This window comes from Camarhynchus parvulus, chromosome 5 (assembly GCF_901933205.1).
Source record: "Camarhynchus parvulus chromosome 5, STF_HiC, whole genome shotgun sequence".
NCBI lineage: Eukaryota > Metazoa > Chordata > Aves > Passeriformes > Thraupidae > Camarhynchus > Camarhynchus parvulus.
Window position 1 is genome coordinate 17,965,481 of NC_044575.1, and position 72,089 is coordinate 18,037,569.

General features: G+C 39.8%; 1 protein-coding gene across 2 annotated transcripts; it reads right to left on the reverse strand.

Moving 5' to 3' along the window:
• Positions 1 to 13,911: 13,911 nt before the first annotated feature.
• On the reverse strand, positions 13,912 to 52,962 carry LOC115904177 (carnitine O-palmitoyltransferase 1, liver isoform-like). Of its 2 annotated transcripts, none has more exons than XM_030949365.1 (20): positions 52,838 to 52,962; positions 39,691 to 39,770; positions 39,392 to 39,546; positions 38,279 to 38,418; positions 37,725 to 37,896; positions 34,532 to 34,633; positions 33,688 to 33,825; positions 32,751 to 32,828; positions 31,968 to 32,075; positions 31,055 to 31,142; positions 28,573 to 28,768; positions 27,836 to 28,024; positions 26,724 to 26,829; positions 24,814 to 24,930; positions 23,767 to 23,931; positions 22,904 to 23,038; positions 21,680 to 21,832; positions 20,509 to 20,613; positions 18,502 to 18,594; positions 13,912 to 16,999 (listed from the first exon to the last, which is right to left on the reverse strand). In XM_030949365.1, exons 3-20 carry the CDS (start codon positions 39,530 to 39,532, stop codon positions 16,913 to 16,915), a joined length of 2,313 nt encoding a protein of 770 aa, XP_030805225.1. In that variant the 5' UTR covers positions 39,533 to 39,546; positions 39,691 to 39,770; positions 52,838 to 52,962; the 3' UTR covers positions 13,912 to 16,912. The 2 variants fall into 2 exon arrangements, with proteins under 2 accessions (XP_030805225.1, XP_030805226.1); XM_030949366.1 differs by lacking the exon at positions 52,838 to 52,962 and adding an exon at positions 49,604 to 50,038.
• Positions 52,963 to 72,089: the final 19,127 nt, after the last annotated feature.

Below are 72,089 nucleotides of genomic sequence, written 5' to 3' on the forward strand. Positions count from 1 at the left end.
GTCACTTAAAGAACAGAGAATGCTACACCTACTTCAGATATTATTCAGGTGGCATTTGCTCTAGAGACTGTGGATTATATCTGACCTACGGCTGACTTTTAAGATTTATGTATAATATCTCAGGAATGATTTCAAGGAGTGAGTGGTGATCCAGGAGCCACCCCTGTAATACTCTATTATCCTCTGGTTTTTCAGAAGTTAGTCAGTCTTGCCTAAGAAGTTTTATTCTAGATTGAGACATTACTACAATGATCTTGGAGCAGTTCAACTTGAAATCTGAAGATGTATATACATCAATCCTGAGGTGAATTTAACCAGCCATGGGATTATTTGTCAAAGCAGGATCATCTTTGGCTAAATTGAGATGTCAATAATGCCAAATTCCAGTTGCTTCTTTCTCACTGGGACACTGAATGCCAGGATAAGGAGTAAATGATTCTTCTACAGTTGTCCCAGGTGTCAGAAAAACTTTATGGAATTGCAGCAAGTGATAATCTTCTCCACACTTTTGCATCATCTGTGCTGGCAGAAAACCAACAGCAGGTAGTCTAATACCTGTTACCTTCAACTGGGTGCTGTGTTGATGGAATAGTTTTCCTGAATTGTTTGTTTCTTGCTCTCATTATTACTAGATGGCAGAAGATATGCCTCTGATAATGATGGACAATATTACAAGCTTATTCTGGAGGACTTTTGCTTTTCAAAAGCAATTTTAAAAGAAAATCTCTACATAATTTACCAGTATACAAGCTACATATCCATTGCTTTTTATCACATGAAAAGTAAAATACTTTTCTGATGGTGTAAGTAGTTCTAACTACATGGGATTATTCACACTAAAGAGAATCCATTCCTTGGTTTGGTATGCTGACTGAAATCTACAGGACAACAGAGAGAGGTCAGGATTTTCCAAAGGGGTCTGAATTATTCTGTCTCTGCTGCCAGTGCCAATCTGACTTCTCTAAGAGTATAATCCACTAACCACCTTGTGCTGCTCTCTCTTCAAAACCAGCGGTATTCAAAGAATTCAATTATTTGTTGGAAACAAAAACCCCACCAAGTTAGAAGTTTTGTGATTTTTCTGTGTATCTGAAGTAGAGAAAAGGCTGACAACAGTTTAATGCATTCCCCACATGCAAAAGAACGGCAGCAGGATGGCAGCAGAAAACAGAAAGAGCCCTGACAAGATAAGGGTGCTGTGAAGCAGTGTAAATACCACAGAATCAAAGAATGATTTGGGATTCATCTCCTGGTATGGAGCCAGATAAATAGATGCTTTCAAGGCTCACAAGAACCATACCCCAGGCCTGTAAGATAAACAGCTGTGGGTCTGCAGCAGCTGCTGTGCAGATGTAGGACCCAAACCCAACACCTGCTTTTGTCAGAGGAAACTTCTTGTTCTCAGTGCACCAATAATAGGTTAGGAAAATTAATCATAGATACCAAGCATTGCTCTCTCAGATGCCCAGGAAATACATGCATTGTTGTTTTTTTTCTGTTTTGGGCTTTAGACTAAAAAACCTGAGTTCAACACCAAGGAAAGTTCTGAACATCAAAAGAAGATTTACAGTACAATATACATAGATAAGCTGCTTTTAATAAAACAAAGCTTTCCTGATGTTTGCTGCAAGCCTCTTCTCATGCTGAAAATCAATAATTAGAAAAGTCAACTGAATGTAACTATTGTGAAGTCACAGTGTAAGTTTCTTTAAAGACCAGAAAGTGTTAAATCAATTTGTTCCAGGATGAAACTTCATTTTATCTCATTAAAGTTACATCTGAGAGTGATGAAAGCTACAGGCTTACTAATATGAATCATCTTTTCTTCTCCTTACATTATGCATGAGACAGTATAGGTAAATGAAAATCTTATAGCTGTCCATATAATTTCCAAAATAGTCTGTGGGAAGCACCAGCATTCAAAATACCAGATAAATCTTTGCCATCCTCAGAGAGCCTCCTTCCAAAACCTGTCATGTGATGCAACAATATTCATTCAACTCCATGATTACATTTAGCTTCTCTCTGTTCCTGGGCCTGTCCCTCTCACACACTTGGCTGCTAAAGGGAGTGAGGTGCCTCCATGGAAACTCTGTCTCTGTGATCACCTGACACAGCAGATGAAAAATACCTTTTACAACACAAAATGTTCCCACATGTGATCACATTGTCTTTAAAAATGTAGCTCTGGAGAGGTTCCTGCTGTAGCTACTGCCTACTGGCCCCAGTGCTGTAGGTATGCAACAGAAAAATACAGTCCTAGCTTCCATAATTTGTCATCCTGCAAAAAATGTTTTTGAAGTTGTTACTCTGATCTCCTAAGATTTCTAATCTGTAAACATTTTAAAAGAATCACTTCTTTCACCATGAATATTCCTAACAGGTGTAAACTGTATACAACAGTTGCTAAGATACTTGCATAAAAGGAATTTAGCTGAACCTGACACATTCTCATATTCTGCTGTGTCAATTGAAAAATCAATATTTAGTTGCTAGGATTTACCTTAGTAGTCAAAACAATTTTGAGCACCATGTTGATCCTATGAGTTTTGCATATGACATATTGCAAGATATATTCCACAGCTGAACATTTCTTCTCCACTCGAGGGCTATCAGCATTTCAACCACGGCACGTTGATCCTACAGAAAGTAAAATCTGCAAGGAGCACTTACCTCATGCAACAGACTCTCATCAGCCCCCAGCCAAACACAAACTGCCACCCTCTCATGACCTGGTGGATCCCTCTGTCAGTGAATTTTGACACTGCACAATGTCTCTGAAGAGATTAATTTTTCAATATCCCTCCTAGAATATTTAGGTTTTTATTACTGAACTACATTTACAGGGAATGGCCTGTCTGCTCTCTCTCAGCTGTTATATTAAACTTCTAATATTGTATTAAAGAAAATGTCAAATGTCAAGTTTCCCTCAAAGACATAAAGAAAGATGAAAATTAAAATAAAAATCAAATTCTATAGCACACAGTCTAATTAGAATCTGACCCCTAGCATTCAGATGGTTTGCCATTAAATTAAAAAATTAATACCCATTTATTTTGTATAAAAATTGAACTGTATGACTTTCTCTGGAACATCTGGAACCAAGAAAATTGCACTTTTGCATAATAAAATCTACTTCAAAGACAGACATCTTTCAAACACTTTCAAAGTACAGAACACAAACTCATTCATGTATTTCAAATACATTTCCTCCATACTTGTTAAGGCATCTACATGCAAAAGATCTTTTTTTTTTCCCCTGTCCAGACTAAGATTTTATAGCTTCAAACTCTTATTTTGTTTCCATGCTCCCTTCAAATATGAAAACTTCTCCTACGCCGCATCAATAATGTAATTATACCTCAATGTTTCTCTTGTTACAAAGAATTGAAGCATTACACTGCCTTTTACCAGCTTCCTTGCTAGGACAGAATACAGAGGGATGTGTTTTTAGCTACAGTAATTACCTTAATTTTGTAGGAACATAAGATTGCTGTGTAATCGGCTATTACTAATGCAATTACTCTGAAGAAATGGCTCACAAAGAGATGTGTCAGGGGTGCTTCTACATCAGCACAGATTGAAGTAATTTAATAATGAGTCACATTTGGTCTCTGAAGTGGGTAATACTGAATGGCAAATATCCACTCTGTAATGAAGATTTAGGAAAGCATTATTTTGGCACGTAGTTACAGGACAGCTACTGGGTTTTGCAAATTAACTATACACCTCTTCTCTTTCCAAACATATAATTCATGTTCTAGTTGAGACCTCAGCTGGGCTCAGGGTGCCTTGCTGTCAGGTACCTGGTATTCCTTTTTCCTTTAAAAGCCCAAGTCAGAGCTTGCTGAAGTAAATGGGGAGACTTTGGGTGAGTTATGGACTCACAGATGACAGACTACAGGAAAACAAGGTGGAGGTAGGGGCCTGTCATCCCACTTCCAAGAGTCCTGACTGAAGAAGGCTCTTGACCACATGACTGCCTTTATTTTTCAGCATTCACTCCAATATTTTCCTGAGTCAAAGCCATGGAAATTCAGTGAGTACCTCAAGCCCAGCCCAGAAGCATGTGACACAGTGCAAAAGTGAACTCAGGTCTTTAAAGTCCCTCTTTAGCTCCTCAGCCACACACCACATCCTTTCTGCCTGTATGTGTAAATGTACTAAAACTAGTACATTTTAAAACTTATCAGTACATCTCCAAAGGCCAGACATAGCTTAATTAGTTATTGACTATGATTGCAAAAAAACCACTATAGTGAATAAGCACTATAAAAATGGCACAGCAGGTTGCCACACTGCAACAGCTGGAATGAAAACCATTTGGGTAAAGATCAATAGCTCACAAGTGATAGCCCACAGAATGAGCTGACTTACCATGGCTTTACTGCAGAAACAGAAACACAAACACACCCAGGGTAACAAACATACATAGAGCTGTCACTACAACAGGAATGGTAATTCCTTTTCCCCCACTTTTTTTTTTTTTTGCTATTCTTGCAACTGAAAAATATAAACTAAAATCACCTAAACATGGGGATTAAATCATGACAGTGAAGTTTTGTCATTCAATAAGAAATGACTGCTCTCTCTAATAGTGCAGCATAATAGAATGAGAAGAATGTAATAATTTTATATCAGTACAAAATTAATCCCTTTCAGCAATACTAATTACAAAGGTATATATGCAGAAGGCCAGACCTGGCCAGGGTTAACACAACAGGCTGTGACAAAGAATCAGATTCTGCAGAAAACAGAAGCTGGCCAATGTTGGGCTATATTAATATGATAGCAAAAGGAGAAAATGTCTAGATTAAAAATACTGAAAGGGAGTGTCCCGAACTCCCTTTGAGTGAAGAATGAAAAGATTTACTGGGTTCACTAACAAAAGGCTAAAACGACCAAGCCAGGATGCAGCCTCCAGCCCCCAACTCTTCAAACAGCAACAAGTGGAAAACAAACCCCAAACTAAATACAAAACCTGACAAAACAGGGAATATTCAAAGTGCAAAAAGGGGATGAGCTGTTTATTAGATAGGGAGAAAAAGGGGCTTTACAGGGCTCTACCTCATCAGCAGAACCTGGAGAGCACAACAGACCCCTGGTTCTGGCCACCCTCAGGACTCCAGAGCACCAACAGACCCCAAAACCTCCTTCCCCTCCTGGGGCAGGGCTGCCTGTGCCAGAGGCTTTCAACATCAAGTAAGACTTTAAACTGGCAGGACATTGTTCCCAATTCTCCCATAGAGAATCACTGAAAAAAAAAAAAGGAAAAAATCCCTATTTTTGTCATTGAAAATTCTTTCATAACCCAAAAGAGTGTTTGACCAATTCAAGCTAAAACATTTAAACAGGGCTATTCAATATCTCGAGGAAGGTGAATACACACTGCCTGCATTTTCCTCAGCAGCTGTGAGTGTTCAGTACTTAGTGGTTCTAAGAATGACATATCAATGAGGTGAAGTATTTTTTTGGACGCCATGGGTGACTAGTAAAAGTCTTGAAGTATGAGATTCATGCAAGGAAAAATGGCATCATCTACTGTCCTTCCTTTCAGAATCCCCTAAATATGCCAATACGTGTAGACACCCAAAACTTTGTACCATGGATTTATTGTCTCCAGGAAATCTGTTTCACAATTTTTGAAGTTCCATTTTTAAATAGTTTAGGTTCCTGGCTCACACTAGCCTCTCTGGAAGAACATTTCTGAACATTACTCTTTGAACAGTTAAGAAAACTTCCTTTCCTTTCCAAATTTAAGTGCTCTGTATCCTTTAACGACTTCTAGTCCTCTTCAATATCGATTTCCTGAATTCAGTTATGAGGAGGAAGCATATATCTTCTCAGACTTAATTTGCCTAGACTAAATCAAACTCCCCTGTTCTCTCCATTAAAGACACATATTCCATTCTCTCATTTGTCCCAGGAGACTTTGAGGACTGCATCTGTTCCAAATCAAGTTTATTTTTCATGAGCACAGATGACCAGAACTCTGCACAGTAAACCAAATGAAGATTTCCCAGCATTTTATAAAATACTACAAACATCTTCCTTCCTCTACTAAAAATATAATTTCCAGTATTCCCTAGAATAGTATAAAACTTTTTATAGCTGTATGATATGACCAAATAGTGGTAGCCAACGGTGACCTTTTGATTCACCATTTAATTCACATATTTCTTTTTGCCTCCCCTTGCCTCACACCAGTACAAAACTAATACAGAATTAGAAGCTATTTCTTACATCTTGCTACTTTTTTCCAGCTTACACTCTTCCTGAGGTGTGTCTCTCATATTTTCATTTCCTTTCATGTTCTTCTGCATTCTGCTTTTTATTAAAACCTGGGCCCTTTTGACAGTTACCCTTTTCTTTTTCTGTCCATATACGTCAGCTTTTCAAATGGATCATGAAGTGTCAAAAGAGAAGGGGTTTCCTGTCCTGTTACAATTTTTTATAATCTCTACATTGAAAAGGAAATATTTAATACCTAAGAATATTAAGTATAGTTGACTAAATTTGATGTCACCTGGTCCAACCACGCAGGAACTAACTTCAAACATAAATAATAGAAAGGGCAGCTAATAGCAGCTTTCGGTTTTTACATAAATATCTCATGGACTGGATTGTGTTTTAATTTTCTGTATTATTTCTTTTAAATTTTCCCCGTGATTTTTTCCTCTTTATTATTTTCCTAATTCTTGACTAGTCAAAATTCCTATTTTTTTTCCCATCATCATTTGAGTTCATCTGTCTTTTGAACTTAGTAACTTGACACTTTATATTCTGGCATTGTTCCCTGCTGTGTGTTCTCAAATAAAGATGGATCTGATGATGAGAACATGTTACACGAAATTCAGCTTTTCAAGAATTCTAAGTTCATCTTGTAATGTATTTATCTTTTTCTACTCCTCCCAGTAATTTTAAATTTTATTTTCAATTTATGCTCCTCATTTCTACATTTAATCCATGTTTATGTCACTAGTCCTAACCCTAATTTCTTGTTTAGTGGTAATGATTCTACTGAAACTCAATCATACTGGGAATTTCAGGAAGTGGATTTCTGTTCTATACTGAGTAGCTTCTACTTCTAACAGATTGCTTCTGAGTTTTTCCTGATTTATCATACGGAAGACTAAGTTCTTATTACATAATTAAGCTATATCAATTCTCCTGAATGGGTGCAGACAGGGAAAGGTTAAACAAAAAGTCTTTTACTCCATCTGCATGCAACAGTCCTGCCTCATGCCCTTTAATTATTGTCTGAATTTGGGATACAATATATTTTCATTCAAGTAAAAAACTTTCTAAAATTAATTTTGGGGTAGAATGCTTCCTTGAAAGAATAAAATTTATCATTCAGTTAACATATGAGTAGTTTAAATCCAACATTCTGTAAAGGGAATGAGTGACATCCCTACATTTCTTTATGTAAATATAATACAGAGGTAACGCTCAGCTGTGTTTAGGCTAAAAATAATGTCTTTTAAATACTGCAAGTAATGGGAAAAAACCCTGTATTTTTTATACATGACGCTGATACTAGTGTGTACTCTACATTTTTCTTTTTCCTTTTTTTTTTATCTTACTGGCTTTTAATCACTCAGTTTCATGAACTCAGTTTACATTTTGTAAAATATACCTAGTCCATCAAAGAATCAAATCTAATTATTGTGTTTACATCTCTGTGCACATTATTCATGTACGCAAGCATCAGCAAGGCAGAGAAATTTCATTTTTGTACACAGCATTTGCATTCTACATAGGATTTTCCAAACATGCTTCCAGATTCACTTCTTATTTTTCAAGCTATGGATTGTATGAGTCATCTTCAGCCCTGCACCAAACTCTGAGCTTCTGTGGCACAAATCTACATCAGTTGTGGATCTTTCTATCTCAGTATCAGGTGAATAATTTTTAACACAAACATAATGTTTGTCTTAAAGCACATGTCCTGTGGTTTTGTCCTTTCATCTACAGACTGCAATTAGTAACCCTTAAATGTTGAAACATTTTTACTTACACTTAAAGGCACTGAGATTTTGTGCAGTTACGTGGTTTTTTGGACTTTGTAGCCCCTAAAACAAAAGGTAAGCTACACAGGTTGAAAAAAAAAGAGGAAAAACATATACAACTACAAGGATATTATTCTATAGTTTTGAAATGGTAAGTACTGTTTTTATCTTTTTTAAAATTGCAGCTACCTAACAAGTCTGCCTCTTACTTAAAAATGATCTGCAATTAAATATTAAAGAAAATCATTACTGTTAAAAATGCAGGCTAGACACATGCTAATTAGATTTAGAAACATCTCAATTAAGTAAGATAATGAAATGTTTTTGAGGCAAATGAGCTGCACAATTGCATTGATATTAAGAAGCCTGAATAAAAAGAAAAATGTGTAAAAAATCCTAATAGAAGATTCTCCTTTTTTGGTAAAAGTCATTGTGCTTTTGTTCACCCAAAAGCAGTCTTCAAAGGGTTCTCAGAAACAACATAATCTATATAATACCAAATTTAAAAGTTCACAAGTGAAATAAATGTATTTTTCTCACTGAAAACTGTATTTTTAATTCTGGTGTCACTTCTAGGACATTTTGAAACCAGACACCATTATACACAGAAAATATAGAGTGCCAGCTAAACTACTGTGTGGACTAGAAACTACACACAATTGCTAAAAACCAAGCCTTAACAACCCATTTTAAGAGGAGGAAAAGGAATGTATGCTATACTCTACATTGTAAGAATAGAAGATGAATCTTGAACTTGTAGTTAATTCCTTCCTATTGAAGGAAAGAGGAAAATGAAAAAAAGGAAACCAAAGGACAACTCAAAAGCTGAAGAGAATAATCCCAAGAAGCTTTCAATTCCTTGTCTTAATTCTGGTACTTACTGTGAAGATGAGCAGAACAGAAAAAAGCTCAAGCAAATAAAAACTAAACAGCATATTCCAGCATGCTCCCCCTCAGGCTCTTCTTCCCTACCATTACAGCAAATAAATGAATTTTAAAGGGGAACATGACCTTTAACTTGAATGTGTCTTTTTTACCCTTCTGATGGCTTCTGACAAATAAAAGCCAACAGGCTCCACACCTGGAGCATCTGCTGAGAGATGTCCACACTCAGCACCTGCTGCTGTTGGGGCAGTATCTGTGCTTGCATGGTGCTTAATGGGAAAAGGCTTTGTGTTTCAACTTCTATGAAAATAAAAGACTACATAAAATTATAATAATAAATAATGAAATAAAGCATGTAAAAATATTTTGAGGAAGCTATATTTAGGTAAAGAAATACATGTACATTAAAACTGAAACTCAAAAATTTTGTTGCTGCTTAAATGAAAACGTGCTACTCCATCTAAATAGCACTAACTTTAGGACCTCAAAACTCAGGGTTTTTTAACAACTTGATGGCATTTCAAGTCCACGTAATTATCTAAATATTACTGAGACATCCCAAGACTAAAGAAAATCCCACCGTGCTCAAGGCTTCTCACTTATAGAGAAACAGTGTCCCTTGGTGGCAAACGAGGAAAATGCAGAAGTATTCAGAAGCTTGTGCTAAATGTGATTTATATGGAAAGTAACCTATATTAAGATTTCCAATAATTTTAACATATCCATCACTCTTATATCCCTGGAGTGCCTAGCAATTTTTCAGTTAAAAAAATTAAAATAATAAGTGGTGGTGTCTCCATCAGCTTTGGCTCATCTGCCCTGTTGTTGCTTAAGAGCACAAACACAAACACAAGCAGTTCCAAATTAACAATCTATGATATACTACTGACAGCATACTATCTAGACAAATACAGAAATCTGTATCTACAGAACATCAAATTATCTAGAGACAATTTTTGTTTTTATTGTACCTGATTGAAGATAATTATTTTGGTCGCAATAGTCAGAAATTAGATGAACTAATTTTAGCTTCTGTGTGCCAGAACTCTTTATATGAACTGTATTTGAGTACCTACTTCCAACTGGTGCATAACCTGGAATGAAAAACTGATGATTAGTTTAAATCTAATGAGATGTAATTCCAAGCACATAAAGATTTTTTTAAGAGTACCACCTATCCAAGAAAGCTTCATGATCACAGACTGGAATCTGTTAAACAAACAGATCGTTGTGCATGAAGATGTTTGCTTTTTCCCCCTTAATTTCTGGAAACACCTATTAAGATCTAAAACTGTAGCTCCTTAACATGTCATTGTAACACTTCATTTCATTTATTTAGTTGTGGTTGATAGATCAAGAGTTTTCCTTTGGATAAATCAATCTTCACATAGTTTTTCTGTTTGTTTGTTTAACAGCTGTTGAACAGAAAATAATATGTTTTATATATATAAATAGCACTATATATATATATATATATATATATATATATATATAGCATAGCTAGATAAAACTTAGATTGGGAGTTCAAGGAACTACCATATTATTCTTTATATAGCACTTAGTAAGTGTGACTCTCCACGCTAGCATGGTACAAATTAGTCAATTTTCTCTAGCATATAATTTTGCTATCAGTTACAGCATATAATTACTACAGGGCTGGAATGATTTCTGTTGAACATCTGGATTACTCTGCTACACTGTGCAATGCTGATATCTTGCAGCCAGACTTGTAAACATTTGTAATCAGAAGAATTGCTGCCTCAGTAACAATACTCACTGCCTCTCTTACTGGAATATAAAGTTTTAATTCTTAACAGGTGTGATTTAAAACCTACTTTAAATCCCAAACAAACACAATAAATGTTATAATTTTTCTGCATAAATCATGTTTTTTAAAGCATAACACTGTGAATGGTCAATTTAATTGTCAATGGCAGAATAGTTTTTGCTTTTATTTCAAGTAAAAATATTCCTAAAGAATGACAATGAACAGTAACATACTTCACAGTAACAATGGCATTCAGTGTTTTCAACACCAGGAAGCATTCTCTTATTTCTAAGTTGCCCTGAAGAAGTTAGGCAATAGTCACAACCAAGTATGTAAAAAAAGACTTAATCTTGAACTATATAAATGGACTGAGGATAACTAGGATTGAGTGTAAGTAAGAAACAGTCATCTGAAACTGGACAACAAATTCAGCTGTACCATAAATAACTGTTCCAAAATTAACAACTGTGTGCTGTGGCATTTCTGCTGTGGCAGACGTGGTGCCACTTGCACCTACTGGAAACCAATCTTTCAGCTACCTTGCCAATCCAGCAACTCATTAATGGAAATTAAATCTGAGTCAGCAGCCGGGGGGCCAACCCTGTCCTGGGGGCATCAGGCACAGCATCACCAGCCAGAAAGGGAGGGGATTGTCCCCCCTGCTCTGCACTGGGGTGGCCTCACCTCGAGTGCTGGGGGCAGTTTTGGGTGCCACAATATAAAAATGACATGAAGCTGTTAGAGAGTGTCCATAGGAGGGCCATGAGGATGGTGAAGGGCCTTGAGGGGAAGCTGTGTGAGGAGCAGCTGAGGTCCCTTGGTCAGTCCAGCCTGGAGAAGAGGAGACAGAGGGGAGACCTCATTGCAGCCTGCAGTTTTCTCCTGAAGGGAAGAGGCAGGTACAGGTCTCTCCTCTCTGGTGACCAGAGACAGGACCCAAGGGAATGGCTTGAACTTGTGTTAGAGCAGGTTTAGGTTGGCTATTAGAATAAGATTTTTCACCCAGAGGTGGCTGGGCACTGGAACAGGCTCCCCAGGGAAGTGGCCACAGCACCAAACCTGACAGAGCTCAAGAAGTGTTTGGACAATGCTCTCAGGCACAGGGTGGGATTCTTGGGGGGTCCTGTGCTGGGCCAGGAGCTGGAGAGACCCTGATGGGTCCTTTCCAACTCAGCATGTTCTATGGTTCTACAATTACAGCATCACCTTCCCAAAAGCCACACTTCTAGACTAAGCCTTGCTACTCTCAGTACACACTTTGACCCCTGAATAGAAACCCTTAAAAATCCTGTTTACTAAATACCAGTACCTTTCAGAAACATCTTTCATGAAAAGCCCAAATCTCTATAACTTGTCTTGCACATACCTCAGAATTTATATTTGAATAAGAATTTAATATTTGATCAAGAATTTTAAGAGAATAATTAAGTTGTAAAGAACATTTCTGCATAGGTAGGCAATGTTAAAGGCAGACTTGAATCCTCAGCCCTGTTTCTTTACATAGACTGAGAATGGGGAAAAAGCTCAAATACTAATGAATCAGCTGCCCAGGGTTATCTGCTGCAGTCCCACTTGGCAGTTTGGGTTCAGGTGGCCTTAGGAGAAGACCCTTTCCTAACTGACCTGAACTGGAATCTGAATGTGCAAGGGAAAGACAGAAGCCAATTAGACTTGAGCCCTGAGGACCAGAAACAGGCAAAAATGCCAGATGCTATTTCGCCTTGCTCCACAATGCAGGAAATCTAAGAGCAACATTTTTCTGTGCCTCTCATTTGTGAACAGATCAGATAGGACAGTGCTTGAAAGCACCTCTTACCCTCTGGCACTTAGAATAAAGCCTATTTTAGACAGTCAATGGTTGGACAGATTCTTCCAATTAGCATAAAACCTTCCCTGCTTAATCATACACAGAAGCACAATGTGAGGTAAACCACAGGTATCACTGAGGGAATTCTAGTACATAAAATAATGCATGTCTTCTTTATAAAAAGATGAGTCTTTTAACCAAGAACTCCCTTGAAGCATCAATAAAAGATTTTGATGTCACTGCAGCATTACATTCTTGTGAAAGAAATATTACTATTCTTTTGTAAAAGACTTGCAGGGAGAAACAGTTTGGGTGTTTGATGTCTTTGAAACAAAAACATTTATTCTTACCTGTAACTAGAGATAGGAATGATATGAACACCTGAAGAAAAGAAACTTTTACTTATAATTATTTTATGTATTAAATTATTCATTTTTAAAAAGCCAAATGACCAAACAAAAAAAATGACTTATTGATGTTAAAATGGGAAGCTACATATATTTTCATAACACAACAAGGCATATAAATGCTGTGGCCTGTTCAGCATTACCAGATATTGTTACATATTTTGAATATTATTTCTGGTTTTTTTTTTGTTCAGTGCACAGTTCTGTTCAGATGCATTTACAACTATAATAGCATCACACTTAATACCTACACTTGTGTTTTCAAAAATAAACCAACCAAACAGAAAATGAAACAAAGACAGAAACCAACCAGAGCTGAGTTTTCTAGGTTCAAACTGGAATTTGTTTGAACTTGACAATTTGCTCTCCACCTGGGTGTGCTGTGCCTCCTCCTTACATAGAGAGCAGTTGAGGAAGGTAAGCAAGCAGCATAGAAACAAGCAATCAGCTTTATTTCAATACAATTATTTTTAACCTGATCAGAATTTCGCTCTAATACCTTCAAGAAAAAGGGCAAAGGAAGGAAACATTCATATATAGTGCGATAAACTGTAAGAAAGCGAGCTGGTCACAAAGATTTTCCTAAATTTAATTTTTAGCTTCTGGTACAGAGACTAACAAACTTTAATTATCTTCAACTTTCAAGAAAGCAACTGTTCCACCTGATCACATCTTTATTATCTGTATGACTGATCCTTCTGGAGGGAGAATGCTTGAAGTTGGAACACTGAAATTTTAATGTGGCATCACAACAGAAAAAAGAAAGTGGACAAAATTTGATGGAAGACAAGGGTGAATCCACATGTTCAGCTTCTTTGGGGAGATTTAATTCCTTATAGTTTTAACTGCTCATTAATACATTCCCTATTAACTAGAAGACCTGTTTAAATCGCTGCTAAAATAAACTGAACAGTTCACTGCTACTGTTCCTAACTGGATTTAACAGCAATGGATTCACAAGTCCTGAATTTCAAGTGACTACAGCAAGGGAGCTGGGAAGAAGATACAAAAGATATTAAACATTGTTCCAGATAGTGGTAGTTGTGAAATTTTATTTCATGTTTTGAAGTCACAGAAGAAAGTAGAAAATAGAGACAAAGTGTTGGACGTAAATAACCAACAACAAATGTAAAGTAACTAAACAAGATAAAAAAAAACCTGCTACTTTAAATTAATACATTTCACATGAGAAAACAATTGGTACAAAGGCTGAACTAGAACCATGATTTTCAAGGTCAGGCACGCACTTCCCTAGTCTCTCAAAAGCCTCAAGCCTTAAAAGAATATTCAGCTGGGAACAGTATTAATCCCAAACAATGGTACCCTGTAAATGGACTCCATGCTTTCCAAACTTCTGCCATGAAATAGCTGATATAATAAACTTGAAAAATACTCAAGGTATATTCCACCAATTCCACACTGACATTTCATAAACAGAAAAAATTATTATCATCCAACCTGGCTTTTAGCCACCTCCTCAACCCTAAGTTTGATCTCCTAAAGAATTAATTGAGAATCAATGATTCAAGGCTTTAGTAACAAATTAGCAGTTTTACTGGAATATGAACATTTAACTTTACAATAAAATACACTGTAGTAGAAGGTTCATTCAAATCTAGGTAATTTCAGTTACATTCCTATGGCTTTGAGCAAAAAAAACCCCAAGCAGTTTTACTGTATGTACACAATATTCAACAACAAGATTTAAATTATTTATTAATAACCTACATTCACTGTGGATTTCTAAGATTTACATCCAAAAAGCAAATTTTATTTACATGCTGCTGACATTTTAAAGAAAAAGAAATAAAATATTATCTGTTCAGGAACTATATCTATTCCAAAATTTAAAAAGATACATTTAACACCACAAAACATTTGAAACATTTACAATAAAAAACAGCTTTCTGTGCCAATCATACTTACTCTCCAAGAATGCAAAACTGCACTAACTACAATTAGACTAGAAACACTTAAGACCTGAGAGTCAAATCTAAACCTTTTTTTTTAAGAAAATCCTAAAAGCTAATATGTTAATTTAAACACAGACTGGTCAGTGGTCAATTAAAAAAAAAAAACCAACACCAAAACAACCCCCAAAACCCCCAGTGCATTATTTCTGCAGCTCCAAAAATAGATCACTATAAAATTGTTGCAGTAGCTTGGTAAGTGCCAGGCCTGCCAGATGCAGTAAGGCTTATTTCCAAGTGTCCTTTCCCACATACTGTACCTAATCAAATAATGAGTGTCTTTGATCAGTTCCTGTCAGGATTCCCACATTTATGTAAGCATGCAGTTGCTAAAGTATGCATCTTGGATTTTTGAGGGTTCCCACCCCAAGCATACATACACAGGTGTTTTAACAGCTAGATCAGAGTAAAATTAAGCATGAAGAGGCATAGAAAGTTAGAGATACTGGCCAGAAAACATTCAAAGTCTAATGAGAAGTTTTATATCCACCCCAAGGGTCTTTTAAACTCAGCAGAGCTCAGGAGCATCATTCACTGTATCAGTAACCATCATGTACCTTATACAAAATAATAATAATAATAAAAAAATGATTGTGCTAACAAGTACACTTTACTGCACTGTAGGATGTAAAAAAGGTACCACACCTATAAAGCCCAGGGAAGAGAAGCATCATGCAAAAGTTACTCCATTTGGTAGCAGCTGTTTTATTTCTGCACTTGGAAACACCATGCTCCTTTTTGAGTGAAAAAGCTTCCCCTCCCTACCTGTATCCTTCAGGAACTGCTTGACCGAGAGCATCTCCCAGGAGGGGTTGAGAAGGCCATGACTTTCCCACTCTGGAGCTATTTCCCATGGCTTCAGCAGTTTGCCCTTCTCATGCAGGTGGCTGCCAAGGCAGCAGTGTCCTCCCAGGCAAACTGCAATCCATCAGCCCCACGGGCAGCCCTGCTTTGCAGGATTTCCAACAGGTTGCATTCAACTCAATTAACATTTCCCAGGGCCCAGAAACCCGAGTGACCACCAATTCCACTCACCAAAACAAACACATGAATATCTGTTAATCCCCAACAAAGTTAGTCCTGCCCTTCCTAAGCATCCACCTTTGCTATTTAAGATAGGAGCATTTCACTAGAATTTTAAACCTGACTGCACCATTTGGCAACATATTCACATCTGCTTATGCCACTTCATCCTAATTTGTAATTTGAAAACCAGATCTGCATTACTACAACCTTCCCTCTTTCACCACTGAAACAACTTCCCAGCATATGCCTTTTTCCTGGGCTAAGGATCTTTGTTTTTCTAAGGCACTTGCATGAACAAGTACACAGGTCCATTTATTATACAGAAATAAAATCAACGTCACAAACAGGCTTGCAAGCAGTAAGAAAAATGTGATACCTGCTAATGAGGGGACACATTGTACTATCCAATGGCTGGGTCTCATTTTTTTTTTTGCTTTTCAAAAACCATAACATTTCTTCAACTTAGTGTGTTTAGGTGGGTTATAGCAGTGATTTTTGGTATGGTTTACAGAAAATACCTCTAAAAAGAAACCAAGGAAGGCAAATGGCCTCAAGTTTTGTCACTCATTTACATAAAGCAGCAGATACATTGAAGAACATTCTGCTATTAATATGTAGCAAATCTAACTTTTTCTAGTATATAAGTCGGTGTGTTTTATCCCTTTGATTCTGGAAACAAGTAAACTAATTTAAAGTTAAAAAAAAAAGAGAAAGTGTACACAAATTAAGAGAAAACTGCAGAAGTTAGAATATACATGCCTTCATGCATTGATACTATGCTTCCTCCCTAGAAACACAGAAGATTTTAGAAGTAATCCTTTGTTGAAATAAGCTCTTTCATACTACTAACAAAAAAAAAAACCCAAAACAAACCACAACAAAAAAGACACATTTAATATACTGCCTAAGGTTTTAATAGGTGATCAAGAAGGTGCTGACTCAGCTTCTTCTCCAGCTACTCTTCAACAAACCTTGTTCACTGAGCAGCAGAGTCCTCATCCCACCAAGAGGAGATTGCTTGGCATCAAGCAAGCAGGTCACTTGGTACAGTTTTTACTGAGGTTAAATAAAGCCATGATGTCAACCAGTGCCTTCTCAATGTTCTTTCCAAAGCGATGAGAATCCTTTAAAAACAAACAAACAAAAACCAAAACCAAATACTTGTACTGTCCATCAACAGATATTTTTCAGGCAAAAGAAGAAACTTTCTACTATTTTGTAGTTTTGGAGCTTCTGGAATTCAGGCATCTATTTTACTGCACAATGGGGATTTTGATAATAGAACTTTTAATGCTATACAAATTAATCCAGGTTTATGCTAGTACTGACCAATGAGTTCCTCATTATGCATTTACTTTCCTACAGTCAGAAATGAGATCATATCCTCTCGAAATCAGATGAATGCATAGCTTTCTGCTACTTTAAAATTTGGGGGTTTATATTGCTTTTTTTGGGTTTTGATATTCCTTTTCCTACAAAATTTTGCAAAAGCTCATTTTCAGAAAACAAAGGAGTGTTCAGTGAGTGGATGACTAATGACTAAGAAGTACTGAAAGAGCAGAAAAATTATTTTTGAGTTCCTATCAGAAATGCTGAATCATTTGCCATTGAAAAAAGAATTGGAAATGAAAATAACAACTTTCTAAGTGTAAACAAAACAGGAACTTGTTCTGTTTATTCTAAGCATTAGATGGATGGTACAAGAAAGAAATTAAGATTACAAATGTAAATTATTAGCTACATTATAAGATCTTATAATGACCACAATGACCTTACTAATATCAAGGGCACACACACAAAATGGCTGCCTTTTCTGTATGGACCTTTGACTTGATTGATGAGTCAAAAGAACAGAGTGAAATTTAAAGTACAAGCTAACAGGCATCTGAAGAACAATTTCAACCATGAAAAAAACAAAGTTGTATTTCCTAATCTTTAATGATTAACCAGAAGCACCATGATCTCCTGGACAAGTTAAGGTCAAAAAGAGGAAAACTAGGTCAGCTATGTAACCCTGAATGAACTCAGCATATTCAGTAAGGCCATAAAAATATAAAGGGGAAGGATGAATTGAACTCAGAGCAGTCCTCCACAACAGCAGCATATTCAACATATGACATCTACTATCTCTTTAATAATGGGTGTTATTTTAATAAATTTTTGATTAGTTATGTTTCTTAAGCACAGATTATAATTTATGGGTCAGCTTTGTACAGTATTATTTAAACCAGGAAGGCTTAAACAGACAGCATACATTTTATTCTGTCTTTACAGCTGCAGCCCGAGACAAACCAAAACTGCAATAAGAAAAACCAAGATATGCCCATCTTTCTCTTTAGGGGACACGTGATCATTTCACATGAGCTGCAGGGAACTACACATGTGTAAAGATGATCCTGGGCCACTTGTTTTCTTTATGCTTGAAAGCATAAGTGAAATAGAATATGGTATCCTTGGTTCATGAAGCTATTAAATTTATACCACTGGAGACAAAAAACTCCAACAAAGCAGCATATATTAAGAAAGAAAAAACCACATTATTTATATTTTAGACAATGAGTAGGACAGTTCTATAAGCACACAGCAGAACAGATTTGCTAAACCATAGGAAAGGGCTGACTCTTACCGTCTCAGAACAAGATATTTTGCTGGAGACATGGAAATTGATTAAATTTTCACCCAAGATCATGTAAGAAACACCATAACCATCATCAGCCACCTAGGGGAAGAAAGAAGAGAAAACCACCTTCTAAACTTTTTCTTTCTCCTTCATTCTCAATCAACTTATGTACAATTAAGAAGTTGCTACAGTTTTTAAAATCAGTTGCAATTTCCTCAAGTAAAATTTCAACCACTATATTTAATGCATGATTTCTGAAGATTGGCTCCACTTAAAGAATAGTTCTAGTCTCATCTGAAGTGCATGGAATAACCACTTTCTGAATATTTGTCTGTAATATTTCCCAGCTTTAATAGTTTGAAATAAAATAATTATTCAGGTATTTTTTGGAAATAGAAAGTCAGTAGAAAGTCCTGGTCCTAAGTAGCTATACAGCTTCAATGCTTAAGCAGCAAGGAATACATTAGTTCAGTCGTATACCTAACCAATCAGTCTCCTGGGGTCATTCTGCAAATGTAAACAAACACAGTGTAAAAGCCTTGCATGATGAAAACTTGCCAAATGCAAGTTTTCTTCTGACTCTACAGCAAACGTGATTCTGAACACCTGTATCATGAGCAGAGGTCTGGTCCAATTTCAACATTAGTAGCATTAACTGTGCCAAGTTTCAGTCTGATGTTATATTCCAACTATGCCTGGTAAACACAGATTATCCTGATGTCACCCCTCTTCCTGTCTTTCCTAACTCAAAGGATCTCAACCTTCCATGTCCTTGCTGCCACTGCTGCTAAGCAGTCTGACAGTCTTCTCACTCTTCTCACTGTTAGTGCTACAGAGATAAACTCTACTGAATGCTTAAAAAAACCCTTCAAAACCAACAAAAATCACATCCATAGAAAGCGGATGTACTGAGTCTCTGGACTAATCCAGCAAACCAACGCACAGTTTTTTGTTAACAAAAACAAAGGAAAACAGCGTTAGAATTCCTGCAGCCAAAACCCTTTTCTATTGCCTTTTGGGCATTCAGAATACTGATTTCATAATGGCTTGAAGAAGTCCGAATCTCAAAAATGATCCATAGCCAGGCCTCCTTGATACTGCAAGTCAAATTCATTCCAACTTCAAAAACTACTGAAAGCTCAATCAGAAACATGAGTAAATAAACATCAAAAACTTAACACACCCCAACTCCCATTCCCCATCTTCCAGCTTGACAAACCAGCCAAAATACACTGGGGACTTGTCACCTAATTTCTGTGAGGCAAAGAGCAGTCCTGTGATACCACTCACTGTTCCTTCAATAGAAATGCTTTTTGAAAACAGATTAATCTATTATAATAGCCCCATAAAGGCTGCTTAAGAGGTCTTGTTGACATCAATATTCTCATCAATGGGCACACTCAAATACCAATAAATTATCACAGCAAATAAGCAGCTTGTCAAATCTGCAATACACTGGTTTCTTCAAAGTCTACAGAAGCCATAGAACATGGCTCTATTCTTGACCCGGCCATTATTCACACTTAGGAGGGCAAGCAGAACAATGTGAGCAGCTTAATCTGGAGCAATGTATGAACACACTTATTCATCAAGCAGGAAATACAAGAACAAGTGAAGTGTAAGTACTTTTACAAATCCCAATCTTAAAATCCAGTTTAAGTAATAAGGCATTTGTCACTGTAACAACAGTCTAATGTACAGAAGATCTGGGCACAGGCAATGTGGTAAGAACCCCAATTTCATAAGCTCTCTTAGCCTTGGAGCCCTGTACCTCATTTCATAACTGTGCATTTCCTTAAGAATAATCCCTTCTTGTAGTGGGATACCAGAAAAGGGTGATCCAGACTTTTCTGAGCACAGCCACATCATGGGAAAGTATTAAGTACATGCATTTAAAAGCATGAGCTGCACCTCTGATATGCAACAATGAGGGATTACAGAGCTGAAATTTTTTGACTGGTGTCTTGAATGTAAAACTCTTTTTTAGTGGGTACTTGTATTTAGGAAACATACCGGTCCAAACCCTCCACCAGAGGACAACATCTCCGGGTTCTTCTTCAGATCAATGTGCTGCTGGGGTGTCTGACTCGTTGAGAGTCTCCAAGGTTCTGACAAAACCTGTATTAGATATGAAAGAGATGAACACAAATAGAAAACACTGGTTAAGAACATGCAACTTTCTCAAAAACTAGTCAGGATAGTAAGTGTTATAATGAGTGCAATATTGCTTTATAAACTGTAAGAAAACATTTCATAAAGCAATATTAAGGTTAACTCCCATTTCAATGGAATGAAAACCAAGAAGCTTAAATGAAACTTTGAACTTGTCCTGATATGGAAACCATTATCAAATGAGAAAGTGATGTCAATTCCTCAAAGAGAATAAAATAGAATTTCAGTAGAAATGCTACTTCAAACAAGATTATTTGGTCTACAGCCTTGTAACTTACACACAAAAGGTCTTGTTTTAACAAGACCATTATTAGTCATATTCAAATCCCAGGAAGATCCTATATAAAGATAGAAGCTTGTAAAATCTCTAACAACACATCTTGAAAGTTTGTGGAAACTGTAGAAAGTTGTTTTGTTCTTGACTTAGCCACATTTAAGAGAGCAAGCAGACAAATGTAAGTAGCTTAATTTTGAGGCAAGGTGGAACACATTTTTTATTAACCAGAAAAAATGAACAAGTGCAGTGTAATTATTTTTATAAAATCCAGCCTTAAAATGTAGTTTAGTTAATAATTTGTCAGAGCAATATACAATGAAATTAACGCCACATACAGCTTCTTTAACTCTTAGCAACTTAAAAGGAATTGAATGTCAGTTTCACAAGAAAATTCTCAGAGAAAACACACAGCCTCTGCTGTACTCCCTTGAAAATACACAAAGCAAAAAATTTTTTTTGAATACTGACTATATATGTCCTGCAACTGTAAGTTATATGTATTATGCTAAAAAGCTCACTGAAAGCATTCTTTTAGGTCTATCAACAAATGCACACATAGAGGAAAATGAAACTAATCAACAATTTATCAGCAGATGTTAAACAGCACTAGCTGCAATTTTACCTTTTTTCTTAGGAAAACCACAGCTGCACAAGTCTCTTGAGCAGGTACCACAAAACACTAACTCACCAAAGGACTAATTACGTAATGAAGAGTTAGCAGTAAAGGTCACCTACTTCCCTGAGGAAAGGAGAATCTACAGCGAGGTACTTGGACACGACGTAGAGGCAGAAGAGGTGGCGGTCAATGCCCGCCCCCGTCATGGCGAGGCGATACAAGTGCTGGTGCTTGTCAGCTGCCTGCCGGAAAAACTTCAGCGTACTTTCCCTCTAACAAGTAATAAAAGATTAAAAAAACTCAGTTAAGTGAACTGCATTAGGGATGAAGGTGGAGAAACTAAGTTACAGCAATGACTCTCAAGCCTTGAGCACTTCAAGGTCAAGTACAAGACAACTGATCTCAAATAGTATCCCCTGGCTTTTCAACCTCAGGTATTTAATTTCAGCTATTAGCAAGTGTCTGCTGTTACCTGCTGTAAACTGCATAATGAAAACTAATCTGTATTTTAAGTGTTATCTAACCTACAATCAAACATGATTGTAGCTCAAGCTTACTATATTATTTATAGCTTCTATAGATACTGGTCTTAAAGAGTTATAGAAAGCAAATCCCAACATGATTTAAGAAAACAAACTGCCAGAGCTATTTTAGAAGGCAAACTGCCAACACTGAAGTTACAGAGGTTCATAAATGCTGGTCATCAAAATCAATATATAAGAGCAACCACTTCCTTCCTGTGAATTATTCTTGCTTCCTTGTCAGAAAGAAAAGCTTAACTGGTATGAGATTAGTTGTTCTACAAATCTATGTTTGAGTTTTATAAGTCACAAAAATTTCACATGTAATCACAGTTTCCTGGAGTTCAGAAGCAGTAAATAAGGTATATTTGGGTAAGTTCTGCCATTCTTTTTTGGTATGGTCCAGAATTTCTGCTTTATTGACAGAAAACATGGACAATTACCTTAAGCATCTCTTCCTTCTGAAAAAAAACTGTACCACTATAAATGCTTAAAATCTATTTGGGGACTTACATGGTTGTCTAGTGGTAACTCATGTGTCTTATGAATTATCATAGAATCATAGGTTGGCTGGGTTGGAAGGGACCTTTAAGATCATCTCATTCCAACCTCCCTGCCATGGGCAGGGACATCTTCCACTAGACCAGGTTGCTCAGAGCTCCATCCAGCCTGGCCTTGAACACTGCCAGGGACGGGGCATCCACAGCTTCTCTGAGCAACCTGTCCCAGTGCCTCATCACCCTCACAGTGAAGAATTTATTCCTAATACCCAATCTAAACCCACTCTCCCAACTGTATAGGGCACCAACACCATGAACTTACACTTTCAGTGGGGTCTTCCATGGCTCGGACAAAACGACAGGACTCCACCGTGCACGAGCGAACCGTTTCGGTCCTGCCCTCTCGGAACAGGCGTGTCATGGATGCTTCATATGTTAGAGAAAACTTTCCCATATCCTTGAAAAAGGGAAAAATAAGAATTTAAAAGGTTTAGATAGACTTGGGCCATCTTTCTTAAGTAACAGTCCAAGCTAAGCACACACGCTATGAATCACTCCAGAAATTAAACTCAACATTTGAGTTTTCAGTAGCTCACCATTAGCCCCCTTACCCGGAGATAATAAAGGCAAAAGTAAGATTAGTAGCAAGATTTGATAAACACAAACAGAACAACGAGACTAGCAAGGACTACTCTCTGCATTACATACTCAACCCTCTTCAGTTTAAAAGAGAAGCTGAATGTTGCTACACTGGTCTTTTCTGACAGCACATTACAGGAAAGAACCAACAGAAGAAAATACATGTAGGCATTTCTGTAAATTCTCTTAGGGAGTGTCCATGACTACTGCATCCTGTGTGACTCTAATCTAAAAGGTAAGCTTGACATTGCTTATGTGTTTATGAACACAGCTACTAGAAGTTTCATATCTTCTTCCTAGTCCAAAATGCCTAGGGATGGACCAACTAAGCAGAAGAGGAAATTTCAAAAATGTATCAGTATGTGAACCATTGTAGAATTGATTTCCAGCTAGTAACCTGCTTGGGGTTGGAATCAATTTGCATTGAATGTCTTTAAGAACCTTGTACAAGAGTGCAAGATTACCCTACACAGTCCCATGTTTAGTCACACACACGTTACACCCAGCCTAAGGAGGCTCTGTAGGGCAGAAACACTCTGTTCTTACCCGGTAGTGAGCGAGCTGCAGGGCAAGCTGCACAAAGGCATCAGGGCTGGTTTTCACTTTCTTTATTAGTCCTTTCCCAAAAGTATCAAAACAAAATGAACAGAAGTCCACATCATCTGCTAGAGCTACAGCAGTGCTCAGAGACTTCTCAATCACTTCTTGGCACTTAAATAAACAAACAAACACACACCTGTATGTATACGAACATGCATTCATGGTATTTGAGCGAACTATTGAAAAAGAACAAGTATTTTTAAATGTTAAACAGGAAATGCTTGCCTTTATGCATGCCAGGAACATCATTACCGAAATAATTTCCCTTTAGAGAAAGAAAAGAAGCTATCTTTGCTAGAGACTTAAAATTCAAAAAGGTAATAAAAATGTTTTAAGCCATTACACATCCAAAAATAACTCATAAAACCCACCAGCATGAAAACTGTTCAGATCAGGAGAATATAAAAGAATGGCCTACAGTTACAGAATGGCATTAGCAGTGTGCCTTCCAAGCTCCCATACATGCTTAATTAAATAAATCACCAGCCGTTAGCTTTTTATTCAAAATTAAAATCCAAATAGGTGGTGGCAGTTTTTCTAGAAACTCAGGCAAAAAAACCCAAAAAACCCAACCAACTTAGAAAAATCAAATCTTATTACATGAACTATGAACACAAAAAAACCCAGCTATTCTAAAGGAACTATTAGACAAGAGTATTTGTTGTGACAGCAGTAATGAAACCTCAGCAAGTAAATGTTTATTTTAATACAGTCACTATTTTAAAGAGGTGGCCATTTATTTTTGACATATTGCCAACCAAGAAAGCTTCTAGTAAAATGCTGGCATTTCCCAGTCAGAATTTTTAAAGATTGATATCAAAACCCCCTGATTTTCTAAGCAAACTGAGTAATGACTACATATGAAGTACACAACCTACAGCACTAAAAGGAACTTAGAACTGATTTATAGGGTTATCAATAATTACATAAGTTATTTGACCACTGGGGAAAAGAGACATTTCTTCCTCATACCACTAAATCTTCTGTACTTACTTCTTCTGGAATTTCCCATTGCAGTTTGGTAGGAATGGGAATATTGGGATTGGGATCTCCTCTGCAGTGTCCATCTACTGAATAGCCCAGTTCAAGATACTCAGTTGCCATCACATTCTGCAAAGAACGATACTTCTTCAGAATTGCAACACATTACTTACTGCCATGGAATTAGGATTTCATTGTGAAAGCAATATAACCTATTTTCACTACACAGCAAAATAAAATACACAATCCATTTTCAAATACTGAAAACAACTGCAAGTAAACAGCCCCCAGTTTTACAAGAAGAACACCAGATGTGCACCAAACACTTATTCAATTACACTGGTGCATTTTGTTTAATGTTACTGATTTAATAAAAACCTTTTTGATTCAAAACCCACCTCAAACAAAGTAGAAGCAAAAAACTGAACTCAGACTTCACCATCTTTGTTCAATTTAGATTCTAGAGAATTTCTTCAAGTTTGTTATTTGTCAAAACTTATTCATCAAGAAGAAATTTATTTCACAGTACGTGCAAATCCTGCAAGAACTCAATTATTTTTAAGATTTGTATCCCTTTCAAAATTGCAGTTTATTTTACATAGTGCTATTCTACTAGCACTACAGCTCCTAGGTGGGAAAGAAGAATGTTTCCAAGATGAACAGCACAACTTGAACAGACATAAAAAGCCCCGTCTTGTAAGATATCAAGCATCCTCAATGTTGAAAAAAATCAAGAAACAACAAACCCACATACAAACACAAAGAACTACCAAAAGATTTGAATCTGCTCAATATGGAAAGAAAAAGCTTGATGATTGTCAATGATTTATTTCTAATCTCTTATTTTGATTTCATTTTCTCTTCATGTTCTCATTTTACTTACTGGTCAGAACATGACAACTATGAAATAAAGCTTAATCCATTCAATTCTAAAAATAAACAATCTGTAAAGAGCTAACAACAGACAACTTTCTAGAAAATGAAATCTTGTTTCAGTAACCTTAATTCTTAGCAGAAAATGGATCAACTAATATTAAGTACAGATATATGAATTAAGCATATAAAATCATTCCTTAAAAGCAAAAAAACTATCCCTCTTTCATTGAGATAGTCTCCCCTGCATTGTCATGTCACTCTCGTATCAGTCTGGCCTTCTTTCTTCCCTGGGTGGAGAATGCAATGAGGCTTTTTTTTGTTCTTATACACATGGAAACACTTCTACAACAAAACTCAGAAATTACTTGGGGGACCAGTTAGACTCAAGACCCATTTGCACAAATACATAAAAAATCAAAATTAAATAACATTTTTAAAATAGTTTTAATTTATTTGAGTCATGTAACTGTTTGTAGGTTTAAGCATCAAAATGAAAAAAAGGAAAAAAATCAAATAGGATGTCAAGAATTAAACTAAGCATATGATGAATGCAAAGCAAACAGAATTTATTGCATTCATTGCAAATAAATACAAGAGATAATGTCAACAGCATATCAGTCTACATCTTAGCAAACAATGCTTAGACAAAACGTTGAAATTTTTTAAATTTTAAAAGTAAGCATGGGAGTTTCATAGAACGAGAAACCTTATGAGCTTTAGGAGAATATACATACAAAAAGTACAATGCCATATCAAAGAGGCAATAATCTGTGGATTTAAAACATTAAAGAAAAGGTAGCTGGGGAGCTGTATCACTTTTCTGTGAGGACATTTAAGCTCATTGAAATACTGTCCTTCATAAAATAGCAGTTTCTTAAGCAAGGGTTTGGGATCCTTTTCAAATTCTACAGTTGCTGTAGCCATAGGCCCCAGGTCACTCCTCAGCAACATGAATGCAAGGGACTGAAAGTCACTGCTGACCTTCAGGGCTCCTGCAAGCCCCTTCACATTATCTTCTGCATTAGCTCTTTGTGCCAAGCACCTACCTCCCACAGGTGTCCAACAATAGGAGCATCTGCCCAGGAGTGCTCTGCATTCAGACCCATTTTGCCATTTTTGAATATTATAAGAGTGAATGTCTTATCAAACCACCTACAAAAGAAACCAAGATTTCTTTATGGTTTTGTACATTTCAAAAGCATTTTTGTATTGTAACTTCCTGTCTCTCTAAAATTCACATTCAAATGCACTTTAGAACTTACCCTTTTTTATATAAGAACACTTAAATAAATAGACAGAAATTTGAACCTCATGAAGTTCAACAAGGTTAACACAGGGCCCTGCACCGGGATCAAGACAATGCCCAGTTCAACAGACTGATGGATGAATGGATCTGGCAGCTCTGCTGAGAAGGACTTGGGGATGAAAAGCTCATCATGAGCTGGCAAGGTGCACTGGCAGCCCAGAAAGCCAATCCTGTCCTGGGCTGCTTAAGAAGCAGCATGGCCAGAAGAGTGAGGGAGGGGATTCTGCCTCTCTACTCCTCTCTGGTGAGATCCCACCTAGAGAGCTGTGTCCAGCTCTGGGGTTCTCAAGAAGGACATGGGACTGTTAGCTGGGTCAGAGGAGAGTCATGAAAATAGCAGGAGTGCTGGAATACCTGTCCCATGAAAAAAGGCTAAGAGCTGGGCTTGTTTTTCAGTCTGCAAAAGGCTCTGGGAACACCTTCTTGCAACCCTTCCATACATAAAGAGAGCTTATAAAAAAGCTGAGAAAGACCTTTTATCATGGCTCATAGTGACAGGATATGGGGCAACAGATATAAACTGAAAGAGAGTAAATTTAGATGTGTTATAATGGAGAAATATTTTGTACGGTGGGCTGGTGAGACACTGGAACAGACTGTCCAGAGAAGCTGTGGATGCATTGTCATTGCAAATGTTCAAGGTCAGGTTGTACTGGGCTTTGAGTAATCTGATGCAGTGAAAGTTGTCCCTTTCTGTTGCAAAGAGGGGCGGAATTAGATGAAGGTCCCTACTAACCCAAACCCTTCTGTGATTCTGTGGAATGTATCAACTTAAAAGTCATCATTAATTCATATGTATTAGGCAAATCCTAAAAAAAAAGGAAGGCATTTTCCACAGCATGAATACTGCACCTGTCATAACATTTGCCATGTATCAATGATTTTGCATATGCATTCAGTGACTTCACTGGGTCCTCCTTCTTGTACCCCTGCTCCATGTCATCCAATGTCACAAAAAATGCTGCTTTCTCAATAGCATCTAAGGACTGCTTGTTCTTTCCACGGCTAAAATAAGCCTGACGAGCCTTAGCCCATGGTACTCTGTAAAAAAAAAAATTGGTTTATAGCCAGATTACATAAATTTGTCAATGTTTGATTACTGTTAAAATCACTATGAGACATTCCTCCTACTTCTGTGGAATTTGACACAGCTACTTTCTTTGCATTTAAACGATGAGAGCTGTGAAAAGCTCTGACAATACTTGTACAGTGGAATCCTAGGAACCAATTCAACTCATCATCACACACATGCAAAACTTAATCCTCAGAAATTCAACATTTCTGCACATGCAATACCTACAGCATAGATCATCTTCATTTAAAACTAAACAAAAGTGTCTATTATAAGAAAGAAGACAACCGTAAAAATAATAATCTCCATATAGGATTGCCACTGCAAATTTTTTTTAACTCCACACAATTACAAATGACTAAAGCAGTGTTACACATCATCAATATATAAAATCAGTGACCAAGGTATAAACAACTGACTGAAGACTATTTTAAAATTCTAAAGCCAATATCCAATGATTATGTTATGCAATGATTTCTAAGTACTAAACTTATTTAAAAAGTAGTAAGCACCATACCTATCTCCTGCAGTAAGAGCTGCAAGTTTCTCTTCACCAGGCTGAGGTTCTGAATCATCCTCAAGAATTCTCTGTATTTGCTGTTCAATTTCTCGGGGTCTCAACAATCTGCCATCATGGTACAGCCACACTTTGAAGTAACGGCCCTTGTGGTACACAACAATGTGTTTGCTGTCTTTCACATGCTGGAGGGTATCTAGAATTGCAATCACTTAGGTAAGCTCAAAGCTGAAGTCTCAAAACACCAATGCACTAAATAACATCAGATGCCTATTGCATGCACTACAAGTTATTTCAGCACCCCATGGTATTTCAGCACAAAGACGCCCGCATGAAACAGTCAAATACCCAGAACTGACAATCATTTCCATATACAGCACCGCCAATTTCTACATTGCAGGCCACTATCAAGCACTAAATCTATAGTCCTGTATCTGAAAAATGAGCACTAGCTAGCTGATTAGCCTGGTGAAGAACATGCTAGATGAGTATCTGGAAAGGTATTTTTAAATCATTTGCACTCAGGTCCTAGACAACTCATGCAGAGTCTTAAGAAACTCAGAATTTATACCATCAGCTTTTGTTTACATTTGTCTTGGCAGATGCAGAGTGAATATTCCATATATGGCCAAAATGTGTAATGTTATGTGAAGCAGAAAACTACGCTGCATTTTTTCCCTCATTTTGCCATCTACTTGGCTTAACTGGGATAAGCCTAAATTTAGTCATGAAGGCATTGTATCAAACCACAGGTGAAGTCGTTCACTCCATAGCATGTTTTGTCAAAAATTATGACTATTTAACTGCTGCTCAAGTGACAATACGATGTTCATCAGGATTTTATCACCAATTGATAGGAAAACAAGTTTTTCCTTTTTTTTTTTCTTTAGAAACTTTAATATACATAAAGTAATTGAAATCAGGAAACAAGGAGTCAAGCTGCGCATGAGAATGTGTGAAAAATGTTTTAGGAACTCACTTAGACATATACAGAATGACATAATTGTTTTTCCTTTAGAAAAACAGAAACAAAGCAAAATGGAAAACGTGTAATAGGAAATGTGAAAAGCCTAGGAGAAAAATACAGTAATTATTATATTGTCTGTAGTTTAATTTGAAAGACTTTAAACAGGAGAAACTGAGGAGAACCCCTAAGACATACAGGATGTATTTTAATCAGGTGCCAGTTAGAACGAGCCACTTCTACACTTCTGTACAAAACTCATTTTAGACTGAAGGAAAACCAGTGCTAAATGCAAACTGTTGATACCTTTTATTTTATTGACAACAGGGAAGGGGCAAGGGTTGCACTCTCAGTACTTGAAGTACTGCAGCATTCTAAATAAGAGTAGCTCATAGACTAAAGTTGTCCAGGAGAGATTTAAAAACCTGCTCCTCTATTTAAGCTACTGGTTATGACATGGAGTAATGACACCAGGGATGTCCTTTCCTTCAGTTTGCAGATAAAGCTGTCTGAGGCATAGCTTGAAAAAAAATTCCTCAACAATCTAGCAAAGGCCAGCAGCAGAACTGAGAGCAAAGTCCTTATCTGACACACGCACCTACTGGCTTTAGCCACTATCCAATGCCATTTCTCCCCCTTATCCAGCTTCTTACAGCAGATGTCAGCCTCCAGCGCGGAAGAGTGGGCAGATCCCTGCATCTACCTAGAAACTCTTTGTTTTGAATTCTGTAGTTGAGTGGGAGTAACAAGTTTGAAGGCAGTTTGGAACATCAGAGTGAGTTACAGGACTCACAGAAAGCAAAAAAAACCCATCCTGTCTTCAAGTGGCAGCCCCTACGTGCATTCCCAACGGAGGTGACTAAACAATAACTCCTGCTCATGTTTCACTGTGATGCTGCCACAATGATGCACTGTTGGGTAAACAGGTGAAATCAGTTCTAAGAGGCTCTTCAGCATATGATATGATCAGAGAAGCCTAGATATAGCTTTAGCTTTTGTAGAAAAACATACCAGCACAAGTCTCCACTAAAATCGGCTGTGAAGCTCTCAAAGAGCAAGGAAATGAATAGCAATGTTTTCATCCACTGCTGATTACAAATGGAAGTCCTTCTAGATGCTATCTGACCCCACTTACAGTGATGAAACTTAAGAAAAACAATAAAAGGCAACAAAAAAAGCCACTTTTAATATTAAGACCTCAAAAATCATCTTGATCTTGGAAAAATAAAAATAAAGATTATTTATAAATTCAAAAACAGGACAGACAATATTATCTTGAAGTTGGTTTTTAAATTTAAGTAAAGGAGAAAAATCACTAAAAAAGCTTCAAAATCTCCCTAAAATGAAAAACATCTAGGAACTCTACAGCAGTCCATGACATCCTGAGTCTTGGAACACAGTACTGATGTACACTTGTGCCAGTCAGATCTTTATCTGGAAAACCAGATTTTTACTAGAAAAGACACCAAGCCCTGAATTCCATTAAGGTGCTTATTCTCCTTGGCTGGCCCTGCTTACCTGATTCCTCTCCCGGGATACGGGAAGTATTAAACATCCTTTCCCACTGAGCTGAGCAGAGCGGAACAGTGGATCCCATCAAAAGAATCTGTGAAGCAAACACACATTAAAATGTAATTTTGCATATACAATCAGAAAATTAAAAAGTAAAGAAAAACCCCCAAGACCTCATTAAACAAAGGCTTCAGAAGAGTAAGATTCATAATACATTGATGCAGTGTTGAATTTTTTCCTCCGTGTTCATGGTCTTTCCTTAAACTACATGTGGAATACTCCATAGACATTCCAGAACCATTATTTTTTCCCCTTTTACCAAAAACTCACCCTCCATGAGGGAAGACTGAAGCTACCTAGCACCTGAAATCCAAAGAGTTCTCCATGGGTTGTCTGAATGCAAAATTTAACACATGCAGCATGCATTAATTCACTCTTTTAAGCTATTTATGGCTGTGTAGGAACAAAAGTTCACACTTCTCAGATTTGTAGTTCCATACAATTAACCACATTCCTTCAATGATCTTGAAAAAAACTACTTAATTGTTTCCACAGTCTGTTTACTACAATACACAGGCACTGGATAGTACAGAAACTCAAATGGGATTTGCCTATCTTTTTGCTACCTAGAAATTAGTGCAACACAGGATGCTATCATCATATTAAGCTGGCCCACTCTTGGTGTTAAGTGGCCTCCAGACCTTTATCCCAATCATCCTGTATTGTATCCATACAATTCTGTATTTTTGATAGTTGCTAGTTTCTGCTCATGTGCAATTCAAGTGATAGCCAAGATGATTTGGACCACAAAAATTTGTAACAATAAGACATTCCTCTCCTCTCCCATTCTGAAAGCTGGTCAGCTTCTCACAGATTGTGCTGGAAAAACATCAAAAGCCATTTAAACTGATATACATACTGGTTTGATTTCTTGTCTGTCCAGTTTTTTCCGATAGAGCAGGATGGCATGGATAACATTACCAGCTCTAGCTGCCTGCAGGGTTGTGGGACGTAAAGAAAGGAAGTCCTGTAAAGTAGATAAGAATCATAAGTTAATGATTACCAGGCTACATTAAAAAAAAAAACCAAACCTGAGAGTACTTCTCATCCACATACTTAAATGTTTATTCTGAACAATGTAGAAAAGGCTTTAAAATTTATGAAGTTTACAAATGCAGTGAGCTGATGAAACTTATCTTCAGCAGTCACAATCTCCTTAAATATTATTAATCATTTGAGTAGAAAAGACAGTGCTACATAAAACTTGATCCAAGACCATAATATTTCTTTTTTCCTTTTTATTTTCAATCTTTTACAATTTCACTTCCTGTATGTACATTTGCTAGCATGAGCACATGCCTCCTTCAGCTGTGTTACCCATGAAGTTTTACATGGAGCTTTTGGAAGATTACTCTTTACAGTAAGGACAAAACTGCTTAAGTCATTATTGCATGAGATTGCCAAAGCAGCAGCTGTGCTAGGGCTGCTAAGACAGGTGTTTGTGTCACATACTTCAGTATGTGGCATACCTGAAGGTACCTGAAGACACTGGCTGCAGGTTATACCAGAAGAAAGAAAAACAAAGGTTATATCCTGAGTGGCAATAGATTTCTAAGCAGAAAGACACCATGAAGTAAGATGCCTGCCAGAAATGTTACAGTTTCTATGCAACATAAGATGTTTATAGGATTTATTTACCCACCATTGCAAAATAGTTGCTATTAACCATGATTGGTCCACGTCCCCTAAGGTAGATGTATTCTTCCCACCAATCACTAACCTGCAGCAGGAAGGAAAAACAAAAGCAGTAAAATCTCATCATTTCCACAGTTTATGTCTGTTGATGGCTCCACAAGACAACATTCCACCCAGAAGTGGGAAGGAAACTGCTAGCACTTAAAAAGACAATAATCCCCACCCTGTTAATTTCTATCAGACTTAGGGAAAACAGGGGGGAAAAGGGTGAGAGAACTAAATCAAATTCAACTATATCTCTCTGATAAGGTTTCAAAGAAGTCATGATCTTTGCATGATCTCTCCATATTTAAAATGTATCAGATCTCCTGAATGCTTCATAGCCTTTGCCAGGACAAGTTAGGCTACCTGGGTATGTTAGACAATATATGAAGAAGGAATTAACATTACAGTTCTCACTATGATGTTGAGGGTAGGATTTTTTGGTTTTGGTAAGAAAAAAAAGGAAAAAAGAAAAGACAGCTCAACAACTCAATTGATACAGTTCTTTATTTTTCTTATATTTGGCTCAGTTGCTCTATATGAAAAAAACTGTTCTAAATCATTCTTCTAAACTACCCAGGTAGCCAGGCCCATTATTGAGTTATCAAGCTCAACAAGCAAATAAACAAACCCCAAAAGCAATCCTAACAGCAAAATTCTCCAGAACAACAAAATGCAAAGTAAGGATTAATTTTTTCAAGTTTCATTCACCTTTGCTCACCATACTGTTTACCAAATCACACAAGCTATTTACACACAAAGTCACATGCACTTAAAAAAAATATTAAGCAGTTTCAATTCCCTTCTTTTACGTTTAAGAAATAATGCAGTTTAAGCCAAAAAGAACATCAGGGAACAAATAATGTAATTTGAACAACTGAGCTTCCTATTTATCTACTTACATAATTGGTGGCCCACCAGGATTTTAGCTTCAAATACCACTGAAGCCTTGGTCCCAAATTAAAAGCAAAATCTTTGGCAAGACCCTCCATTCTTTTGAACTTTTCATCATCCATAAGTGGTCGAACTGACTCCAGATACTAGAACACAAGAAAAGAATCAGTGTTCCTGATTAGTGCAGGAACTAATACATAGCTTCTCACCATTCCTATATAAAGCATTTAACATTAAACAAAGACTATCCACTCTCAATCCATAAGGCTACAAGTACCATGTTCTTAAAATAAGAGTATATGCTCTTCTAAACATCTGCTGCAAACTTCAAAAAATATTTCTTCAGACATTTGTGAGCAAAACACAAGTGGAAGAGGTAACTTTTCTAAATATTTTCCACTCCAAAGGGTAAGGTATGCTACTTCTTCAGTAGCAAACAGAGATTTTTCTTTTTCTCCTCTAAAAATCAAACCTTCAGTTTCTGTGACATAGTGCCATATTTACCCACTTTGCTACAAGATTTTGTGTTATGACACACACATTTAATAACACTGCACAACTGGGGAGGATAACAAAAATGTGCTTCAAACACCCTGGAAATCCCACTTTGTGGCACAGCCTTACAACAACAGGCATTATGTCATCCAGTGTGAATCACACTGGCTTCAAACTGTCACCAGTTTCACTGATTTGTCACAGCCTTTATTTTCATTTCCATGCAGAAGTTTGAATCTCTTACACCATATTAATACCACTATGCAGTTTTTCATGAGGCATGGCAAAGACACCCCAAAAGGCATCTAGGTATGGCTTCTGTGTTACTGAAGAAAATAAACTGGTGAATGTACATACCCTATTAACTGTGTCTTTAACAGCTGGAACTGGCAATCGTGGTAAAGATGTCTGGAAACTGTATAACATGGGTTTACGCCCTGAGAAAAGTTTTACAAGGGTCTGAAGAGAAGCAAAAACAAAATACACACACCAAATTATTAGGTTCAACAGAAGAAAAATAACAGTCTAAATGTGTAATGTAACTCACAGTCCTTTTCACTGGTAAATTATACTGTACTAGATTTGGGAAGCTACCCCATTTATCACAGTTTCACATGTAAAAAAAGGCCTTGGCAGAAACTAACTTCCTAAAAGTTAAACAACATGGCAGTGGAAGAGCAAGATAGGCATGGTCATTCCTGACCTCCCAGTTATCATCCTGTCACAGACAATATTGCTGTTTATGTAGGGCACACCTTGATCTCAATATAAATACAGTTACTTAGCACTTCTTTTCTTCATACATTCCCCTCTGGAAAGATTAAAAAACTAAAATCTACCAGTTGACCTTTTACTATATTACACAGTAGATACTAAAAACATACCTAAATTGTGCTTCAAAACACAATCATTATCAAGCCTGTGACTCAGCTAAGGTTTCTAGATAACTACAGTAATCTTTAAATATAATAATTATGCTTTTTATCATGGCCTAATATTTTCCAAAGTTACAGCTCAACATCAGTAATAGGACTGATGTTACAGGGAGTTAATTCAAGCATGAATCAATCTCAGGTAGTCTATAGCATGATTTGAACACAGCAAATTGTGCAAGCATGCCAGTGTTACACCCAGTGCTTGTGTTACCAAAAAAACCCCCAGCAACGAAACAAAAAAGCCAGAGAGAACTTAGCTTCAGATATTGCAGCATCTCCTGTGCTCCACAGGAGAGTGAAAACAGAAGCAGCTTTTCTGTCCACCACTACTTTTCAGTTGCAGCACACACTAAGCTGAAATTCTAGGCCATGCAACTTCTCGGCTACTCATGGAAGGATTTTGACACTGCCACCATATTTCAGCATGAAAGCCGAGTGAAGTGACTGGATTTTCCAACAACCCAGTGGAACTTTTACTGTCAAAGTGTAATCCTGGTCCAATACACAGGATAATATATATAAGCCAACAGACAAGATAGAATAAAACAGAGGATGTCATTTCACTACTAAATTCTGAAAACGTCTCCTAACAAAACTGTTGGAATGTGGAGCTTTTCCCTCTCAGCTTCCTGGGTCAGCACAGCTAGAGGAGACAGTTTTAGGCAGCACAAAACAACTAACAATTGCAGAGTATTACCAGCAACAAAGACCTCCCTGCAAACGGATCTGTATCACAGCCACTAGATGTACATGGGATGCACCACAGTGGGCTGCCAATGAAATCCAGTTGTGCTTCAGGACAAGAAAATTTTGGAAACAGGTGGGAAAGAGAAAGCTCAGCTTTTCATCTGGAAATCTAATTTCATACTTGGAGACAATTTTATTCCAAAACTCTTACACCAGAAAAGGCTAAAATTATTTTAAGAGAGCACCTGCTCAACGGACAAAAACCAGCAAACACATTTCACAGTACTTATCTCTAAAGAAAACTTGTAATAGAGAAATTATAATAGCTTGAGACCAATATAGTGCTCTGACAGACACACACATTTCATTACATCACTGATTTCATATGCAGACACAGCAAATAATGTCATTCTAACAAATGTTGCACCTCTTCACATACAATTACCACTTTTTAATTTATTTTTTTTAAATGGCAACTAATATTTGGATTTTCCCTAACACTGATACAGGAAATTTGATTTTTCAAGGTGAAATATGCTGATTAAAAGTGCCACCAGACTTCCAACCAGTCTGAAAAATCACTTTGTACTGTGACTGAAATTAGAGTTCAGGTTTTTGATCGGCATGTTCATTTGAAGAGAAAACACTATTATAAAAATCTAGAAAGTTAGGGTAGTTGGAGCTGTTACACTAGTTTTGCTGGGTCTAGTTACATAGCCCTTCATAGTAGGTATACATGAGACACTGTTGGGCATACACCTTCGGTGTTCTGTACTTTTAAACACATACAATACACAACAAAATACATATGCAACATACATGGTAGACAAAAATTGATAAATACAATATGCACCAAAGCACGGTAAGTAGCATTACAGTTCATACTGCTTTAAGGTTGATAAGGCAATATTAAGAGCTTTGAAGAATCTATCTGGTAGGACATGCTGAAAACCAAGGCAGCTGCAGCTCCAAGCAATTGACAGAAAGCCTTACCATTCAGAGCCTGTGCACTGTACCAGTTTGAGTCATGAGGCTGCTACAGCTTCCAGGAGAAACCATCAATTAGAAATTTCACTTGTACCCGACAAACATTAAACTCTATTTTAGTGTACACCATTCTGGATATCTATCCTTTAATAGCTCCCATAATAAACCATGACCTGTGCTTAGTTTAACACACATCTGTTAATTTCTGAGGCTGCAGAGACTAATTTTATCACAGTACAGAAAGTGAGCTATTCGTACCACAATACAGGCAAAAGTGAGATGAAAGAAAAGTGTGTCTAAGTAGTAAAACCTCACTTCATCTCTTGCAGCACCGACATCTACACTTCCTCACTTTATACCTACCATATCCTTTACGAATCCTTTTCCAAAGCACCACAACAATCAATCCACAGGAGACATACCACTCTCACCTTATCCTTATCTGAAAACTGCATAACATGCTACCTACACCTTGTGCTTCTTCCCCACCTCATTTTGGAGACATGCCAATAAATCAGTTGAAAGGACACTCAGCAATATTTTCTTCAAGCGGAAGAAAAATTTTATAATGGATGACTAGAAATCCTAACATTATGACAAAGAATTAGCCCTTCCTGTGAGGACAAGATTCTTTGGTGCTGCAGCCAAAGATCTTTAACTGCACTTGCACATAGAAAAAAAGCAGGTATTGAGTCACACAGGCCCAAGGCATTGGACAACTTAGAAGTTACTCTTGAAGTGTTCATTCTTCCTTCTAAAAGGCCATGATGAAGAGTTTCATTACAGCATTAGAAGGGTGACAGCAGAAATAGCTGCCTAACAGCCTCCTGTCCCATGACACAAAAAACACAAGAAAGAAATAAAACTACAAAATTTTCCCTTAAGGCTTTGAATACTGATCAGTTAGAAGCTAAGATGAAATGAAACCAACATATCCTTACCATCCAAAACTTGGTGCCAGCACTAAGCTTGCCATGCTCAGAGAAAATCCAACCATGGTAGGAGAGCAGCATTTTCAGGGAGTAGCGCATTGTGACGATAAGGGCAACCCAAAGCCCTGTGCCAAAAAGTACTCCACTCACAATGTTCTGTGTTTGGTTTGACATATAGCCACTATTTAAAACAAAAGCCAGCACATGCCAGTTAGTGTCCATTTAAGCTCCAAAGAGAAGGTGGTATTGCAAACATAAGTCTAATAGTATGGACAGGCCTTACGCAAGCGTTATGCCTGCTTGCCCTGCTTTCATACATTCCTTTCCAAAGACCTTTTCAAGCAGCAACATCAAAGGCCACAAAAGTTTCCAAATGTACCTCCCAAATACCCAGAACTATGCAACCTCCCTATTTCATATCCTCATACAGCTGTTTATTTGGCTTATGGTGTCACAAATGTACTGCTCCAAAACTGATACATTTTAACAGGAATAGCTTTAAGAGCAGCTGCAAACAAAACTAATTTCCCTTTAGAGAAACATTAACATTTCAGTCTACTTACGTTGTATCAAGTGTTCTGTTGATCTTGGCTATTATCCCTAAGGAAGGATCAATTTTAGCATACATGGTTGACATCACACCCACAACTACAATGAGCCAACTAGATGGGCTAGCAGGGTAAACACCGGTGATAATTCCGTTCTGGAAAGAAAAGCCTTCACATAATTTTTTCATACCAAAGTGACTGACTTCATATTACCATGGAAAGAAACAAAAATCAACACATTAAAGTCATTTAGTTATAAACAAATAGTTAAGATTATCCAACATTTTCTTACATGAGATTATCTCAGCAGTAGGAAATGGATTTACTTAACTTTGATTACTACAGAAAATTATAACAATGATATCAACAATGAAAGGAATTTTTACATTCTCTTGTAGACACCACTGATCCTGCTGCAAGTCTTACTAAAAATAGCGAAACTAACAACTCTGAAACAAAGGACACTTCAATAATTTCAACTTTCACTGAATTAGACCCCATGTACATGAATACATGGCAAAAATATCCTACCAAGCAAGACATTGAGAACCAGAATTAACTTTTTTAATGCAATTTATACAGTTTTTTCTCATGGCTTTATAAGAAAATTTTAATAATATCTCTGTTAATATGTTTATGTTTTTGAAAGAGATGTTGAAGATAACCTGTAGTTTATGTACATTGCTATTATAATCCATGAACAAACCAATCTTTATCAAATACCTCATCAGAAACAATACTACTTGGCTATAATAAAGAGTGTACCTTGTACCTCTAAGATATATGACACTAAAGATCAGAACTAGTTGTACTTTTGACTTCTGCTAAAAGATTACATTATTATGTGGTGCATTAGGAAGAGAATGAAGTCAGTTAATTTCTACATCTGCTTCATCTTGCTTCCATAGAGTAAATAAAAAATATGTACCCTTTCAGTCTTTACAGTATCACCCTGTGCCATCTTCCTCAGCACCCCTTGTCTTAAATAAAACCCCCTAAGTCTTTCACAATGAGGAACCTTATTTACCATAAAGGAAAAAAAAATCAGTTCTCCCTAAAAAAACTTCAATAAATTCATAAAACATTAAATAACCAGTAAGTTTGGTGGAGTGGACTAGTTTAGCATACCTTGAATCTGATGAACTTCTTCTTCCATGAATAGACACCAGACAGGTAAATCTGTTTGAGTGCCTCATGGCTCATACGCAGGTCAATCCCATCTGGAGTTACTGTAAACTGAAAAGCTACTGCCTGATGAGCTTCCGCCATTTTCAGAGAGAGATCTGTCAAAAAACAAAGTTTAGAAAGAGCATTTCCCTCTTGTTCAGAGAACTAGGACCTAGTCCATCTCTAGCAAGATATGGCAAATCTTGGCCATGATTTTGGCAAAGATTTCCAAGTATGAAAAATGTATATATACTACTTGCCTTTTCCTTACAGGCTCTGCTTGCACGTCAGTCTGAGTGTCCTGAAGGTTAATTTAAGGCACCTCTTTTAACCAAAACAGCTGTAAATGGAAACAAAACATTCGTATAACTCAGGCATTTTGGCAGCATCACAATAGCTGTGTATCACCTATACATGCAATATGTAAAAAAATCAGAGCGGAACAGAAAGTGAAAGCCAAAACATTTAGAAAAAGCATATCACAGGTACAGAGCATCTTACATTTCAAAGAAGATTCAGAAAATGTTTTATCTGAAACAAAAGGTACCTAAAGTTTTCACCTCAGCTGGAAAAACAAAGCTGCTTCTGGCCATATCTTCTCCCAAAATCTTTTTCATATCCTAATTTCAGGATGATTACTCAAAGCACTAAGAGACTATAGTTCCTGTGGCTCTGTGCTGTGACTGGCAAATAACTGCAAAAATCAAAACTATGCAGAGTTGAGGAAACCAAATCATAACTGTCAGAAAAATTACCTCCCCAAAGAAATCTGAAACTATGATGAAATTTCATGGAATTGCAGCTCAGCTTAACTGCCCAAACAAATCTCAACAGCCATGCCAACATAGACAGAAGACAATTATACTGAGCAGCCACATAAGACTCAAACCAAAACTGCTGGAAGTTAAAACAGAAATGTAAACCCAATGTAGCCCCCCTAAGAATCCCACCACGTGCCTGAGAGTGTTCTGCAAACACCTCTTGAATTCTGTCAGGTCTGGGGCTGCAACCACTTCCTTTGGGACCCTCTTCCAGTGCTCAACCATCCTCTGGGTGAAAAACCTTTCCCAAATACCTAACCTAAACTTCCCCAACAGAGCTTCAGACCATTCCCTTGGGTTCTGTCACTGGTTGGTCACCAGAGAGGAGAGACCTGTACCTGCCTCTCCTCTTTCCCTCACAAGGAAGTTGTAACTGCAATGAGGATTTCTCTCAGTCCCCTCTTCTCCAGGCTCAGCAGAGTGAGTGATCTCACCGGCTCTTTGTGCCCTTTCTCCCCTTCAGACCCTTCACCATCCTCACCGCTCTCCTCTAGACTCTTTCTAAGAGCTTTATATATTTTATCACATTGTGGCACCCAAATCTGCCCCCAGCACTCGAGGTGAGGCCACCCCAGAGCAGAGGGGTCAATCCCCTCCCTTTTCTGGCTGGTGATGCTGTCCCTGATGCTCCTCCTGGCTGCCAGGGCCCTGCTGACTCAGATCCAACTTCCCACAAACAGGACCCCCAGGGCCCTTTCCTGTAGCACTGCTCTACAGCCTCTCATTCCCCAGTCTGAACACACATCCAGGGTTGCCCCAACACAAATGCAGAATCTGGCACTTGTCCTTGTTAAACTTGTGGGTAATTCCATGGCATTGCTTAGTTCCCGTAACTAGCATTTATACATAAACACCCTGAAGTTACTCCCACTAATTATTGATTCAGATGAATTTTTTTGAGCACTTACAATTAGAAAGTAGATTTTTGCACACAGACTCTATGTATAACATTGAAATGCTCAGAACCATGCATTCCTGAGGAGACCATCATGATTCCAAAGTCGGTCTCTTGTGTAACTTAATTTATTAGCTTACCAAAATTTTCATGCATAGCTCCAAAAGCAATATCCTCCTAGAAGTATGACTAAATAGTAGTGGAATTTATTGTCCTATCTGTAGGTCAGGATTCAAGGGCAAGTGTTAGATTGAGATTGGTACAAAACACATTATCAATACCAAGGGTTTTAAGGTTGCACTGGCATTTCTATGTAAGCAAAATCAAAGAAAGTACAACTACTTCACCCTTTTTAAATCCTAAAAGCTAGAATTCACATTTTGTTTGCAAACCTAAAGCTAGTAATTAAATTCTGGTAGACTCTCATGCCTGTTGAACAGCACGTGAGGACTAACCAGTGCAATTTAGGTGGGCATTTCAAAAGCAGTTCATTATGACCAGAGTGCTGCTCCTCTAGTCTGTAAATATTCTACTCAACCAAAGTCACCTGAAACACAAAGAACGGCTGCCAATGTGTATGAGCAGAAAACCAGGCACTTGGAATGCAGCAATAACAGGAGGCTTAGGAAAAAGTACACAATACAGAAAGAGAAGGAATACTCAGCAGAGATGAATGAGGCAAGTGCTGTTGCACATCATCTATTAAGACTGCTGACCAACAGGCATGGATTCTTTGCAATAGTTAATGTGCCTGTTCCTGGACCAGCCTACAGTGATCCACCCCTGCAATACAGATACTGCTACAGTGCCTAATGGTAATTCACAGATCTCATAAATCCATCAGCCACTGCTCAGGTTTTAGAAGCTGGGTGAATCAAGTCACCTAAAGCTCACAGTATCCTAGAGATCGTAGGCAATTGATTTATGTGTGTGTAGTGTCTGATTAGAATAACGAAGAACAAATTAGAAGAACACAAAGTTCTTTGAACACCAGTTTCAAAAGCTTTAACACAAGCCCCGTGTGCCCGAGTAACAACTGCAATTTGTAGTACTTAATGACTGTCACTAACAACTACTTATATGGGCTCTGCTGTAAGCAAGTATGAGGAAGTCAAAGTCAGCTGTCCATTCATTCATTTAACTTGGTCATGACCAGCTGACAAGAGAGCAGTAAAGCAGGGAGAGGCAGCAGTAATACAGGGTATAACCTGAACTCAACAGGTTGTGCAAAAGCTTTCAAAGTTAAGAAATTAGTGGCACTATTAAGAGTGGGATGATAAAACCCCAACAAACACGTACAAAGAACTCAACCGTATTTGCATACAGGGAATCAGGCACCTGGATTTGTCTCAAGAAGGGCCAACAGGTTCTGCTCAGTTCACTCATGGAATTTTGTATTTTGGAATGCCAATGTCTTAAGTACAAGATCAGCTAGTTTCCCTTACCCTTCAACTCCACTGTGACTTCTCAGCCTAGAAACTTTTAATTAACCTCCTCTTTGTTTCTGAATGGAAAGAATTTCAGGAACCCTTTCGTTTTTAAGCACATGCTTTTTTTTACTGCCCAAGGCAGAAAAAGATTCTAAATAGAGTTAAGCATTAACAGTCAACCTGGCATTTTAATGAATTAAAATGTAGCATTCTCATAATAATAAATAAGCTTCCTTAAGGAAAATATTCCTTATTCCCAAATGAAAAAAAAAATTAATCCACCAATAAATAATCCTGAATAAAGCAAATGAGCCCTGAAAACAAATACAGTCCAGTTCTAGGACTGTACTGCTTGACATTAAGATGTGAAACAATAAAGCAGCTTGTTTCTTTTCATATTCCTTTCCTTTCCTTTCCAAACCATAAGCCTTTAACACCGCCCTGAACTATGATGGCGGAACACCAAAGGCTTCCCGAGGCCGCCTCTGTGAGCACTTGTTTTGCTCCTGGCCGGCCGGTTTAATCCCGAGCGGGGAGCGCTTCCCCTCGGCATTCCTGCGCAGCCACGTGCCCCGCGAACTGGGGGAAAGGGCACGGGCGGAGCCTCGGCCTTTTCAACTCGACCGCCTCCGCTGCCGAGGCAGCGCCCTCATCCAGCACCCAGCCAGCGCCGCCGCAAGAGCGGCTTCTGACTGCGGGCACTCGGCTCTGCGGCCCATTTCTGCACTGCATATACTAATTAACCTCGTGAGAGCCATAAACAACAGCTTTTGACTTTCCTAGCAGCTTGGCAGAGTCCTACTCAAAGGGGAAAAAAAAACCTCAGCACAATAATTTCTACAACTCATCTGAAATGGCTATTTTCATTAAAAAATCACACACTTGCCCCTTAAAATCGGGTTTATTTGCGAGTTTTTTCCTTTTATTTAAAGAAGAAAGCTGCCTGTTCCTTGCTCTTATCTGGTTTTATTTAAATTCAAACATGCTGTAACAGTTGCAGATGTTTCTCCTCTTCCTTTTTCATACCTCTGCTTGAGCCAAACTAAACTAAGCACAATTTTTTCCTCACTGCTATAAACAAAAACTGCTAGGCTGGATGTCACTTTTAAGTCAAGAAAACACATTACACACAAGAAAGCTTGTGTGCTGATGGTCTGCAAAACTATGCTGCTCCATCTACTATGCAAAAAGTATCCTCACACGCTGTTATTTTTGCAGTTTCAGGACATTTACTCCACAAAGACTGAGGTTTAACTCACAGGCCTTATGACTTCAGGTTGCAGACACTGAACAGTCAGTGCTGGGACTCACATGTTCCTACAATCAAAGAAGGAGATAAGGGCTTCAGCTCTGGAAAATCTGAGGCTAAGAGAGGTCCTGTGTGCAAGATGCTTCCATTTAAGTCAGGCATGCAAGAAGTTACCAGTGGTTGGCAATGTCTCTCTGAAGCACAGTGAAAGAACTGCCATGTGCATTTTAAAATAGTAGCAAGCCATGATGCAAAAGCTAATTGCATTACAGCACAAAACAAGGTATTATTCTTGAAGCAGTTAGTCCTGGAAATTCTACTGAGCATGAATCTTTTTTATCTTTCTGTGGATTTCAACTTTACATGGATAAAGTGACAGTGCTAAAAAGAATAAAGTCACACTTATACCTCTCAACAAATGCAAATCCTAGGCTTTAAGGGGATGTCACTTGTTTCCTATACATTGCTTGGCTCATGCAATTCACTTTTCTCCCATTTCCTCTTCCTCTTGAATAGAAAAACCCCTGTCCTTTCTCCTTGTCAGAATTCTAAACATCTAACAAAAAGACACATATTAGTTAAACACAGTTTTCACATCAATACTCCTTCTCCTGCAAAGGAAATTAACAAATGCAGAGGAAAACTGACGAGGCCTCATTCACGTGATCCCAAACAGCTTTGATGAAAGACTTAATTCTATGACTCTCACTTTCAAGGTACATTGATAATTTAGTTTGAGTTTCTCCTCACAGGTCTCTGACACCTATTTATAGAATAGCTTTAATATGCAGGGCATATGACTGTCAGTAACCAAACCAACTCACAAAACAATTCTCTCCAATTATTCTACTTGGATAATCAAAATTTGACATTTTTCTACAAAAAGCAATGGCTGCTGCATATAGTTTTTCTGAGAACATGGCTAGGTACCACCACCCACAGGTTTGATACTGTAGAGCTCTCAGACACACATTCTTGGCACCCAAGGCAGAGAGTGTTCATAGATGGTGGGCAGACTTGCAGCATTATAGGTATGATGGCAGTTCTGAAATCAGAATTACCTGTATCATGGCATTTCTGAATTCAAAATTACCCAGAAACCCTCATAATTTCAGGTAGATACAAGGCACCACTAATCAAGCAATGAGAAGCATTTTATGACAAAGGCTTTGTCGTCTGACTCCTGCCAAGTTCCTACTAGGAAAGCTTAGAAGTAAAAAAAACCAACAACACAAAACAAAACAAAAAATCCAACGAACCACAACGGGAACTTGACCCTGAAGAATTCTTCATTTGTTTCTTACAATAAACTAACTTACTACAATAAGCTTGGCCCTCCAGTTTCAAATAGAGACTGGTGAGGAGAAAAGTGTGGTACTAAACTATTTAAAATGACATTATTTAAGGAAGCTTTCAAGTTAAGAAGTGGAGAAAAATAACAGATGAAAGTAAATTAAACCCAATTTTAATTAGTAAACATACTTAAAACTATATTAAAATTTCCATTTAAATCTAGACACCTTGAATGAAGAATGGTTTTGGAAAATCAAGCAACTACCCTAAAGTCTTGGTCTGACCCCAAACCAGTTTATTTAAAAGAGAAAAGTGAGGGGGAGGGAATCTATTTCTATTAACATGCAAATCAGTAAGAGTTACTGTTTGAATGTTAAAAGCAGCCACAGAAAACTAGAAAATAATTCTGGGGCTCCCAAAAGTTCTCGTAAAATACTAAGTCTGAAACCTCTTTAACTACTGAAAATATTGAAGAAATTTATCCAGTATTTTGCTGTCCACACATCAGATCTCCCTTCAGGAGGTGAGCTTGCTACAGCTTTTAAAAGAAAATGGACACACAAAAGATTTATATTGCATGTTTAGTGATAACATATTTTGACACTTTAGGATAGGCCACTGAATTTTAAGAGTCTGAGGACAGACTTAATGAAATTAAAGCCAGTATTGAAACACCTAAACAGCAGCACTGTGTTTGTGCTGAGACAGTGACCAAGTATTTTCTCTCAGCTGTGAAAACCATTACTATGGAAATTTGCATTTTCTATCTCCCAGAAAGCCAAAACTATGAGTGTATTTTGTTTTATACAGATCACTAAAGAACTTTGTATGCTCAAATCTGTTGATTTTATACCAGGCACTACATCAAAAGGAAGAGAATTCCAAACACTGAGATGTTTATCCAATCTCCTCATGCATTATTACACGTTTCACTTGGATTTCTGTTATTGATGGTCCTGTCAGTCCAAGCCTCTTCAGTACCACCTACACAAAGTATTCAGACGAAACTATGGCAGCTGACTTTGCCCAGACAGTGTGTTTGCAATGAAATTATATACAGTGAAGCACAACAAAGCCTGTGCCAACATCCTCAAATAACTTCCTAGCCTGTTCATTTATTTCCACACTTTGCCACCTGCTACAGTTCAATTGACCCATACAGTCATCCCAGAAGTGGATGCAAAAAACCAAAACAATAAAACCAACAGAAACCCCCACCCACCAGAGGGAAAAAACCAGCCGAAGTGAAACTGTTCATGGATTCAGGGGAATGGATTCAAGTACAGGGAATGAAACTGGGAGCAGTGGCTGACAAATTAAAGGTTTCACTGCCATCTAGATGGACCTTGGCAGGCTGGAGCACCAGGCAGGCTGAAACCTTGTGAAGTTCAGTAAGGAGAAGTGCAAAGTCCTGCAGGTGGGGAGGGCTAACCCCACTCACCAGAGACTGAGGGGCTGGAAAGCAAAGCTCAGCAAGCGGCACACGGGCAGGAAGGGGCCCTGGCAGCCAGGCTGCAGAGGATGCTGACAGAACCCTGGGCCATCAGGAGCACTGCTGCCACCAGCCTGAGGGAAGGGACTCTGCCCTTCCACTCAGTGCTGGTGAGGCCCCATCTCAAAAACTCTGTGCAATTCTGGGCTCCCCAATGACAGAAATGAAACTACTGGAGAGAGTCCAGTGAAGAGCCTGTAAGAAGATTAAGGGCTTGAATTATCAAGCCTGCAGAGATGCTTTAAGAAATTTAATGTAGGAGTTTTCATAAGACATCTGCTGTAAAAAATAAACTTATAGAGCACTAAGGCCTGAACAAGAAATCTTGTGCTTCAATTGCTTTAAATGAACAGCATACCTTAAAATTCAAATGGGTAGCAGCAGCCAAATATTCGAAAAGAGCAAGTTTTCTGCAACTGACAAAAATATGCCAGTAGTTTGGAGGATAAAAGAAGCTGGACTTTGAAGAATGAACCCTTTAGAAAATGATTCATCTCAGTTTTTCAGCGTTACTGCAGTAACTTTGCCTTTGCTGAAAAGCACCTAAGTTTTATTATACAAGGTTTTCAAATGCATATTGGGATTTTAAACACCACTACTGTGCCCAGTGAAAGTCTGCAGTTTTAAGGCAGCAGGTAGATTTCCTGAGCTGACTTTGAGTGCCCCATATCTTGCAGTGATATGGTGGGAAACTGTACAAGCACCTAATAAAAAATTAAGCTTGAAATTCAATGTTACATGTATATACACCTATCTAGAGAAAACACTGACTGCTCCTACCAAATGAAAAATGATTGTATTATCAATAATAAAATGGATGTGACTTCAGTAAAGTATATGGAGGTTTTTCATGGGGTTTTCTATAAATACAATCATTTCAGGCACTGAAGTATACACTGTACACCAGCACCCAGCACCGACTCAGTAACTCAAGGTCCCATCCACTCTTGGGTCAGATGGTGGGGAGGCAGTCACTCACATAAATGCCAAAATTCTGCCCTGCTGCAAGAGGATCGATAGGGTAATGCAGCTAACCAGGGAATGCCAAAAGGATGCCAAAAATGCTTTCAAGTGTGTGCATGTGGTGCTCCCTTGATGCATAGTTGAACAAAATTAAAGCTGTAGAAAAAGCATTCAGTTTAAGAGAAATCTAAACAAGCAGCAAATTTGTCTGGAGTTCTATGCCTTTCAAAGGAAATTCAGGTCTTGTTCTATAGAATCTTCAGTAAACAGTATAAAATCTGAAGATGAAACATTGAAAGACATGAACAAAAAGACTGTCTGGTCTCATATCTGTTTCTTTGATATTCTCTTAGGTAATGGCACCTTCCTGTATATTGCACTTATGCAAAAAGGTATCAAGATACCAAAGCCTCAAAAAGAGCAGTTTATTGAGGTTATACTTTGCTCATGTGATATTCCACAAGGTGCTCACTTCTGAACTTACTATAAAGACTAACCAGACACAATTATTCACTTGAGAATTTCTATTTCTAAATTGCTTCTTTGCCTACTAACCTTCAATAATGTCTAATCATGCTTCAGTATATGGGATGACACAGATACTTGCTGCTTTCAAGCCTTACCAATAACTCAATTATCTTACAATGACTGATCATATTTTACAGACACAGATCTTTAAGGGAAATATGAAGGGAGTGAAGCCAAATCGTATCTGTGCAAAAATTAGCCACAAGGATTAAGTTTACTCAAGGCTTCTCAGGTGAACCTAATGACTATGGCATACAAATAAAACAGAAACTAAAGAGTCACTCTCCTTTAAATGCTGAATTAACATAGCACTGATGTAAACAAAATTAGCCTGACAGGTGTTCTCATGACACGTAAGATGGGACAAGTTCTCATATTTGATTGTTGCTAATCATTGGCTCCAATCCTTCCCACCCTCACCTACACTTGACAGGTGTGGTCTCTTGGAATTGCAAATGTCTTTAAGGATTTCTCACAACTAAGAGATGAACAAATGCTGTGGCTCAAGCCAAGGTAGTGAACTGAACACATCTATCTGCCCAGCTACAGCAGCACTGGGACCCACACCAAACCTCACCCACAGGGGAGAGTTTGAAATCAGAACAGCTAAGAAGGCTTCAATTACTTGTGGCCCCACAGACAGTTTATGTCCTGACCTCAGCAGTTTTCCAAGATCACCTGTGGGTGAATATATTCATTATCCTCTGCAGATATCTCTTTTGGAATCTTGTGCCAATTTTCTTATTCCCTTCCTTGGTGGTAAACTGGAGCAACAGGTCTATATGGATGGAAAGAGATAATGACAATGGCCAATGAATGCAACATAAACATACCCAAACAGCTGTCTTCCTTAAAAGCAGGCTTCAGATCTGTTTGCCACACACAAGCCTTCTATCCCAGCAGCTCACTGGCTCTGGGATCCTGAATAAGTTAGGACACAGCACAAGGCAGACTCATTCCAATGCTCCTAGCTCCTAACAGACACTACACTGCAGCAATGGCAATCGCTCAGCTGTAGCTCTCAGACAGAAAGTCAAGAGAAACACTGTGAGCTTTGATTCACACACAGCTCTCAACTGCTCTGAGGGGCTGGATCAGATTGGAACCATTTCAGAAAAACTGATGCCAATGGAGAAAATAGTCACAGACCGCGGTTCTGAAACACTATTTTCCATTACACTGAATGACACTGTTTACACTGAACATGTCCAAGATGGCGAGGAACTGTGGAGTGACAGAAAGTTCATGTGCTCCCCACTCAGTTATTTCTGAGGGCTCCAGTAGTGACTGCCAGCTCCTGTGACAAGCAAGTTAATTTCAGGGGCCAGACTCCAATGTTAGGTTCAGTATCCAGTTTAAGACATCTAACCAAGTGTTTGTCTGCAGGCTTTAAACTTCCATTAGACTACTGAACACAGATGCCATCAAGATTTCTGGGTGTGCAGACTGTTTTCACCAGCACTTCAAGGAGAAAAGCCACAGTTAGTAAGTTGTCTTCTCACCCGATACGGAAACAGGCGAAGTGGAGGAGATTTGCAAACAATCTGTTAATTAATTACTAGGCCAATCCTAAGGAATATTAATCTCTACAGTTTCTGGATCATATGATCTCTCTCCTCTTCCCATTAGCATGCTCCTGTAGAAGATGGTTCCAAAATGTACACTTCAACAAATAAACAAACAAACCCCCAAAAACCCCAATAAACACAAACCACCAACATTCTCCAAATTCAAACCAGAAACTTTTACAGCTGTTGGATTATTTCTAGGGGTTTTTTTTCCTTATGCACGACATACTATACTATTGTTCCTAGGCCTCTTAGATCATTCTAGCCTCTACTGCAATACATGTTATATTGTTCACATCCCAGCAAGCTACATCCTCTGACCTTCTAGAAATCTGGAATAATCTAACAGAGAAGCATACTCTGCTAAAACCCTGTGCAGTTATCATACCATGCAGAAACCTCCCTCACCTCATAAAAGCTAGGCTCTAGACTGGGTATTTCTTTTTAACTGCTATAAAATACATACCCAGACATTTAGAATATACAAGCTGAACCCCTTCTCTCTCTTTGAACTTAATGAGCTTCTGTGCTCCTGCAGTAAAGAAGAATTATTATCTTCCCTATGACAACAAATGTTTCTGGAGTGACAGGACTTTGACGAGACATAAAAGATGTCACATTTTAGGACTTAAGAGATGCTGGAAAATGGACAACAACGTGTGGCGATGAGAAAGCAAACTGAGTTGACTGTTCTCACAGTACTTCAATGATTATTCACTGAACAAGGCTGAAAGACCTCAATAAGATCTTTCAGCTAGCATGAGGCTCTAAGACTGAACAACCGGTTCCAAAGATTTGCAAAAATATTTAAATTGACATTCACATTAAAGTTAACCCAGACTTGAAGAAAGTAGGTTCAGTCTTTGGATTGTGTTTTTCCAAATGTGGAGTTCATGACTACGATACAAGCATGCTGAAGGGCAAAGACAATGGGTTTGGAACGTTAAAAAAAAAACAACAACAAAAAAAACCAAAACAAAAATATACATAAAAAATACATCGTTTAGGGGTTTTGTTGACTGACTGGCGTTTTATCTGTGAATTTTTTTTCGGGGGTGGGAGTGTTTGTCTTTTTAGTACAAACATTTGCTCAAGTCGCCTTTCATCCCAGACTTTTGAGAGAAGACTCGGGATTCACCACCGCACCCCCCTCTCTGCTTCGGCTCCAGCCTCCCACCGTGCCCACCACTGTCCGGGGGGCACGGGACCCCCTCTCTGCTCCCCCACACGGAGCGGGGCCATCCCGGGCTGCGGGCGCGCCCCCGCCGCTCCCCCACACGGAGCGCGGCCGTCCCGGGCTGCGGGCGCGCCCCCGCCCCCGGCGCGCTCCCGGCGCGCCCACGTGACCGCTCCCAGAAGTGGGTGAAAGGTCGCGCCGCCGCGGCCCCGCCCCGCGCGTCCCCGGCCGCTCCAGGCTTTTCCACGCGCGCCGGGAAGGCGCTGCCAGACAAAAGTTCCCAGAGAAAGGACGGGAAGCGGTGAAAGAAGCCAAGCGCACCTCTCAGCGAGCAGGGGGGGGGCTCAGCTCCTGCAGCCGAGCGAGTTCTAGTCCGGTTCTCAGCGCTGAGAAGCCTCAGTAGTTCAAGGTTATGCTTTTCTTGAACAAGGAATAGTGATTTCCTCCTGGAAGAGGCTCTTCAATCAGGACTGAAACACCCCAAAATTTTAAAAAGCACTCAGGTCAGCTTAACTTGCAAACTAAGTCACGGCTGTGACAGAGCCGGACACCTGTGTAACCATGAGAAATTACATTTCCTGCGCTAACAAAGATCCACACAACACCAGCTGTGCTATTGCAAACTGGCAGTCATTAGTTTATATCGATATGCTTACAGGAGGAAAAGAACCTGCTAGTTACCACGGATGCCCACAACATTTGTTTTATGCAGCATCCAATGCTGATGGTCAGAAAAAGCATAAAGGAGTTAGCAGATCTGGAAAGTGAACACGTCAGACATTCGGGAAAACGTAACTGCAGAAGAACGAAGCAATCAGATCTCCATTTTCAGTGCTACTCCCCTACACACACGTGAAAAGGAAATGAGCAGTTTTCTGTCCTGTAATTTCCTTTAGACTGCAGATTGTCCTCTAAGTGCTGACAAACTGCCAGGTTAAGAGGAAGAATGAGACGTTTGTCTTGGTCCTACTTTGCTCTTTTCTCTTTCCAAAAAAGGTTCTTCCTGTTACAATTTCATCAACACTAGTACACATCTATTATAAGTGGATCGCAGCCCAAGTAATACTTTAAGTTCAATTTTCTATTTTAGACCAGAGAACATAGAGCAGAGACCAAAGCTTTGGGAATCTGAGGCGAGAAAATGTGATGCTGCGAGAATCTTGCTCTACCTTTTTACAAGGTCTAATTAGCATTCTCATGCAGTAAACCTGTCACGCCTTGAACAAGATACTACATTTCCTGTGTTTGCAGTTCCAGCAGTTTGTAGTGACTGCGGTGTTTATAGGTTTTACAGGCTGGAATCACACGGGCATATAGACTAGTCTCTCTCTCTCTCTCATACACACACACACAATAAATTCATTTTCGCACTCGAAAACCCACCACCGATGCCACGCCGCATGCACACTTCCACAGACGTGGAACTCCTCCCGGCTACGAGTCAGACCCACGAAGCTGCGGGTCACCCGTGTCACCTTTGTTTCGGTGGCGGCAGAGATTCAGCGAGTCTCCCGGTGTACCTGTGTCACACCGCTCCCCTGCCCCCATCCCCGCCCCTACCTGCAGCACCGAGGCACGATCCCTCACACCGGGGCAAACCGCGAGCACCGTGCCAAGGACACCGCGCCTTTCCAGGACTCTCCGGCGCCCGCCAGCACCGCGCCCACCACCCTTCCCTGCGTTCCCACCCTTTTCTCCAGCAAGGACGAGCCCCGCTCAGGAAGCAGCACCCGGCGCACTCGCACATACACCACGGAACTTCGTGCTCGACCTAATGGAAACAATAATTATGCTAAAACCGGACCAAGCGAGCCCGTCCGCCTGTGCCCGATGCTGCCCTTCCTCAGCCCCGAGGAAGGCGGACGGCGGCGCGCTGCGGGAGCGTCCCGGCTGCAGGGGGAAGGGAGCGGCAGCCCGCGGTGAATCAGCCGGGCACGGCGGGCACACGGCCGCCGCCGCCCGCCCCCGGAGCCGGGCCCCGTGCCGCTCACCTGCAGAGACCGGCGGCGACGGGCGGCGAGCGGGCCGAATGCCGCGGCGGCCGCTCGGGAGGGAAGCGGCGGTGGGACGGCGGCCGCTCCCTTGCACGCCCCGCGGAGGCGGAGCACGGAGGGCGGGGAGCTGCCGGGGGAGGGATGGGGTGGCCTGGCCTGGCCTGGGCGGATGGCGGGAGCCGGGACTCAGGAAGGCAGAGCTGCTGGGAAGTGCGGCCGTGGGGGCAGCGGTCCTGGGGTTGCGACAGGAGCCGGGAAACACGGTCCTTGTGGCCTCGCAAGCGTCCGCGGGAAAGAAGCTTCGGGGATGCGAGGAGGGGATCCGGGGCCGTAAATGAGGCGGGGAGAAACGCGCTCCTTGGAGGACGATTGCGAGAGGGGCACCTGTTTGGTGGTGAAGGGACTGCCAAGGAAAGTTGAGATTTCGAGGCCCCCAGCCCCTCTGTGAGCCCAAGGCGGTGGCTTTCCTGGGCTCTGGCATGAGTGGGGTCAGATCTTAGAGCAGGTGCAGATGGGGGTGTGAAGGAACTGCCAAGGGAAGGCGTAGGACAGCAACAGCTCTCCCTCCTGGTTCCTTTTGCTCGGGAGCCCTGGCTGGAGGGTCTTTCATTCGAGTTTTCTCTTTGGAGCCTGGGTTCTGACTGGCGCAAGGCATTAGGTGAGCGATATCCTCACAAGGATATCCTGGCGCAAGGGCAGAGCCCCAGTCGATATCCTCACAAGGATATCCTGGCGCAAGGGCAGAGCCCCAGTGAGCGTCAGCAAGAGCTTCCAGCCCTGGACCCTTCTGTATGGGAGCGCCAGCACGGAGCCAAGATAGACCCCTGTGGGAAGGACCAGCCAGCCCACTCTGCTCCAGCAAATAGTGGGATTTGAGGGAAATAAGTACACTCAATACATCTCAGTAAAAGTGACTACATTCTTTTAAAAATGCAAATTCATGAAAGCTATTAAAATGCAAAGGTACCAGTCTCAGGGCAGAATGGCAGTCAGTTTGAAAATAACTCGTTTTTGAATTTGTAATGAACTTGCCACTTTCAAGAGCTTGGATATCAGATGCTTTGTTTGATTTTAGCATGGTAACAGCTGGAATACTGCTCTGTCCCAAAAGGAGGTCATGGCCTGTTTGACCACAGTGGTGTCAGTATGGTGTCTCTCCTTCGAACTGCTAAGAGCTGGGATTCCTACATTTTTCACATGTGGGCAAACCCACCCAGCCATGCAATCCTTCCTGCTGCAATTTCCAGGATGTGTGGCTAAAAGCTTACAAATACACAAATGGGACCAAATCCAGAAGCGTGGATACTACAGACTAAATCTTTCCCTTACATTAACGATCATGTAGCATCAACAAAAAGAAACCCCCACTTCTGGTCAGAATTTTTCCTTCTAGTAGTGTATGCCTAATGATGTAATTTTAAGGTGTTATTCTTTCAGAAGGAAACATAAAGCCTAGGAAAAAAAGCCAGATGAGGAGAAGAAAAAGCAGAGGCATTTAGATCTATTAATATCAGCAGGGGGAGAAAGAAAACAAAAGAATAAATCATCAGCTACACCCATCAGCAGCACTCATATCTACATATATCGGGCTAGGATAGGAATAGTGGATAGGAATGTAAGGTGGACAGTTACAAGAAGGTAACTGGGTGGGAAAAATCATGTGTGTTTCTCATTAGGCACAGGGCAACCAAAATGCCATGTTAGGCATTTATTTATTGTATCTTGCAGGTGCCTTTTACTATCAAGATATTTGTATTAAAAAAAAGAACAAAAAATAACAAATCTGCCTTTTTCATTCTACCAGTACCTGTATACATATCTTAGTCTCCAGTCCTTGTTTTCATCTACACATGAAATCAGGAGAGTATCAGTCAGCTGAGAACATATCTTTATGTTAATTATTTTATTCTCCAAATAATTGTATGAGCTGCCATGTATTAGAAAGCGTTAAGACAGAGTGCTTACTTTAACATGATTAAGCCCCCTGCAGATAACCTTAGTAAAGAAATGAAAACTATTGCCTTACGTAAAGCTATGATGATTGCAACTTAGCTAAACCTGACTTGGCTCTGTTTAGCTGGCAAGTGTAAACATCACAGATAATCCTGTGAGTAATTCCCACTGGTCCTGACACTGGCATCTAGGTCAGGCTGTATTCACCCATTAACCCACAGAAGCCAAGTTGGTAGTTCTATAAGAAGAACCTAATCAGAACATTTTATGCCTTTGATTGTGGCAGTAGGCACTGCTGAAATGCTCTATCTCCTCTGCTAACTAAGAAGGTGACAAGATACAAGGTAATTCTGATGTCCATGGCTGCAACTGCAATTTTCTGTGTGCCCGCAGCATGGCCTGTGTTTCTGTAGCAACCTTGCACTGCTCAGCTAAGTTAACTCAGTTTTTTCCCTTTCATCGGCCTATTTTTAATTTCTAAAAAATTTTGAATATCATCAGCACAGACTGGGTGTGCTTGGTGCTGTAAGACCTGTTGTAATTAATTCTGATCCTTGTAATCCAAAGAAATCAAAGTAATCAGTGACAGATCATGATAATCTGTGTTTTGTCAGACTGAAATAATATCAGTTTACCAAGAAAGTTACGTAGTTCTTGATCTAAATATATTTGGTTATCTTACCCCAGGCCTTCAAGACTTTCTGGTTTCTGTACATGCAGCATGACTTCTTTGTAGCAGCTTTTCTTACTCAGTGTACCTACCTTTCATTATTTTTACTTTCGTCTGTTTTTAAGATGTGGCAAAGTATTATAAATCCCTAAACCTGGATCTGGTCTGGAAGTGTGGCTATCTCCAGTGCAATTTTGTGTTTCTCTGTTTTGGTGTATTTTTTAAAAAAATACTTCAGTTTCTCAAGTTGCTTATGTCAAGCAGTTTAATATTGGTAACAGAATTAGTCTGCCCATTGGAACTCAATTATTCAAGATTTTCTGAGCACAAATTTGTTGGGTGCTGTCTCAGTTTCTTGAGCAGGTATTTTTCCAATTTGCTTGCTAGTGAAAACACCACTGCGTTTCATTTTAAACAGGGCCAAGACTACTTGGTTTTTTTTCCTTTCATGTTATCTCCCATGGCATTTAAAAATGACAGTGTCCATAGTTAGAATGTAAGCACAGGCAATATCCTGAGTGACAACACAAGGTGGTAGAAAATGAAATTAAAAACAGCTCCAAAATGTAACTTTGTAACTTTGCATAAAAAGATAAGTGTATGCATGTTTGTATGGCAGGAGCCAAGGGTGAGGGCAAAGCAGGCTGGACAGGGCCCTCCCTGACAAGGGCACCTTCTCCTGGGATCTGAGCAAGATGAGCAGGACAGGTCCTCTGACAGCAAACTGGGCTGGCTGGATCATTAGACCAGTCTTCAGCAATGGGGCAAAGCCCAAGGCTGTGAAGGTGGAAAACGGCAGAGTCAGCTGCAGAAGGGCACTGAGAATGAGGCTGGGTGCTTAAAGCCACTCCCAAGCTAAGCAGGGAGCCCCACTGGGACCCTGCAGAGCAGATTCTCCCAACAGCTCATTTATAAACCAGACACCTGCATCCTTTCTAAGGAGGCCCAGAGGTCTGGCAGCCAAACGCCTGGGAGAGGGGAAGGGAGAATATCCTCAGGGCCCTGACAGTGCACACATATGCTTGAGTGTGGTCTCACTAAATGGCCACATTTACCTTCCATGAGATGACACAGGAAAAGTACTAATTTATTTGTTCTCCAAATAATTGTGCAAATTGGAAGAACTGTCAACTCCCTGGAGGGCAGAGAGGCCCCGCTGAGACCTTGACAAATTAGAGGTCAATCTATCTCCAGCTGCATGAAGTCTAACAAGGACAAGTGCCGGATTCTGCACCTGGGACAGGGCAACCCTGGCTGTGTGTACAGATTAGGAAATGAGAGGCTGTAGAGCAGTGCCACAGGAAAGGGCCCTGGGTGCCCTGTTTATGGGAAGTTGGATCTGACTCAGCAGGGCCCTGGCAGCCAGGAGGGCCAACCCTGTCCTGGGGGCATCAGGCACAGCATCACCAGCCAGAAAGGGAGGGGATTGTCCGCTCTGCTCTGCACTGGGGCGGCCTCACCTCGAGTGCTGGGGGCAGTTTTGGGTGCCACAATATAAAAATGACATGAAGCTGTTAGAGAGTGTCCATAGGAGGGCCATGAGGATGGTGAAGGGCCTTGAGGAGAAGCTGTGTGAAGAGCAGCTGAGGTCACTTGGTCTGTCCAGCCTGGAGGAGACTGAAGGGAGACCTCATTGCAGTTACAACTTCCTCCTGAGAGGAAGAGGAGGGGCAGACACTGATGTCTTCACTCTCATGACCAGTGACAGGACTTGAGGGAACAGCATGAAGCTGAGTTGGGGGAAGTTTAGGTTAGGTATTTGGAAAAGGTTTTTCACCCAGAGGGTGGCTGGGCACTGGAACAGCACCAAACCTGACAGAATTCAAGATGTGTTTGGACAATGCCTTCAGGTACCTGGTGGGATTCTTGGGGTGGCCTGCAAAGGGCCAGGAGCTGGACTCAGTGATCCTGACAAGTCTCTTTCAACTCTGTGCTTCTATGAAAGAGGCTTCTATGTAAGTCTTTACAAAATCCAGTGTCCAGAAGGAATAAGATGTTTTGTCAGGATCAAAATATTGCAAAACTGTGTAGTGCACATTACTGGCCAGCAAAAATCATTTAGTGACTTCATATACCACAAATACTGCCCATGCCTTGCCACATCCTCCTTCTCTTACATGTTCCAGACCAATCATGTGTCCCAAGCCCTCACTGGTATGAATCAACCATCTCATCCACTGTTGTTATACTGAGTAACACCAAGCTCTGCCAGAACACTAATGTCTCAGACTTTGAGCTGGCTTGGCACAGACGTATTTTGTGAAAATTCTTTTCTTTAGGATTTTCCCTTCTGAGAAGCTGAGGCCTCAGAAACAGAATGTAAACAATGGTTATCTGCTGCTGTGGAATGCAACAGGTGGGTCCATGATTGGTCTGGTGTGGATGTTTTGATTCAGTGACCAGTCACGGCAGAGCTGGCTCTCACTCTCTGTCCGAGCCAGCTGCTTTTGTCATCATTCTTTTCTACTCTATTCTTAGCTTAGCTAGCTTCTGAGGAAACCTTTCCTTCTTTTCTTTTTAGTATAGTTATAATGCAATATATATATCATAAAATAATAAATCAAGCCTTATGAACATGGAGTCAACATTCTCGTCTCTTCCCTCACCTGAAAACCCCAGTGACCACTGTCACACTGGCTTAGTCTTTTTCCATTCTAAAATTGTTTCTCATGAAGATGCAGTAACAATTCAAGAGATATTTAAGCAGATCAGAGTGTCTTGCCATGTCTTGCACTGCTTTTTTTAACCAGAACTAACCTCACTTGACTGAGTTGTCAACAGGGTTATCAGACTACCCTGAGATAGATCTGGCACAGAGCATGTGGTGTGCATCTGTGATTGCAACAACAGAAAGATGTTTTGGGAAAATAAATATGCCCCTCTTCTCCTAATCAAGATCCTTTTTAGAACACTTTTAGTTTATTCATTTTCTTGAGTGAGATAGGTGTTTTGTTTTTAAGGAATGGCAAAATGATCACTCAAAACGTTTCACAACTTTTGATGGGAGTTTAAATCCAAATAAAATAAGCGTACAGTCAAACTAAATGGGCTTTACAGTTTGTCTGCAAAGTGCAGGTGCCATTTAATCATTAAGCAACACATTATTGCTTTAGAAATTAAATCCTCTCTAGTAACTCTCCATGGCCACGGTTATGTCCCCAGTCTCTGGTATTACTGTGTGGAACAGCTGAGATAGTCTCACCTTTTGTAACAATACCTCCAAAAAGATGACCAGGGAACCAAGTGAACACAAGCACTAATCAATATCCACTGGGAAGTGGGCAAGTATAGGTCTAATACACTATTGACCAAAATGTCCATAAACTGAGCAGGTACCTAAGTTTTTTAAGGAAAGTTAAAATTTCTAATTAACTAACCATGAGTAGACCCCATCGGGATTTCCTAAAAGTGCCTGAACATCTTTGGCAGAAGAGTGCAAAAGAAATTAAGTGACATCTGCATACTCAATGTTCCAAGCAATTCACTGTCGCTCCATGTTATTTTTAATACATATTGACCAGTAAGACCAGAATGAAAGCACTGCTTAGCACACAGAAGAGAGAGCCTTGCTGGGCAAGTTCATAGGGGATCCTCCACTCAGAAAAATGGGCCAAGAGGCCATTTGGTGGGAACACCTGCAGCAAGTGACAGAACTGCATCACATGAAGATTTTTAGATCTCATGGTTTTCATGTCTCTCCTTCTGATGTTTCACTTCTTATCTATTGCTTTGTGTATTTATGGCTCCTGCCTTTGTCCTTCACAGTCACATTAGGGGAGGAATACAGATGATCTGACACCATCCTGGATGTGAGAAGATGGACGACATGCCAGGTCCAAAGGGTATTACATGCAAGCCTCACAGCATGTGCCTAAGGTTATGTTAACAGTAGCAAAATGGAGCCTGGCCAAGCTTTGAAAAGAAAGTAAGTAGTTGGAAGTTTTCTAAGGTAAGGGAACAAGTCAAAAATGCAATACTAAAGGTTACTGTATTAGAAAGGTTACTGTATTAAAGGTTACTTTATTAGAAAAAGCCACAGTGAATGCTGCAACCTAATGGTGGTTGTGTTTATGACATTCCCTGAACTCTGCAAAACTTTGAGAAAGAAAATTCTGTGGCCTCAAAATACACATCATCATTTCTAGCAAAGACTAGAGGCGTATTTAGAGATTATTTTAAAAGTTATTTAGAGGTTGGGTTTTCAGATTGGTGGATCTGGCAGATACTTTTGAAAAGATACTGTTATGTCCACTCCTAAAATATTTAAAATAATCTACTGTCAGTGGAAAATCTGTAATGCAGACTAACAGTCACTCTGAAACTGATAGCACAGTTTTCCTTAACAGTTTCAAATGCCAGCCAAACTGAAGGGGTTTGCATTGCAGAATTTTTTTGCTCATTGGGCCACAGATACTGTATGTGCTATTTTCTGCTGCAGTCTCCTGGATGTAAGTAGAGCCATTTGTTACCCACCTAGGTCTGCAAGGACAATAATATGAATTATTTCTGACTACTTGCTTGATTTCTGGTGTTCAAATTACGTGCCTTACAGTAGTTCTCAGACTGGTTTCAGAAATGGATTGAACTGCTGTTTAGAGACAAAACTTTAAATGAAGGAAGTGAGTTCAATTCCTTGCTACTCTAAATTACAAAGAGTATCAGCTGACTTCCTCCTGTAGTTCAAGTTAAGCAGAGGACACGGGAAGGCTGCACAAAACTTCATCTGTGCAGGTGGGGAGTAAGGAGGAGAAAAGTCCTTTTGTTTCACCTCTTTTTGTCATTTTAGACAGTGAGAAATGCACAGGATAATACTACATGCTGAGTGGATTAAAAGATTTGAAGTGGACTAAAAGATCTTTCCTCATAGTTTTTACTGAAATAAAGCCTCCAAGCCTTGCAACACTCACTAGGACTGCTGTTGGTTACATGGTGTTGCTGTGTCACTGTAGCCCAGGGCTTCCCTTCAAACCTCAGCATTCATCTCTGCCTGCCTGATTGAAGCACATTCACTCATCTTCCTTACTAAATTTCCTTCTCACTCAGATATGCCTTCTTTAGTGTGGAGTACACCAGTGTGAGGACATACTCTTCCATCCTGCCTAGAGCTTTCTGGTTTTTTTGCTCTACATTTCAGAATACTTCTCAGAAAACACAGGAAATCTGAATCACACCAACTCTGTCCCCACGCAGCTTCTCTTGGCATCTAGCCTCTGTGCCAGAGCTATTTCCAAACTAAGCCACATAAAATATCTGGTATTGAACACCACGGTCACAGCAATCAAACTAAGATCCGCAGTGCTACTGTTTATGAACTGAATGTTTTTGATTGTTCCTCAACCACTCTTTCAGGAAAGGTAAAAGTATTCTAACTTTAGTCCTGAAAGAGGGCTCATTTTCATTATAATTCTCATCCTAAAGTAAAAACTCTCAGTGCTGTGGTTTCTCTCAGATCACACTAGTAATTTCTATAAATAAGCTGCAATATGAACTCAATTCCTTAGACTTTGTTTCAGATGTATAATGCATAACCAACAGCTCTTAAGGCCCTGTAGATTTGCAGAGTATGCTAGACTCATCTTCAGTCAAAGCTGAGTGTACACATATGATTAAAATCCACCTTTGTACCTTTTCTGTTGAATTTCCTTATCTTTTTATACTTGCAGCCATAATAAAGCATAATTTATTTGTGATGTGTTTCCTTTAGCTTCTATAGTACTTTCAACTCAAGCAAAGAAGAGTGATGAATGAGTAAGAAGAGGGAAAAATCCTTCAGAAATTAGGACAGAACATTAGAAAGCATTCCTCCCCTTCTATTGTGTTCTGTTGCCTTTGATGTCCCTGATGACACGTTGAAACCTCTTACATCCTTACCAGGAAGAAACATGTGGTTTCCAAACCAGGATCTTGGTTACTGCTTATGAATGTTTAACTTAAAAGTCCAAATCTTCCTTATATCTGCCATGAAATATCTGACATCAAGCAACATGGGTTTTTAAAATTTTTCCCCATCATTAGAAACTGACACTAACACCAGCAAAGTCAATGGCTAGTTTTACCACCAAGGCCTCATTAGAGAGCAAAATTGTTTAAAGGCAAAGAATTGGTTCAAGAGTTACTTTGGGTGTTGGATGGTTTTGCTCTACAGTAGTCGGTTTTGCTGTTTTTATTTATTAGCCCTGCTTGAGCAATTCCCAGAGCAAACAATTTGTCATATTGGTCTTCCTTCCTCACTTAATAAGCAAAATGTATTGCCTTTATATTTTTGTAATTTGATATTTCTGGAGAACATTGATGTATCTATATATATAAAAAGCAAAGCAAGTTTGGAAAAAGGTGTTTTGTACTGGGTGCAGAAGTAGTGAATTTTGTGGTACATAAAATTTCACCTAAACATGTGCAGGTGAAAGATTGGCTCTGTGAGTAAACAGCTAAGAAGTGCACCATAACATTTTTCAGTTTCTGGAGAAATTGAATTATTTAGTCACATTTAATGACCCTGTGTTTATCAAACCATCCCAAGGAGTAATAAAAAGTGTTACAGAAAGCAAAATGTTTGACTAACCTATTTACCAAAATTAAGTTCAGGTCACAGTAAGCTGGGCAGCAGAAAGCAAACCAAGCGCACAAGTCCTTTCCTGCTGTTTGGGTGGTCTGTGGAGTGACCCGAAGCATCCAGTGGCCTTTGTTCATGTTTGTGACTGAACACTTCTAGTCTGTGTAACTCTGCTCAGTTTCCTGGTCGTACACAAAGCACAAATTCTTCCTACAGGCATCTAAAACATATATTGTAACCATATAAAGAGCTGAGAACAGATAAGTAAAAGTGACTGCAAGCACAGACCACCACCATGTTTCACAAACAAGATTTTCAGGACCTAAACAGTTACAATATGCCCAACTCTGTGGGCTGTTTACAAATCTGAGGGCAGATCAGCTTCCCAGGTAATCCATGTCTGCCAGGCTACTGGTCAAAATACTGTCAGCCAGGGAGTGACGATTGCAAGTCCCCCTGTTCTCCCTGCTGGAGCTTCACACTGTGTGTGAGAACAAGCCTAGCTTGCATTTGTGCCTGGAAAGTTAATGAATTTAGCAGTCACACAGATGAACTGCTGGATGACTAGAATAACACCTGCAGTTTAGGGTCAGGGAAGAATGGCTAAGATAAAAAAAGGCATGGGTATGTGGAATTATTAAAAGCAAAGGCTGAGAAGTTTGTTGTCTTCTGTATAGAAGACAATATAAAAGAAAATCAGCTGGTCAGAGGAGGGAGAGCAGTTGCATCTCTCCTTCAAAGACTGTACTTTTTAAATTATTAAAAATGAAGAATAGTGGAGAAAATCAATATTGTGAAACATCACTGGATGCAAGGAAAGAGTGCTTTCTACCAAAGCTCATGAAAATAGTGGAGTGCTATTCCTCAGGATATCTTATGCAGGCCTAGTAATTGTAACAAAGCGAGAATGACTCTGCCAGTGACTGATTTTATGTGGTTTCTAGGAAGAAAATATTATTTGAATCATGAATCTCATGCAGGAAGATTTTTCTTTTAGAAATAATTGCATGAAAATTACTTTGGAAAGGATGCATGGGGGAAAGATACGTGCTCTAAAATAAAGGCATTTTAAAAAGGCCGTAATACCATGTCCCTAAGTGTACTTATCTTCATGAATCCTGAATTTAATTCAGGATTTCAAAGTGATCCTCACTTTGAAAACTTGGTGAGGTACTGCACTGTGTTACATTAGGTCTTTAGAGTGCAAGTATCAATGCATATGTTATTGAAAAAGCACTTTGTGCAACATGTGCAGTAGAAAATAGGTCATAGTGCTGTCATGTGGGTGCTGCTAAAAGAAATTATAAACAAAGGCCTTGGAAAATATATGCTTCAGGTTTAATGCAACATAACTACCAAGAAGAGGCACTCACCAAACACAGACTATGTAGTTTTCTTATTCTGAAACTTTTCTTCATGCCTTTCCAGCAGCTGCTTTCAAGCAGGACTCAACTAGATGACCCATTGATCTTCCATTGTCTGACCTTTACCTTTTCCTGGACTCTTCTATATTTGAGGAGGTATTTCAGCTCATCTGTTGGGAGACAAGAAGGAAATGATGGATTCATTTTTTCATCCTATAATTTTTGTGCCTGATCTTTTGTTATTTCATAATTTTCTCAGGGGAATATTGACCTGCACGGAGGTCAATACTCTTCTTAAATCCCAGCATGAGATGTGTTTAAATAGTTTTGGATTACTGCACTTAAGAAATTAGCTAAACTTAGAGTTACACTGCTTTCATACTTTTTCAGAGTGTTCTTCTACAAAAAGCGAAAGGTGTTTGCTTGTTTGTTCATTTTTATCTTGGTAAAAAGTCCTGCACAATGCTGGCTTCTCACAGATATCTGCAATTCTCAGCCCTCTCCTGGGATTTGAGTTGGATATGACTTCCAGAGATAGAAGTGTGCAGTTTTGCTGGATGTCTTGTGATAGTGTACAAACAGCATGAATATTGATGCAAATATGGTTGGGCTTTTGGAGATATCAGCTGACTTCCCTCACCCCCTTTCATCACTGGCCTTCTGTGGAGGGGATTCTGGCTCTATGCATCACTACTTTTCAGAAGCAATATTAATAATAACAATGACAGTAACAATAACAATGCTGCAACAGAGATAAGGTTGCGAAATCTCAACTTTTTCTACAGGGTGCACACCTTCATAATCTTCCTCTGATACCTGGGGATGACATTGATAACAGTGTTAGCCCTGTGAGCCCACGATTAACCTTTCACATAGTGCCTGCAGTGCTCCAGTGAAGATGTCACCCATCAGTGTCATGGGATTGCAGCATTGCATGAAGGGTCATTACCCACCAAAGATGCCCTTGCTTGCCTGGAGTCTCATGTGTAGGATGCTGTCATTGGCCTTACTCCTTACCAGGAGTTAAGTAATGGATATTACAGCATGTGCAGCTGCACATGGGCTATGCACATTCACTGTGCCTGTAGGGTAAATATCAGATGTAAGACCTGACATTACTGGGAAAATTTAGGTATGTTCTCCATTCCTGCCCCTCCCTCACACAGATTCTTGCAGCAGTCAAGAGACAGTAGAGACCTTTGAATCATCCCTTAAAAACAAGTGGTGAGGACAAATAGAGGGAGTCTTTCTCAAACAGCTTGTCATTTCAAAAGAAGGCCACAGGAACGAAAACACTTGGCACCCTTGCCCAAAATGGACTCTTGAACTGGACAAGATACATGCTTTGAGGTTTAGCAATTTCTCTCTCTGTAAATACTGGTGCTAGGACACTATCACCTATGCTGGTGTTTACATTTCAGCCTGCTGACAGAAAAGGTGGACAAGTGTGGCTCAATCATATCTTGTTCAGCAAAATCTCACCAAATACCAATCAGTCATGGTGGAAGTGGCTTAACAACAGATCAAGTTGTTCGCACGGATTAAAAGAAGAAGTCAATGAAGCTGCATGCTTGACTGGGGAAATCACTAGAGAAAGCATCCCTGCTAGTGCCACAGCTCTCGGGGCAGTCCCGGGGTGGCACAGGTTCTCCTCATGGCCCCAGGCCCTGGGCTGCAGTGGTTAATGAGGCCACTGGTGTTTTCATGTACATGGGGAGTTTATGATTTGTGCCTCAGAAGGAGGAAGCACAGTTTATTCAGGGGGCTAAAGGGGGAAACCTCTCACTTTAGAGGGTACATAAAGCCAAGGTAGTGTTTTTCAGGCCAAGGAAATGAGTTTAGTGAAAATTTGCCAACATCCAGGCACTTGCCCCAGTCTGCCATCATGGCAGAGGTTTTCTTACCTCATGGTGGCTCTCTGATACTTAATCGACTAAATTTGATCCCAGATCCTTCTGTGAGCAGTGGCAACACATTCTTTTCCAGGCAGCTGGAACATGCCCCACAGGCATTGCAATGACTCTCCAGGGCTAGGAGAGGAGCCCTCAACACTTACCTTACACTTAAAATTAATTCTTAGACACCTAAAATGAAGTGAAATAGATTTCTTCTCAAATAAGTTGGTCCAGCAATGTTTATTTATGGCCAGATACTGCCTGCCTGCTCCCACTGATGACTGCCGTAGAGTTAACTCCAGTCCTTCCAATGTGAGTGAAGTGTTTTGCTGTGGGGGTTAGAGCTACAGATTTGGTCTTCTGACTAGGTGTCTTTTGTGTCTTCTGACATTTTGTCTATATAGCAACTGAAATAATGAAACATTTAATTAGAAAAGGAAGTGATTCATAACATCAGCTTCAAAGCAAAATATTTTACCATAATGAAGCACAAAAGCTGCAGTGACTCATTTTATCTTCATTTAAATGACAGGGCATCCCAAGAAATATCTGCAATTTGAGGGAGTCTCCTTTGAAATCCAGCCCAGTATACTTAATTCTCTTAGCTAGAGACAGTGTGGGAATGCTTGGGAGCCTGGGTGAACTTCCCACATGACACTCCATGAAAGACACTGACTTGCTGGGTGAAGAAACTGTACTGTAGAAAGATTTACACCCACACTGCAAGATTGCTAATTCAGCCAGCCAGATCCTGTCTCTGACAGCTGATTGTGTTGAGAATGCCAAGTAGCACATTCAAGCACATCCATGCTCCTCTAGGCTGCAGGTCATAGTGCACACACAGCCTTAAGAATCACAGTATTTCATCAAAATTATTAATTATGCTTACTGCACCTGCATCCTGGTGACATTTAAATAATAATAATAGTCCTGTCCATAGTCCTGTCTGACTCTTGGGGCAAGCCCTTTCCACTTCTAGTGATGGGCTCTTATCAAGGACAAAACCAAAATCAGTTACAGATCCTTCATCTTCCCAAGAGAAGTCCATACTGTGAAGTGCTGAGTCCCTGGCTCCAATCCAGCAAAGCATTCAAATCATTCACCTGTGCATTTTGTGTCAGTGTTGCTGTGCTTGGAGATGAACCTGCATGTCGATGGCTGCTGCAGAGGAGAACAAGTCCTTAACATGCTGGGTGGAGTGTAACAACAAGAGCAGCATTAAACCAAAACATGGTATTTGAACTTCTCACTTTTAAGATTTTCAGGCCTTCCGTCTGAGTGACATCTATGCTCAAGAAACTACTTTCACCTGTGATTTTTATACTGAAGCCTCCCTTTGGGCTCTGTAACGTTAGAGACTGAAACTTGACCTTCAACTTACAAGACCACCAGTCCCTAAGAGGACCACAGGTCCTTAACTGGTCACTAACAGGAGTGACAAATGAGACAGAATTCAAAGAATGTGTATTTTTGGTGCATGTCTGGTATTTGAAATACCTTTCTCTGCTAGATGCCACCACCAGTTAATTTTCAGAAGTAATTTTCACCAATATACAGCGACAAGAGGCAAAACAGTGTGAAGTACAGAAAAAGTTGCTGAGAGACATGCAGACTCAGCTCCAAAGGCAAAAAATTGTGCAAGAATTCCCTGTAACTGATGACTTATTAAACTAAGGTGTGTTTATGAACTACAGGAACTGGGTAGTTATCTACTTCCTAGAAGTACTTAAGTATTGCCTGGAACATTTAATTCACTTTAACTGAACAAAGTCAACTATAACACAGAAAAATCCCACAGGTTACAAACGAAGCCTGGCAAGCTTTAAAAGAGGGAAAAGCAAGAATGGCATGCACCACAAATCACTAGAGCCAGTCTCAAGCTGTTGTAATTTACTTGCTGCATGTCTGGTGTGTCTTCCCAAGCAGCCCTATCTCCTGGTGCTTTCTATTCAACAACCTTGTCCTAGGAAATGCTGAGTGTTGCTCACCTTCTCTTTAGCCTTGCAGCCTGTTAACTGCACCACCGCCACTGTGGCTAAGCACTCTCCTTCCAAAGGAAATAAACCATCACTGTATTTTACACTCCACAGAACCCATCTCCAAAATTAAAAACTTTCAAGCACAGCTTCCATACAAAAAGTGCCAGGACAGAAAGTTGCTGCTGGCTTCTACTTTGCCCCTGTTGCTCATCCACAAACCCACTAAATGGGGATAAGCAGCTGCCTAGCAAACTAAGTGCATCATGGTGCAATACAACCACAATTGCAGCTCCAAAACTGAATATGTCTGGTGACTGTTCACACACAAAAGGTATCTGGAGAGAAAGAAGCTGCAGGCTTTCAATTTTGCATTGCAGCCCACAAACTACTCAGCCTGTGCTTTCTTTTCCACCTCAATATACCATGCTATTATTTACTTTCAGCAGGTTACAGCATAAACCATAAAAAACATCCAGGGTTTTTTTCTACCAAAAATCCCCCCAACAAATGCCAGGATAAAAAGTTGTTGCTAGCCTTCCTCTCTCTGTAGAGCTTATAAACTACACTTCAGACTCTGGGGCTGTATGTGCTTTCCATGCCCTGGAGAGCTGCCTGTGATGTCCTTGCTGAACATAATAGCTGCTTGTGTATGAATGGAAATCCTGCGTTTGGCAGGTTTTTGCAGGGTCACTGATGGCTCTGTTGTGATGGTGTGGGAGCAGGAAGCAGGGTTCTGCAGCTTTTGATGATGGCATTGGTGGCTGAGTAGATGGCAGGGGAGAAGCAGGGCACTAGTGTGAACTGGAGGAGTTATGTGATGCCATGTATTGAGGAGAAAGAGTAAAACCAGCAAGGTGTGTTGTGGTGTGTTGCAGAGGGGATGAGCCAGAAGATGGAAAATGTCAGTTCCCTCCTTTTTACCCTATATAACATTGGGGCAGGGATAGATAAAGAGGATGTGATTTATTATGCAAGTTAAATGCTCACATAACTGGGAAATTCTGCATAGTTGCAGATCCACAGGAAAAGGCATGGAAGGCTCGATCCTGTTAATGAATGAACGAGACCTTGGAGGAACCCAAGAATGACATCCTGGATGTGATACTGAATGCTACTTAGAGTGTCAACCTGAATATAATATATTCCCAGTAAAGAAGGCACATTCTGAAGAGCATAGACTGGTGCAGGATTTCAGAGCAATAATCCAAATCAATATCAGGCAAGTACTTATTTGAGTGTTTTGGGTTTAGAAGATGCTTTCTTTTGCATTCTGGTGGATGAGCGGAAATCCAGCAATGGGAAGAAAGATGCAGCTATGCTGGACAATACTACAACAGAGATCAAGAAACAGCTCTACTGTCACAGACATTTCTTTTATGAAAAATCCTCTCTCAGGATTTTTCCTGCTGAAGCTGAGAAGTTCAGCAACAAGATGTAAACAATAGGTTATCTGCTGCTGTGGAATGCAACAGGTCCGTCTGGATTGGCCCAGCTTGGATGTTTAGAAATAATGGCCAATCCAGAACTGAGCTCGCTCGGACACAGTCTGAGAGAGCAGGGTTTGTTATTCATTCTTTCTTTTCTATTCTTAGCAGCAGCTTCTGGAAACCTTGCTTTCTTTTTCTTTTTAGTATAGTTATAGCTTATCTATATATCATAAAATAATAAATCAAGCCTTCTGATAATGGAGTCAAGGATCTCGTCTCTTCCTTCACCCAAGAACCCTTGTGACAACCGTCACACTCTACTCTGTTTGGTAAGGTATTTGCAAAAGAACTGGAACAATGGTTGGGTAATGATGACAACATAACTCCATGACAATATGTGAATGAAAAAAGTTCAACTGGCAGAAATACTGAGACATTCAAAAAAGAAAAACAATTCCTGCAGTTTGGTGGGTAACTGTGTTGGGAGGAATGGGTTAAAGGTGAGGAATATTGTCAATAGCTCAAGTGACCGTGCAGCTGGGAATAATCCTTGATAAAGCAGAGTGAACAGCAGGCCAGTGAGGCTGTAGCATGGACAAGTTCAAGAGAGCTATGTGCGCCTTTGCCTGCGTGTTGCTTTGGGGATACTCCAGTTAGCAGGACAAGCTAAACAGATTTACTCTTTTTAAGTGTTTTAACTGTGGGTTTGTGGGATTATGGTTGGCTGCCTGTGAACTTTGAATCATGAACTATGAACTGACAAATTCTCACAACCACTAGAAAATCAATCTGCCATGCAAATAATCCTAAAATCCCTGTAGGAGTGGTAAAAGGGGGAATAGCTCCAGGGGAATACTGGCAAATAGATTTCTCTGAGTTATCTAAATATAGATGTTATAAGCACCTGCTAGTTCTGGTTGGTACTTTCTCAGGATGTGCAGAAGCTTTCCATTGCTGCACCAGCTGAGCCAGAGAGGTTTTAAAAATTTTAATAAAAGAAATAATTCTTAGATTTGGAATTCCAAAGGGTTTCTCTTCAGACAGTGGAGGACATTTCATCAAAGAGGTGGTTCAGGGATTGTCTAATTTTCTTTGGTTTAAGGAAATTAAACCAAATGCCCCGTCCTTTGGTTAAGGGGCATTTGCACACCCCTTGGAGAAAATCTAATTAAAAAGCAGAAAGGTTGAATCAGACTATCAAGACAAATTGTCAAATTTTAGGTAGATGTATTATCTGTTGCTTTACTGAGAATCCAGATTACTCCATGTGCTAGAGAGGGAGTAAACCCCTTTGAAATTCTGTATGGCAGATTGCACCCAATTAATACTGCGGTGACAAAAGGTGATCAAATGCATGTGAAAGACCATGATATGTTGAGAAATTATCTATGATATCTCTCTCTCATGGGTTTTGTCCTCTTTGCATGGTACCTCAACCGGCAGACTCTGCCTTCCTTTGGATGTGGCCGTCCACAGCTCTCAAGCAGGAGACACTCTTTATATCCAGACCTGGAAGGACGAACTGCTGCTGGTGGGAAAGAAAATGTTTATCTCCAATGCTGGTGCTGCAGCTTATGAGCTGCAATGGGAAACGGAAGACCACCAACATCTTTCTATCCTGGCTCCTTTTGTGTGGGAACATTTGCCCGACTTTTTCATTTTTGGAGCTGCCCTTGTGCTCGGTGAAGAAGCGTCAGGGTACGTTTGGATTGTTAGGCAGATGCATACCACCATCTAGTGGTGTTTTGGAATGGCATCGGGGCAAGGTAAAGAGCCAGCTCTTGCTCATCTGCACTTCTCCATTTCACCCTCTAAACTGTACCACCAAATCTGAGGCTATGCACTCTCCTTCCCAAAAAATGTGCCATCTCATACTTCCACTCCAGGAAAAGCCCAGCTCACAACTGAAGTCCAGCAACTGCTCCCACACAAAAAGTGTCAGGACAGAAAGCTGATGCTTGCCTTCTTTCTGCATGGAGTCCATAAGCTGCACTAGCAACTCTGGGGATATGGGCTTTCCTTCCCACCTAAATATACCACCAGGTTATTTACTCTCAGCACACTCCAGCTCAAAAATTGAAAACATCCAGAGACTGCTCACATACAGAAGTTTCCAGGACAGAAAGATGTTGCTGGCACCTTTTCCTTGTAGACTGTCAACTGCACCACCAATACTGGGGCCATGCACTTTCCTTGCCAGCTAAATCATCACACGTGACCCCTCTGGAGAGAGACCATCTCCATACCAGAAAATGTTCAGCAAGGACTCCCACACAAAAGGACAGAAGGCTGTTGCTGGACTTCACTCTGCCCTGCAGCCCATAAATTTCACCACAAACACTGTGGTTATGGGCTCTCCTTCCCACTCAAATCTACTGTTAGGAAACTTTCCTGCCTGACCATCCAGCAGCCTCTCTGGCAATCACACTCCCAGCTCCAGATGCTTTAATTGCTGGGACTAAGGCCCCTTCATCAAGGGTGGCTCCAGTGGTCCCTGGGTGCCCCTCCTGACTCCCCACATTCACACAGTCTGACCAGGTTTCCTTACTGGATCAACCCCCAGTTTCCCAGAGCAGAGCCCCAGATATCTGTGTCAAGCATTCACTCTGGGCAGGGTGGGGCACACAGAGTGTGGCCTGGGGTGGGGGGAAGGGCTGTGGGGGTACTAAAGGTGGAAGGTCAGCAACAGCTCTGTCCTGTCACCTTCACTGTGGGAGCAGCCACTGAACATTTACAGTTTTACAGCTGGGCTCCAGAATGAGAGTATGAGGGTGGGAAGGGGGGCATATAAGTCCCACTGTTGGAGGGACACTTCAGAAAATAACTCCAGAAATTGTGGAAATTTAGTTGCCCAGCCAACTAAATGTACAATGACACTCTCTAAAACACCACAAGCATAGCTCCAAACTTGAAAACTTCCAGTGACTGCTCCTACACAAAATTTGCCTGGACAGAAAGCTGTTACTTTGCCTTCACCTTCCTTTGCAGGTTATAAACTGCATGACCAGCCCTGGGACTCTGCTTTCCTTCCCACCTAAATGTACTGTCACAGTATTTACTCTTGTCAGAGCCCAGCTCCAAAACTGATAGCTCCCAGGCACTGCTACCGCACAAAATTTGTCAGGAGAGACAGATTTTGCTGGCCTTTATATTCCTGCTGTCCCTGTTCTGCAGCACCACTAGATGGGGCAATGCACCTGCCTAGGAAACTAAACGTGCCCGGGCACCAAATCAAACCGAACATAGCTCCAACATGGAAAATGTCCAGCCACTGCTCCCCAAAAAAAAAAGTTCAGAGAGCCTTTTCTGGCTCTAGGTCTGCATAAAAAGTTATCTGAGGGATGAAAAGTGAACCAAAGTGTACAGAGGGTCCCTGGGTTACGAGGAAGGGCACTCAGGACCATGGGG

Bases quoted from the DNA above. Each gene is read 5' to 3' on its own strand.
- LOC115904177 (XM_030949365.1), bottom strand. From the start codon at position 39,532: ATGGCGGAAGCTCATCAGGCAGTAGCTTTTCAGTTTACAGTAACTCCA. The intron at 28,769-31,054 runs GTAAGCAGGGCC...TTGCAATTCTAG, and splicing joins TATCCCGGGAGAGGAATCAG to ATACCCTCCAGCATGTGAAA. The intron at 23,932-24,813 runs GTAAGTACAGAA...TGTTTATTTAAG, and splicing joins AATGGGAAATTCCAGAAGAA to TGCCAAGAAGTGATTGAGAA.